This window comes from Cryptomeria japonica, chromosome 6 (genome assembly GCF_030272615.1).
Source record: "Cryptomeria japonica chromosome 6, Sugi_1.0, whole genome shotgun sequence".
NCBI lineage: Eukaryota > Viridiplantae > Streptophyta > Pinopsida > Cupressales > Cupressaceae > Cryptomeria > Cryptomeria japonica.
In genome coordinates, this window is record NC_081410.1 from 279,798,149 (window position 1) to 279,870,237 (window position 72,089).

Here is a 72,089-nt window from a genome sequence, read left to right on the forward strand (position 1 = left end):
AAAGATTCTTTGAATATCATTGTCAGGCACTGGAAAAGAAATTTGAGCATACAAATACTTATATATACCAATGAAATCAGTCACTTTTTCTTTAACACCTTGTTTACAATGCATTAAATCAATCAAAGTAACTTTAGGACTTATATTGTTTTGAAATTGTTGAATGAAAGCATTTGCAAGTTGTTCGAAAGAAGTAATAGAATAAGAAGGCAACGAGCAATACCATTGTAGGGCCTTGTCTCTTAATGTTCTAGTAAACAGTTTTGCAAGCAACCTTTGGTCATAAGCAAAATCAGTACAAATTGTTTGAAAAGTTTTAACATGTGTTAGAGGATCTCCTTTACCATTATAAAGTTCCAAATGCGGAATTTCAACATGTTTAGGAGGGATAGCTCGAACAATGTCAAGAGAAAGTGGGCTCGCAACGTCAAATGTGGGCACACTAAACTTAGATTGATTCATAGAGGCAATTTGTTGCTGTAAAGAAGAGACAGTTTGTGCTAGATTGTTAATGGTCGCTTCAGTCAAAGAATTCATATTGGATGTGTTAGATTGAGATGGAGGTGTTATGTTATTGAAAGAAGGTAAAGAGTAAGGTGGTGGGACCCTATGATAATTAGTCATATGAGATGATTGGACAGGAGGAACACTACAAGGAGGAATGGAATGATTAAATGAATTGCCCCCTTGCGTCATGTTCATTTGTGGAGATATAATAGGGACATTCATTGAAGGAATGAATGAAGAAGTCAGATTAAATGAAGGAAGAGGGTTAATTGAAGAAGAAGGGTTGCCCCCATGACTAGTAATCATGGGAGGAATGTCCTGTGTAGAAGTAGCCATTATGTTTGATGTAAAGGTAGGTATGCTAGCAATAGGAGTCATCAAAGGAATAGAATGATTGACTTGTGTAGGAGGTTGTATATAACCCAAATTTTCAGCACAACTCTTCATAGGCATCACATTCGAATCCACGATGTGTGCAATACCACACAAAATATCAATTCCATTCTTATCACTTTGAAGCATATGTTTTAGACCCTCAATTAAAGGAAGAGCTTGACTATCAGGGTATTCTTGAGATATCCATTATCGAAAATCATCAAATTGGTTATCCAATTTCGAAAGTTGTTCTTTAGAAACCTCAGGGAGAGCTTCTTCATCATTAGGAGGATTAGAGGAATTACCCATGTCCTCGTTAAAAAGGCTATTCAAATTAGGTTCCATCTCCTCAGTAGTTAAACCTCGGAAAGACTTAATTCTACGGCTTCGTCTAACGGGAATAGTGTAAGTAGGGCTTATTGTTGTAAAACTCATGCACTAGAAAGAGAGAGAAGATTTTGAATTTAGAGGTAGCAATTTTCAGTAAAATCAGCCAATCTTCTGGATTTAAGCTGTTAAATGCAATCACGACAGTCTCCCGAAATTTCGGAAAAAATGTCCGGGACCGTGGCGCTCAGAGTGCAACATGGTCCTTACAACTTTTTTTGAAATTTGCAGGGATGAAAGGTATGATGATTTTAGAGCTAATCTGAAAAAATTGAGTGATTTTACGATCTGTAGATAGGCCAAATTAAAGTTGCAATCTCGAAATTGAACCCTACCAAGATTGTCGAAAAATGCAAAATTTGAATTTTGAAAAAGAGAGGGAAACTGAAATTTTGAATTTTATGATTTTTAGAGGGAATGTCAAGAGCAATGCAAGTTTTGAAATTCAAAAGTTGACTCAATTTCACGCAAAATTCAATTTTGAAAGCGGAAATTAAAGTTGTTGTAATTAAGCACTTTATTTCAAACGTCACAAAATGCAAGAATTTGAATAAAGCACTGAAATTTTTAATGAATGATAACACACTTTTCAGATTTAGGACAGTAAGAACACAATTTTGACACAAAATTTCAATTTCAATGATTTTTAAATGTTTAGAAGCCTTAATCCAAGCAATCACAAGACCAACTTTGACTGTAATTTTGAAGGTGTTATAATTGATAAAATCAGCCAAAATTCTGGATTTTAGCAGGAAAATACAGTAAGATCTTGCTCCCAAAATTTCGGAAAAAATGTCGGGGACGATGGCGCTCGGCGCCACGGTCCTCGCAACTTTTTTCCAAATTTTCAGGGATGAAAGATGTTGTGATTTTATTGCGGAATCCAAAGTTACAGCTGATTTGGAGATGTTTTGATCAGTGAAATTGTCGGACAAAGGTTGAATCAAGAGGGTTTCAAAAATTAGGGTTTTGACACTTAACCACTTAATTTTCAAAATTAAAGCACAGATATGAATTGATAATTTGTAATAGAAAAGTAGATCTGAAGCAGGCATTAACAATTAAACATTTCGCAAGTTCAATGTTCAAAAAGAAAATTTAGGGTTTTTATGCAATCACCTCTAAAATTTTGCAAAAGATCAAACATGGAAATGTAATCAATTTTTTCAGATCTAAGCATGAAAAATCAGAAAGGATGTTCACGTCGGGTTCACCAAAATGTAAAGCGGAAAATCGCGATCGAACCCTAGTTGTTCTCCCCTCTTCCAACTCCGAGGAGAGAGAAGGGAGGTTCACTAGGATTCGATGGTTTTCACTTAGGGGAGAGACTTTACATTCAAAAGAGGGGTTGAAACTCATAAGATCCATTCCCACGCAATGCAAGATTGGATGCTAAATGAATTTCAAGGGTCAAGACAGCAAGGTTACCCTCTTTTGTAAAGAATATTGATAAAGGAATTGAGCTAGGAATGCATAGAAAGTGAAAAAGATTTGCTTATAAACTGAGTTCGGATTATAGGATGAAGTTGCGGACCTGGAATTAGCAGTAAAATGTCGATACAGTGCAGTCCTGCAAATTTGAGCAAAAGTTGTCGGGACAATGGCGCCCGGCGCCACGGTCCTCCGAAAAATCCGCGAAACGAAGGGGGATCTGTTTGTCTCTGCACAAGGATTCCAGATCTTCAATTTCAGCCACGTACCTGCAACCTACACACAAAAAAGCGAAGACGATTGGGGGGTTAGGGATTAGGGGTTTGCCTTTAGGTCAAACCCCAGTTTTGGAATTAACCAAGAAATGAGCAAGAGCTGTAAATGTAAATGTATGTAAAACAAGTACTAATACCTTGTTCTAAGGATGTTTGTATCCTTATGTGTGAAGGTTTAGATGTTGTATGTTGTATGTTGTATGTAATATGTAATATGTGATCTCCTCTTCAATGGTTGAATCCTTGTCTTGAATGCAACACTTAGCCTTGAATGGAGACTTAGAAGGAATGCTTGAATGCTTGAATGTTTGAATGATTGAATGTTTGAATCTTGCTTTCGCCTTTTTTTTTCATCTACTTTCCATCCATATGAGAGAGGAAAATGTAGTTTATATACTTGTCATTTAGGGCTGATAGACTGATTTTCCTGACCTTAGGCCGACCAGGAAAGTTAATTTCCAAATTGCAAACAAAAAGACCCGAGCCCCTTAGGAGACCGGGCCCAAAATAGGACCCAGGGACCAGGGCGCTGGGCACCCTGGTCCTGAGGGACCAGGGCGCTGGGCGCTCTGGTCCCACCTCCCAGGACAGCAGGGTGCAAGGAGGTTCAGGCCAGGGTGCTTGAAAAATGCAGTTTTTGGTGTCGTGAGCAAGTTTCAGGGTCTCCATTCAGGTTGCATGTTGCATCGCCATCATGAAGACCAAAATGCAGTCGAAATTGCAAGTGTCGCAATTTTAGGACGCTACAGTTATAAAGGTTGGGAAACCTTTTGAGGGAGTTTATCATTTTCTATGGAAAATGGTGCCCTTACTAGTTGCTCTTTTAGCTAGAAGCTACCTGGTTCACCTCCAAACACTTTTATTCACTCAGTGTAGGGAGGGGGAAGAATCTCTCCCAAAGACACTCACCATATGTCCCTCTTGAGATTTTGTATGAACTCCCCTTTTGAGTACTTATTGCAAGGCTCCTAATGAGATTCCACTAGCTCTTGCAAAAGAAAAAACACGAGCGCCCTTTAGGGGGTGACAAGGTTGTGTGAGCTAAAAGGGTACCAAGATGTGGGTTGAGAAATAATAGTGAATCCAAATTTCCTTAGGATAAAATTGCTTGGCATGTTTCTTTGTTACATACTTGTGAAAACTTGGGCTTTATTCAAAGCCTTGAACATACACTTGATGTTATATTTTGAGACAAAGACAATCTATTGATAATCTGGCTTCTGTATTTTTACATCAAATCAGAATATCATCCATTGAAACTTAGCAAAAACTTCAAACATAGAGTTCAAAATATCAGAACTACACATTTCACAATAGTTCAACGTTATTAGTCTCAACATCAGCATTCTAAGTCTAAACATCAACATTTTGAGTCTAAACATTAGCATTTTGAGTCTAAACATTAGCATTTTGAGTCTAAACATTATCTCTCCAAGTCTAAACATCAACATTATGAGGCTAGGAATCAACATTCCAGGTTTATAAGATAGCATTTTTCAGTCCAAAAAGTAGCGTTCTGGTCTTAAAAATTAGCATTTTTAGTCAAACCTCTAGCATTTTCAGAAGGTAGAATAGCGTTTTTAGTTGACACTTTAGCGTTCTACTTGAACATTCTAGCATTCTAGTGTTTTCTTTTAGCGTTATGAGAAAATTCAAAAAACAGAGAGAAAACACACCCCTTTTTAGAAAGTTAAACATAGTTTTGGTACCTCTTTTCCAAGCACTTCTCAGGTTATCTTTGTTAGGATAGATTCAAAAGTAGGCACAACAAGTTTCATGATTATACACCTGAAACAAGTCTAGGATCCAAATATCTCAAGTGCATAATAAAACATCTTTGATAACTGATCTCTCAGATATAGTTTCTCATCAGGATTTATCATCCTTCATCACAAAACTATAGTGCTAGATAGGATTAACCTGGTTCTCTAAATAGGATATATCTTTCCTATTAGACTTGGTCAAATCATAGAAAAATTTTGCACTCCAAACAAGGATGAAAAAAACTTCTAAAATCTCAAATACTTGTATATGTAGACACCTAAAATTAATTAAATTAATATTTAATTAATTTAAGTATTTCTACATAATTAATTTATTTAATTATGTTTATCCATATTCCTCTTAAAATTAATTAAATCAAATTTAATTAATTTTATCACTATAGTCCAATATTTAATTTATCAATAAATTAATTATTTCCCCATTCTCCTAAAGTCATCTCAATCATTATTTCTTTTAAATCCCCTCTTAGTTAATTAATGACAATAAATTAACCAAGTCATGTGATTCCTACAAATCACTTATTCTAATCCTCACTTATTCTAATTAATTCTTCTAGAAGCATGATTACCATTATTCCTCAATTTTAAATTCCTCCACTTGATCTCTCTCCTCGTGTCACATCCTCCTAACTTTCCCACTTGCACTCTAATCACACATTAAGCCACCTAATAAATCCCCTTAATCATTTGCACATCCCTAATCACTTTGATCCTTTCAAAGAAATTCAAATTCTTTGAATCTCCCCATGCATCCTCTTTCAAAGGAATTTTTAATTCTTTTATCCATTTAGTCTTCCCACACATCCTCTTATTTTGGAATTTTTAATTCCTCCTCCCTCTCCCCAAGGAAATTTATATTCCTTTTTCTCTTCTCAATGTACTTGGGAGCTCTTCCCCATGTACCTTGAGAGGTGTGGAGAGAAGAAATGCCTTTATGGCATATCTCTTGGTCTCCACATCTTGTCCTCTCTATCCATGTGCTCCCTCTCAAATTGATTTCAACCCTTCATCCCAAAGTAAATCTTGGCCCTTCATTTTGGCCTCCTCCAATCTATAAATTAGAATCTCATCTTGTCACAAATCATTCACTTTTCATCTAATCTTATGTTGTCCATCTAAGCTCCAAAAATGTCCATCATGCCTCCATAATGCCCAAATATTCCTTCATCTAAGCCAAATCCCTCTCATCCATCATCATTATTCAAGTCCAATCCAAATCCAATATTGTTGTGTAGTGGAGAGCAATCCACAATCCACCATCAAAGGAGAAAATCAAGTGGACATCAATGACACATAATTCCACTTCATCAAGTTCAATCTGAAGGAGAAGGTAGCTTGTAAGGTATAAAATGGTTTCCTTTGTCTTTTGAATGTTTGTTTGAATTTCTAACCATCTAATCCGACCTTGCATGTTTTTTCCCTCTTCATTATAGCATGCCCGGTGGGACCCACGTCCCTTTTTTCCAACATTTCTTGCAAGTTTCTTGTGTTTTAAGCACATAGGTTACACTTCAGTGCATCCAACTATATTTCGATGCGTCTGACCCTTTGCTTTAGCGCGTCCGCAGTGGATCAACATGTGTGATTTAAAATTTGAATACTTGACCACTTTTTTTACAGTTTTTCTATCAATCAACACGTTTGCCTGCAAATTAGTGCCTCCGCTTCACTGTTTTGATGCCTTTGTTTGAAAAAATTATGGCCTAACTTTCTTTTAAATTTTTCATTTAAAAATTGTAAATCAGTGCCTATACAGGCATCAAAATACATGTGCTTTAATGAAAAAATCACCACGCTTAGATTTTTCTTAAATTTTTCATTAAAAATTGTGAATCAGTGTTCGCGCATGCGAATCAACGCCTGTGCATGTGCATCAACTCATGCATTTTGACGCCTGAGCAATTTTTGTAAAATAGAACTTTTCACTCGGGTGTTGGATTTTCAAAATTCAAAATGGGTTGGAAAGAAGACTCAAAGACATAAAATCGGTTGTCAATAGATTTTGTATATCATTTTTCAAAAATTAGTTTAAAATGTTCAAAGTCTAGATTTATTTTTGAACTTTAAATGCACATAACTTTATTATATGAAATCATTTTTCATTAAACTTTTTGTTTTGAAATTATCTAGAAAATTATAAGGAATCTAATTTTGTGATTATAAAATCATAAGGAATCCTTTGTTAGAATTGAAGAACACTAAGAGGAGGGGGGGGGGTGAATCAGTGTTCTATCAGTAAATGAATTTCTAAACTTATTGTTGATCAATTGGTTAACATAATATAAAATTAAAATGCATAAAAAAATCAACACATAAATCAACAATATCATAACACCAATATTTATACGTGAAAAACCCTATGAAGGGAAAAGCCACCGTGGGGCTGATACCCACAATATATATATACTTGATAAAGGTATACAAATATTACATAAAAGGGATTGCACATGCAATCAGGCTCATCACTTAGAGCTTGCTACTCAAACAGAAGTCTCACTAACCTACACAACACTACACAATGATTTCATACAAAAATAAACTTATATAATGTATCTGACCATGCTAGATAAGTTCTAGTTTAAGCTCTATCAACCTCCTCTAAACCAGTTTTCTGATACTCTATTCTGCTTTGTTTTGCACTATCAGTTAGGATTGTGCACATGTAACTGCGCACAAAAACTAACACTCACACACCAATTCATATACCATCAATCACTGACTGATTCACATCACAAATTGCATAAACACTAATATGAAATCCATTGGTAAATGATCTCCCTTAAATACCCCTGTAACTTGTTCAACATGTCGACCTCAAGATGAAATAAAATAAACTTGTCGACTTCCGAATCACAAAGTATGATATGCATTATCTTGATAATCTTAATTGATGTCAGCCTACATAATGTTGCCATTATACACTCAGATGAGAATAGTTGATGTTGTCAATGATTGCAACCGACTGGTAACACGGTTCACAACTTACACTGGCAATAAACATCATCTACCAGTAGTGGCAGGCACTATAGATTATACTCAGCAACATCCAGTCTACACCGACATAAGATCTTATCAGCACCCCAACCGACATGGAAATTATATTGTTTTGTATTGTTATTATATTGTATAGCCAACTTGATGTATTGTAAATACTCATATATGTATGAGATCTTATAGGTCACTTTGTAGTGTGAAAAAGTGTGAAAGGTATGTGAAATATGTATGGTATGTAAGCGAAGGAAGGATATGTAATTAGGTAATGGATATGAAAGCGAATATCTGTATATGCATTTTGATGTAATAATTTTGATGAGCGAATAAGAGCAGATCAGAGCGAAGAAAGGTTTATGGCAGAGGTATTTGATAGAGCTTAAACTGGTACTGAATCCAGCATTGCAGATGCTATTTTGAGTAGTACATTGTCATTGGATTTAATTATCCAATTTTGTAGTTAGTGTGACTCCTTTTGTGATTGAGCAGTGAGCTCTAGGCTATTGGCCTTCTTGCATGTGCATTGTATTAGTAATATTTATTCATATTGGTCAGTGAGTAAATATTGTGGGTCACAAATCCCACCAAGTTTTTTCTCCTACTAGGTTTCCTCGCCAAAATATTGGTGTTATGGTGTGCATTGATGGTTATACTATTATTTCTCTTTATTGCTTTATTGCTTGTTTACTGGTACATTAATTTGGGTTGTAAAGTTACAAACAAGTTTAAATATTTCATTTACTAGTTAGACACTGATTCACCCCCCCTCTTAGTGTCTTTGGGACTGATCAAGTATCTAACAATTGGTATTAGACCCTAGTCCTCTATTTACAGAAACCTAATAGCTTGAGGAAGACTCTAAAACTGGTACCAATGGAAAGCTTGAGACAACAGTTGGAAGGAGCTCTTGAAGATTTTGATGCAAAAAAAATGAAGAATATCAAACTAGAAGATGAACTTAGAACTGCTTGGGAATTTATCAAAGCACTTCAAGACAACCTAGTTATAGCAAAGAATAAGAGAAAAGAATTACATGTGCAATTGCAAAAATCAAGATGATGAAGAAAAAGAAACTCTTAGAGATATTGCAGACAAATTAAGACAAGAGAACACTAACATGAAGAATGAGATGCAATATTTAACCATAAGACTATGCAAAGATATTGAAGATAGAAAGAGGAATGAGGAAGATTTGGCCAGAAGACTAAATGAAAGATCAAATGAATCTCAAAGGCTTAGCTATGAAAATGATATGCTTAAAATTGATTTGATTCACATGCAACATGACAAAGAGGAACTTTTGAGACAAGTTAGCACTTTGGAAAGTGAGTTGATCACTGCAAATAAATACAAAGACAAATTCAAGAAGAGTTTAGATAATCTTGATGATATGCTGAAAAGTCAGAAATCTGAAACAATTGGACTTGGATTTGAACATGGAGAAAGTTTCAGGATTGCAAACAATCATGATTATAGAAAACTAGTAAGGCAACCTAATGCTTATAAATTTAATGGAAAATGTTTTAATTGCAACAAATTTGGTCATAGAGCAAATCAGTGCAGATTTAGGAATAATCAGAATACAAACTTACCCACCGGTCAATGTTCCAAATGCAATAAAAATGGTCATAACTAAGACAATTGCAGAATGAATGTGAAATGCTATGTTTGTGGTAGATTTGGACATTTATCTAATCAATGCAAAAACTCAAACCAGTCAAGGTTATGGAAAGGCTATTCAGAGAAACAATGTAACTCGTTATGCATGTAACAAGATTGGGCATATTGCAAAATTTTGTAGAAGCAAGAATGTATAGGCAAACAATAAAGGATCTAATATTAAAGGCAAAGAGAAGGTGACTGAAATCAAGCAAGAATTTTCAAAACAATGGATTAGAAAGAGAGATCAGAGAAGTGATGAATCTGTCACTGCACCGATAGAACAGGGTAATCCTACACTGGTAGGAGATTCTTCATCCAACTAAGGAATAATCCTTAAGGGTAAGGCAACAAGTTGAAAATCATGCAATTACCCTCGGTTGATAGTAAGAAGTTATATTTGTTCTTTACCAATAGTTTTTCCTTGACTGGCGAAGCATTTATTGCACTTGTAAGTCAAAATTTTGGTTATAAAGGCATTGTAACCTCTCATTTCAATTCACCAAGCATCCAAGCATTTGAAGAGAGAGAAATTGAGCAAAGGCATTCTAAAGGTGAAGCAACAAAGGTCTTTTCTGAGCATTCAAGGATTTCACAGATAAAAGGTATTTATCTTTCACAATGGCATCTTCATCTTCTGTTCTCGAATTCATAGAAAACCCTACCATTATGGAAAACAATAAATGACCTAGACCCATTTTCAAGATCATTCCTAAGATAGAAAAATAGGATGATTCTATTGGTGCATTTTCTAAAATCCTGAAGGGAGTTTCTTTCACTGAAGACCCTAAGGCATACATACATTGGAACATAGAAAGTTTAGGATATGAAGATTTGATGAACATGTACATGAATGTAATTACTAACAAGGATGAGGTAGTGAAACCAAAACATAAGGTAGTTGAGGATTTGGGTTTCACAAACATCCTCCATATGCCAAAATTCTCAGATGAAGCCATCCACTATGTCCTTAGGGTTCACAGAGAATTTATGTGGTTGGACTCAGTATTCAAGATTACCATGGAAGCTATTAAAGCTTTTACTGGTTTACCCTCCACCAGTTCTAGAACTGACAAGAAGAAGAAAATCCCTAACATGGAAGCTATGAGCTTAATCGGAGCTACATATCACAACCGGTCACTTAGGGTCAATGACATAAAGGATAAAAATGTTAGCATGATAATTGGATATAAAGTTGGTCACACAAATAGGTTGAATTATGTGTCTATTTCATGCATTCATAGTGCACATGAGATGATTGTAAACAATGTAAAGATTCACATCTGTGAATGGTTGAAGGATGAATTGCTAGAAAATATAGATAAGATAAAAGGTGACAAGAAATGAACATTCAAATTTGGAAATCTGTTAGTATGTTTAATACTTTACTTTTCAAAGGAGATCCCTGGTGTAGGTCATAAGGATTTTGCCTATGATATTTCTATTGGAAAACAGATAAAGGAGGAAATCACCGATATGGGAGCTAACAGTGACAAGTTGGTTAAAGATTACTTTAAGAATTTTCAAACTAAAATGAAACAAAGAGAAATGATTTCCCAAAGCATCATAGACAAATATGATAAACAAATATGCTTTGTAGTAAAGAGAGATGAAATCTGGATGGAATCAGTTAGACCCAGAATAGTATGGATTACTGAAATAGGATATGAGGTGGACTCTCACATTTTGGAATCATATGCAAAAATACTCCTAGATGCTCCACTGGAACCATCAGAGAAAATATTTGGTAGTGCTGAAAGAATTGAAAGTGATGTAGCCATGATGAAGTAGAGAAAGAAAAGAGACAAATTCATGAAAGATGCTTCTAAAATGGTAAAAGAAGTTACAAAAGGTTTGATGAGTCTTGGTGGTATTGCTGCTAGTATGAAAGAAAGTAAATTAGAGTAGACACTAGTAGCTCATGTTTCTCCGGTTACTTCTTTTGAGACAGAAAGTGATAAAGCAGCTAAATTTAAAAAAGTTGAAAGAAAGAAAAGGAAACCTTCATCGACACCTGCTCCATCTCCCAAGAAGTCAAGGACACAAAGAAAGAAGCAATAGGTTGTAAGAGAGCCTATTGGTCCAAAGAAGAAGGTAACTCCAAAGAAGAAATCAAAACCTAAGGCATTGGATACTCTTACACTAGAAGAATTGATAAATGAAATCACACAAGAAGGTAACCTCAGCAATGTAAATAAACTTTATCATTCTTTCAAAGATTAAGATAAAAACACTATAGAGGAAAGAATTATTTTACATCTTGATATCTACAAGAGAGTTCTCATTGAGGTTGTAGATGATCTTCCTAATGATTTGTATTTGAGGTTAGAAGCTAAAAGAATGTTGGTAATGGAATTAGATAAGAAATTAAAAGTAGAGGCTCTACTTGTTGTACATCCTGTTAATTCCAAATAGGAAATTGATGACTTAATTTCAGAGTTAAACAAAATAGTTTTTGTGAGTGGTCACCAATAGGTTAGCCTTATGGTAGGTTGGGTAAAGGAAATTGCAAATAAAATGGTAGATAAATGGGATATATTCATTGTGGAAAGAGAGAAAAAAGAAGAAAATGATAGACAAGAAATGGATGTCTTTTGCAAAGGAATATCAGAAGGATAAAGGTGAAAGTAAAATTGGTAGTGTACCTGATATAATAGTCAACAATAACCTTCCTCCACTGACACAAGACAACCCACCAATAACTGCAGAGGCACTGGTACAAACTGACAGTCAACTGAAAGAGAAAGAAGAAGAGATGACACAAGATGACACTAATCTAGAGTCAAACATTATTTTTACCATGAATGTGGACACTTAGGACTTCAACGTTGTCATGGATAAGGAAACCATGAAGGTAAAGCAAAATGAAGCTACAAACATTGAAATCTTTGAGTCACCAGTCAACACTGTTGACTCTCAGAATATTGAGATACCAGTTGAAGCTAAGGAAACAGATACCATCCCAGATGCTACTCAGCTTAACATTAAGAAACTGGTAGAAGCAGAAATAGAAGCACAAACTGAAACCAAAAAAGGACAAGAACAGAGTATAGATAAACTGACAGTTAGCAAGACAGAGAGTAAGGATGGTAGTAAGGTTGAAAAAATAGTTGAAACAAAAAATGAGCAAAAGGAAGATACAATGAATAAAGAAGACGTAAATTATGGAAGTAAGTTAGCTGAAGTGGTTAATGTGTAGACATTCGGAGAGGAGAAGAAACCAACTATAGAACTTCACACACCACCTAGCACTTCCACCATGGATTACAAGCCTACAAATGTGACTGATGTACTTTTGGATTTAGTAAAGAGGATAACAGATTGCAATGCCTTAGCATTTAAGGCCATTGATGATACTCTACCTATTTTGAAAATGATTGTACCAGCATGTAAGATAGATCATATTGATGGATCTTTAGGTAAATTGGACACATTGTCCAAATTCATTGCTTCAAATATTATAACAGTAGATAAAATTAATGAAGAGACTATTAAGGAAAGGGTGAGCAAGGATAAAAGTGAATTCTTAGATAAAATTATGAAGGATTGTATTGAGCATATTGACTCTTTATTATCGGTACTTAATTCCACTATTCTGGAATATAAGGAATTGTATAAGGAAGCATGAAAGCCTCACAACTTGACAGAAGACATTGTGGAAGAGATAAACAAAACACAAAAAGAGATTGATGATACAACAGACAACATGATAGGCTCTTTGAAACTTACCTCGGTTTTTTTTATCAAGAAATGGCAGTTTTTGAGGAAAATATTGAAAAAATAGAAAAAGAAAAAGCAAGGATAAGAATGAAGGCACATGAGTTGAAAAATAAACTTGGCCCTAGATTCGACAACCTTATAACTCAACTGATTGAGCTTTCTAAGGCAACAATTCAAAGAGAAAGATCACCGGAGCAACAGATGCATTATATGACCAGTATGATCCAACAGACCAAAACCATTATCTCTGACAACACAAAATTCATGCAGAGTCTTAATCTGATTTTGGTGGATATCTTTCAAATTGTACATAACCGGATATAGGCTATGAGGTAGAATTTTAAATTATTTGATTCTTTTTGATATCCTTTGTTATTGATGTCAAAGGGGGAGTAGTAGTATGGAGAAAAATGTACAGAAGGGATCATTTGCTCAGGGGGAGCACTCCTATTTTTGGATCAATTTTGGACTTCATTTTTGGATATCAGTTTTTGGATTTTTCTCATGAGTGTTTTCATCAATGCCAAAGGGGGAGATTATTGGCATTATACACTCAAATGAGAATAGTTGATGTTGCAATTGATGGTAACCAACTGGTAACATGGTTCACAGCTTACACCGGCAATAGAAATCATCTACTAGCACCAATAGGCACTACAAATTATTCTCACCAACACCCAGTCTACACCAACATAAGATCTTACTAGCACCCCAACCGACATGGAAATTATATTGTTTTGTATTATAATTATATTTTATAGCCAACATGATATATTGTAAAGACTCATATATGTATGAGATCTTATAGGTCATTTTGTAGTGTCAAAAAGTGTGAAAGGTATGTGAAATATGTATGGTATGTAAGCAAAGGAAGGATATGTAATTAGGTAATGAATATGAGAGCGAATATCTATATATGCATTTTGATGTAATAATTTTGATGAACAAATAAGATCAGAGCAGAGTGAAGAAAGGTTTATGGTAGAGGTATTTGACAGAGCTTAAACCGGTACTGAATCTAGCATTGCAGATGCTATTTTGAGTAGTACATTGTCATTGGATTTAATTATCCAATTTTGTAGTCAGTGTGACTCCTTTTTGTGATTGACCAGTGAGCTCTAGATTGTTGGCCTTCCTGCATGTACAGGCCCCTATTGTATCAATAATATTTATTCATATTGGTCAGTGAGTAAATATTGTGGGTCACAAATCCCACCAAGGTTTTTCCCCTACTGGGTTTCCTCACCAAAAATATCTATGTTATGGTGTGCATTGATGGTTATACTATTATTTCTCTTTATTGCTTTATTTCTTATTTACTGGTACATTAATTTGGGTTATAAAGTTACAAACAAGTTTAAATATTTTATTTACCGGTTAGACATTGATTCACCCCCCCTCTCAGTGTCTTTGGGACTGATCAAGTATCTAACACACGCTACCTCCAATTCCACAAATGATCTTACTGAGGTCTAAAATACCTTAACCATGTCCCAAATATATGTTACCAGTACCAAGACTAACAATTTAACAAGTGTAAAGAAAAGTTTGTATACCGGTTGGCCCAACGAAGACAAAATGATAAGACAATGAATCTAGATGAGAAATACCAACACGTAAAGATGAGTTGCCATCAATGACAACTGAAAATGAAATTTACCTTAGAAGGCGACTAATGGATGAGTGTCAATTTCCAACATCCTCATATTTGTATCTTAGTACTAATCATCTTGTCTTTGTAGCCTTTTCGTTGGTCCATGACAAAAAACTCAAACTACTAATCAAAATGCCAGCATACAAAGTCTTCAAAAATGAAAAATATGTGTCCCAACCCTGCTTGAGAGAATCAAGAATGGAGTTGAATCCATTCAAGAGATTGACATAATACTCAATTGCCTAGGATTTAGTATCCTATTGTTGCATGTTAGATATACACTCTGTTTTGTGGCATAGTAGGTTATCAAGCCAGGAACCTATGAAGTTCCAAAGATCTATTTCTCACCTCATTGTGTTGTCCCTTTCCTTTTCTAACCTCAAATTCTGATCCATAACCACAAAAAATGGACCTTCTAAAGAACTTGTCAAATTTGCTGTTGAAATATAGAAGTTTGAAATCTGGAGCAAGTGATCTTTAAAATCCAAAATTTTCTTGTCTATAGAAGTTGTGAGCTTTGAAAAATCTAGACAACTCTCATATACCTTTCCTCCTTCTTCTAATGCTGCATCAATGGACTGTAAACATGTTTGAAGTTTATCTTTCTTAGATACAATCATCAACAAAAATGTATGTTTCCTTGCCTCGACAAATTTATCCTTTGCCTCAGTTACAAAAAGCTTAACCAAAGAATCATATTGCTTAGGGATATATTCAATTAACTCTTGTAATTTACCGAATGAGCTTGCACTCTCCTTTTCCTAGAATTCCAGTACAAGTCAGTTCAAAACTTTGGAAGTATTCTAAATTAAATCTCGATCCTTAGACTCTTCCTATGCCAATTCTTGAGTTGCTTGAGCCTGAAGTGTTGCAATGGCCAAAAACTTCTCTGTAAGAGACATTAAATGATAAGGCTTGTCAAAACTAATAAAAATTGCACCATTTCCCCTTTAGCTAAGGATGAAGTGTCAATTGCCAAACTGGAAGGGAAGATCGACTCTGTCTATTTGCCTATGTCTATCGGTATCCTATCCTCAGAAGTCTTCTCCTCATGTGGACCAGTAGCTTTGCCACTTGGTGTCTCACTTTGTTTTAGTGCTTCCTTTGAAACTTTATCCTCAGTATCTAATCCTTTACAACATCTGCCTTTACATCCTATACATTGGTTACCAGAGGCTTCTGTGTATCCTCAGCTTCAAAATTTGACTCATTAGCCAGTTGAGTAGTAACAAATGGAGTGCTAATCAGTGGATTGGTATCCACATTATTCTCATCAGAATTTTCTGATCCCTTGTCCCCTAGTAATTGAATGTTCTGTGACTGAACAAAAGTAGGATTTAACTTATATCCAAGACTTAAAAGAATTCTGACCCATATGTTAATTGTCTCCTTTTGGATCTCCTCATATTTTTCTAGCATCAAGTTATTAATATAGTGTTTGAGATTAAATTATATTGAACTTGTCTTATTAATCAAATCTATAATCTCAGGTTGAGTTATGGATTGACACAAATTAACCAATTCTATTTCTTTTATTTGCTAGTCCAAGTTCTGAGCATGTAATTTTTTGACCTGTAATTTATCATACAACTACTTGGGAAAAATCTTCTCTAACTCAATCAAAGTCCTACTAAAAGAATCAAGATATAAAACAATTACTTCCTCTAGTTGCTTCTTTTCCTTATCATCAAAATAATCATAGAATGTAGAAATTTTATCCAAATTCCCATCATTATTAATTTGATCAATAATATCCTGAGCATCTAATTTCTTCTGCTTACCGAGTCTCCTTTTTTCTTTCGATTTAGACTACTCATCTATCTTAGGCTTCCTCTTATGTACAATAGTGATTTTAGGAGTCTTTCGGGAAGGCTCCTTCTTAGGTTCCTTCTTTTGTTCATCCTTCTTCTCTCTCACAACCCTTGCAAAAACACAGTTCTTCTTTGGAGCTTGTCAGATTTCTTCTTTTGATTTCATCTCCTCTAAAGAAATAGTCATGTACTACCAAGTAGGTTTCTACTTCCCTTTCACTAATTCCTTAGGCTTAAAGCTGGTAGGCTAACTGGATCGAGCTTCTGGTTGTGTTGGTGGATCAGTGGCAACTGGTACAACATTGGTTGTAGCTTGTGTTGCCTTCTTCACATCTCTCTCCTCGTTTCTCTTCTTCTTCTACTCTTCCTTCCTCTGAGCTTCAAGGATTTTGACCTTTTTCTTAATTTCAGCCCTATCATGTGTTAAGATAACTGGTGAACAATTGAGAGGGGAGGGGTGAATCAGTTGTTGACATATTATAACAATTAATCCACTTAATAACCTTTAAATAGATCAAGTATTGGTAAAGCACATACAGATGCCGGTAGGAACATATACTGTTAAACAATACAACTTAACAATTAAATAGATAATTAATGCAAAGCAACCATACCACATAACACCATGATTTGTATGTGGAAAACCCAGAAAGGAAAAAACCATGGTGGGAAGCCTACCCACAGTCAGATGATACTTCTGCAAAAAGCATGTGTTATAATTGTAAGGAAAACACAGTGCAGAAATGTCTTCCTAACGTCAATTCAACAGGGGATTAAGCAAGTATGCCTTTTAAAATTATTTTCAACACATTAAGATGACACAGATAGATGATTCAAGTATCCAAACACACAGAGAACAGACACCCAGATTTACGTGGGAAAACCCTTATGGGTAAAAACCCACCACCCAACTGCAAGACTACTTTATTCACACTAAATGGATTACAATAAAGTTACAGTCTTAACAAAGAAGATATTCATTCTCAACATTCAAGTTCAGAACATTGCTTTAACATCATGTAGAACATACAAGACTACAGACATGCAAGACTTCAATAGCATAGCCTCTCTACATTCCTTCATAGTCACTCCGTTCTGCTCTGATCAATCACTATTTAGCCTCTCTTCAGCTTAGGCTCTGCAACTTCCTCTCTTGCTACACACCCATCACACATCGAGCAAGGAAAAACATCTCAAAGTTCCTATCATACTTTAATGACACTCCATGCCTTCTTCTCTATGTGACTCTGAGCTTCTCACTCACTCAGCCTCACTATTGGTTACATTTCTGGCAACATATATTAGCCATCGAGCATAACCATTCTAGAGTCCAACGGCCTAACCAACCATCCAACTACATTTTGGTTTCCACTAGCCACTTTGATTACATCTGTTGGATGCGGTTCAGACAACCATCAATCACTCCAACTGCCACAAAGTCTAACCATCTACATCAGTCTACATTCACAACTTGTCCATTATCCCACATGCACCAAGAAGTGAAGTTGGTTTGTATTCATATACACCGACAGTCTCATCATTAGTGTCCAAGTGTTCACCTTTTTGGATCTCGATTTGATCTCACATCCGCAGTTGGCCATCGGTATAGCTTTCAACTAGTAGAGTTGATCACCTGATGATACCCGATCGCCAAAGGTGACTCCATCGAGTCATCGACACAACCTTCCTGCTGTCTCCCCTATCCCTAATCACTCTGAGGATGTCAACACCAAACCATTGGGTCTTCGGCCAAACAATGAACAAGTAATCCCAATCATAGAAAGCGACTCCATCAGGTCATTGGGATAACCTCTAACAGATAGATCCGATCTTCCAATAACTAGAGCAGACCTCATCATTTCATCGAAACCAACATTGCAATGTTACCCCGAAGACCTAAGATAGCTTCATCAGGTCATTGACACACGCCCAAAACTATTACCCTGATGAATGATGCACTCTAAGACAAGAGAGAACAAGCTCATCAAACTTTAGCATAGCTTCCATCTAGACATTCCGATCTCCAATGACTCTATCAGGCCATCAGTGAGATTGCTTCCAATTTATCCCGATATCTTACATCAAACTAAACACCGAAGGTGACCTCATCGGCCCATCAAACCATCACTCAGCAGTTACTCTGATCCCTGATTAGTAGTAGACAACTTCATCAGACTTTGGCATAGTTCCGAACAAGTAATCCTGATAGCTGATGCTACCCGATCACTGAAGGCGACTTCATCAGGTATCAGGACAACTTCAAACTGGAACCTCTGATAGCCAATGACAAGCCTGTCCACCTAAGGTGACTCCATTGGGTCTCAACATAACATCCAAAAGGCTCTTCTGATAACTGATAGCACTCTGATGACCCAAGGTGAATCCATTGGGACTTCGGTGTAGCCTTTAGCTCATCAACTCGATAGCCAATATCAAAATTGAGAAGTCAAGTTTATCGGCAAGAGTTGTCCCAATCGGCTTAAGTCACACCGATCAGAAAGTGTTCAACAACCAAGAAAGTAACACTCTATTGCTCCATCGGTGTAGGGTACTCTGATCAACCCGAACATGGTCAGGAGAATTCAAGGCACATTCCCAACAATCTCCCACTTGCCGAGGAATCCACTGGACCTGTCTATCATGCCAAACACTTACAGATTTCACTGAGAACCATGGACTCAAAAGCCCATCAATGTTGATATACCATTTGATCACACACCATGAGGAAATATAGTTTACTTTGTGTACCACTGAGACACATGCAGAGAAGTATCATCTCATCCATAGATACTCCCACCTTCTATCATGCCACTGCCACCAGACACAAATAGAAGCTATCGACTGAGAAAAACATAACTCTAACTTCTAGAACACAAAAAAACTCACATTCCAAGGCTACTCAAATGTGCCAACATTAGTCACAATCATAGCTATAATAGCACCCACAACAAGTGCTAATACATCCAACTATACATACCTCCAAGATATAACAAGATGAATTTCAAATCCTCAACATATACAACCTGTTACTTACAGTCTCAAAACTTCAAGTGCAATGATAGTCACATACACACCAAGAAGCTCCCACTGCATAGGTAATGTCAAACAGAAAAAGATTTCTTTTCAACATTACATAGAAGTAAATAAAACCTTTGTACCAAGAGCATTCACACTACTAACTATTTACAAAGAACCTACAAGCAAGTCTTCACAGTACCCTGTATCATACCCTTTCTTCACTTCTAAATGCTAACTATGTTATCACAGATGAATGCCTCTTAGTTGGACCTCTTAAAACATTCCAACACATACATCTCTAGTCATAAGAGAAAGACAACACCATTTATTATTTCCATTTATCCATGAGTACCTATTACTGATCAACACATGCCAAACTCCAAATGCATAACCACATTATTAGGCAGTACCAAACAAATGATCAGTGTACTCAAAACACAAAAATAGAGCCAAGATCATTGTCAAAATTCCAACTGCAGAATTAGGAATTTAAACATGACAACCATGATCTAAAGCATCTCATCCAAAGAGATCACATGCTCCATATGAACATACACACATAATGTCACAACTCTAAATGCATCTCAAGAGTATATCCTGACATAAAAACATCCTAACTAAGGATAACAACATATCTACCAAAGACCCCTTATGAATCTTCAAGATGTTAACATCTTCAGTCACATGAAGAACATTCATCAATCCATGATGAATCTACATCATTGCTAAAGACCCATGGTACCCAGTCTTTATAGCATTGTGATTAAACTAGACATCGACAGATGTCTGACTTGCCAAAGTAGCTCAGAAGGCATCTCCATCCTCATTCTGAGAGGACCCAGAATTAGAAGAACCCTTACTTTTCTTCTTCTCTCTACAATCCTTCTGGATGTGACCAGTCTACCCACAATTCCAGCACTTCACTTTGGACTTCTTTCTAGGAGTCTTGGAGCTTTCCTCCAACTTGGATTCTAGCTTCTTGTTCTCTTTCTTGCCTCTAATAGTGAGAGCATCCTTGAACATCTTAGAAGATTTCCTTCGAGTTTCTTCTGACAACAACGAAGCAACCACACCTTCCATTGTGAACGTGGTTGTTGTACTCCCAATGGCCATTACCAGATGATCCCATGTGTCAGGTAGAGAACATAGCAGAAGCATGCACCGATCCTCATCATCAATCTTGACTCCTACAGAGGTTAGTTGAGCAATGATCATTTTGAAAATATTCAAATGATCTACAATAGATGTACCCTTGTCCATCTTCAAGGAATATAACTTCTTCCTCAGGAACAACTTGTTTACTAGAGACTTTCCCTGATAAATGTCTCCAAGCTTTTTCCACAGAAGGTTAACAGTCTTCTCCTCATGGACATTCAACAGAACAGAGTCTTCCAAATAGAGCCTGATTAACCCTTTAGCTTTTCTATCTGCAAGATCCTAGTCTTCTTGCCTCATGCCTGAAGGCTTAGCAGTTATAGTCACAGCACCCCAGAGATCTCTATCAACTAGCAAGTCTTCCACTGAGTTTCCACAACTCAAAACTCACACCATTGAATTTCTCAATCTCCACTCACCCAGAAGCATTCACCATCTTAAACTGCAAACAAGACAAATAAACGCTCTGCCAGACTCCCACTAAAAATAGAATTGACACCAAACAACCCTACCCAACAAGGATAACACAACTAAATGGCCCTAATACCACTTGTAAGGAAAACACAGTGCAGAAACATCTTCCTAACATCAATTCAATAGGGGATTAAGCAAGTATGCCTTTTAAAATTATTTGCAACACATTAAGATGACATAGATAGACAATTGAAGTATCCAAACACAAAGAGAATAGACACCTAGATTTACGTGGGAAAACCCTTATAGGTAAAAAACCCACCACCCAACTGCAAGGCTACTTTATTCACATTAAATGGATTATAATAAAGTTACAGTCTTAAAAGAGAAGATATTCATTATCAACATACAAGTTCAAAACACTGCTTTAACATCATGCAGAACATACAAGACTATAGACATGCAAGACTTCAATAGCATAGCCTCTCTACATTCCTTCGTAGTCACTCCATTCTGCTCTGATCAATCAACATTCAGCCTCTCTTTGGCTTAGGCTCTGCAACTTCCTCTTTGGCTACACACCCATCACACATCAAGCAAGGCAAAACATCTCAGAGTTCCTATCATACTTTAATGACACTCCATGCCTTCTGCTCTGTGCAACTCTGAGCTTCTCACTCGCTCAGCCTCACTATCGGTTACATTTTTGGCAACATATATTAGCCATCAAGCATAACCATTCTAGAGTCCAACGGCCTAACCAACCATCCACCTACATTTCAGTTTCCACTAGCCAATCTGATTACATCTGTTGGATGTGGTTCAGATGTCTGTCAATCACTCCAACTGCCATGAAGTCTAACTATCTACGTTGGTCTGCATTCACAAATTGTCCATTATCCCACATGCACCAAGAAGTCAGGTCGGTTCGTATTCATATACATTGACAGTCTCATCCTTAGTGTTAGAGTGTTAACCTTTTTGGATCTCGGTTTGATCTCACATCCGCAGTCGGCCATCAGTATAGCTTTCAACTGGTAGAGTCAATTGCCTGATGATACCTGATCGCCAAAGGCAACTCCATCGGGTCATTGACACAACCTTCCTACTGTCTCCTTGATCCCCGATCAGTCTAAGGATGTCAACACAAAACCATCGGGTCCTCGGCCAAACAATGAACAAGTAATCCCAATCATTGAAAGTGACTCCATCAGGTCATTGGGATAACCTCCAACAGATAGACCCGATCTCCCGATAACCATAGCAGACCTCGTCGGTTCATCGGAACCAACACTGCAATGTTACCCCAAAGACCTAAGATAGCTTCATTGGGTCATCGACACATGCCCAAAACTATTACCCTAATGAATGATGAACTCCAAGACAAGAGAGAACGAGCTCATCGAACTTCAGCATAGCTTCCATCTAGACATTCTGATCTCCGATGACTCTATCAGGCCATCAGTGAGACTGCTTCCAATTTATCCCAGTATCTTACATCAAACTGAACACCGAAGGTGACCTCATTGGCCCATTGGAACCATCACTTAGTAGTTACTCCGATCCCTGATTAGTAGTAGATGACTTCATCGGACTTCGGCATAGCACCAAACAAGTAATCCCGATAGCTGATGCTACTCGATAACCGAAGGCGACTTCATCGGGTATCAGGACAGCTTCAAATTGGAACCTCCGATAGCTGATGACAAGCCCGTCCACCTAAGGTGACTCCATCAGGTCTTGGCATAACATCCAAAAGGCTCTTCTAATAACTGATAGTACTCTAATGACCCAAGGTGAATCCATTGGGACTTCGGCATAGCCTTTAGCTCGTCAACCCGATAGCCAATATCAAAACTGAGAAGTCAAGTTCATCGGCCAGAGTTGTCCTAATCGGCCTAAGTCACACCAATCAGAAAGTGTTCAACAACCAAGAAAGTAACACTCTGCTGGTTCATCAGTGTAGGCTACTTTGATCAACCCGAACATGGTCAGGAGAATTCGAGGCACATTCCCAACAATAATGAGGGGCCTGCACATGCAGGAAGGCACACTGCCTAGAGCGTACTACTCATTACAAAAGAGTCTCACTGACTATAGAGAGGCAAAAACCATATCAAGGTAAATGGACAATAATCCAAAATAAAGAAATGCCAGAAATAACATCTACCATGCCTGATTACAGTCCCGGTTAAGCTCAATACCAGAGGCCTTTGACCTCTTCCTTAATCCCAATTCGATCACCTACGATGGACCAAGTCTCCTTCACATATGATATTGCATTTGAAGACCACAAACACTTATTCCATTCCCATACCATGATCTACAATGAGATCTTACATCATTTTATACAAACCCTATGGCCTAAACCAATAAGGTCAGCCACCTAAAAGATATTATAATAAGATCATTACATAAATCCATATTACAATGATATGCCATGTCAGCTTAAGATGAAAACAACAATAATAAATCCATAGATCATCCTGAAACATCTTGGTAACATGTAGAGTACACGTTATCATGATACCAGTCCATAACCTAGATAGGTACCAGACCTATTCTGGGTCCACCACACCAAAGCAATGTCGTCAAGAAGTTGAAGCATGATCAAACCACATCTTCAACATCCTAAAATCCATCTAGAAGCTACACCAACACCAATTATGCATCTTGTCAAGATTCCTTAGTGAAAGCTCTGTCGGTAAAGCCTTAAACTAGTGCCGATAAGGGTTTACCAGAGTGTATGATAGCATTCAATTACCAAGTCAATACCATCTAACCAAAACATGCTCTAGGATCACGTACCACATGTAACCAAACATATTCCATAGATCCAAACATGCTGAAAGTTTCCAACAGATAGTCTCTTCTGTCGGTAACACTTGATCTTCTACCGGTAACCAAAACCTATCTACCAGTAACACTTGATCTTCTAGTGGTAACAAAAACTTGTCTACCGGTAACCAACCATAATAGCTAGTGTTGATATCAATGACAAAACATCAATGCAACACATAATCATTTCATCCATAATGCCAACAATCTCCCCCTTTGGCATTGATGGAAACACTAGATGTGAAAAATATCTAAGTACCAAAAAATGCCAAACAAGTCTCCCCTTGTGGAAGACAACCAATAATCTCCTGAATAACTCTCCCCTTATGAATTATATCTCTCTAAAGTTCTGCATTTATTTTTTCACATCACTATCCCCCTTTGACATCAATGTCGGGAATTTGACAAAAATATCAAAGCAAGAAAACCTCTATATCTCAAAGCTAACTACTCCTCCTGAGTAGTAGTACCACTCATGAGTGCCAGAATGAATAATATCTCTAATAATGCATGCCAAAATGATGGCAAATTGCATTAATCAAGTCTCTGCTAGAGGGGCAGAAACCCCTAACATGTCTCTCAAATACTCAAATGATTCCTTAGACAATGGTTTAGTGAATATGTCTGCAATATGTTCTTTAGTGTTCACATAAACCATTTTGACTTCCTTTTCTTCTACCTTGTCCTTTAGAAAGTTATACTTTATTGATATATGCTTAGTCTTAGAGTGAAATATCAGATTTTTAGACATGTCAATGCCTGCAGAGTTATCACAGTAGATAACTACCGGTTCACTACATTTTACCTTGATATCCTTTAACATTTGCTTCATCCACAAGACTTGAGTGCAATTAGTTGTTGTTGCAACATACTCAGCTTATGCAGTAGATAAATAAATGCATGACTATTTTTTGCTGATCCATGAAACTAGTTTCTTTCTAAGAATGAAATCTCCACCAGAAGTGCTCTTCCTATCATCAGTATCTCCTGCTCAGTCTGAGTTAGTATATGCACATAAAGTGAAATCATCATTTTTAGAATACCATAAACCATATTATGTTGCTCCTTGCAAATACCAAAATATCCTCTTTACTGCACATTCATGATTTTCTTTAGGATTACTTTGATATCTTGAAACAATACTTATTGCATTCATAATATCTAGTCTAGTCTGAGTTAGATATAACAAACCACCAATCATAAACTTATACCTTGTCGGATTTACCAGTGTAGAAGTATCCTTGATGAATAATTTCTCACTTGTCACCATAGGAGTACTTACCAGTTTGGAATTATCCATACCAAACTTCTTCAACAATTCCCTTAGATACTTAGTTTGATAGATAAAAATGCCTTTGTTAGTTTGAGTAATCTACAAACCTAAGAAAAATATCATCTCACCAATCATGAACATTTCAAATTCAATTCTTCATATTGTTAGCAAGTTCCATGCACAATTTATCTTCTCCTCCAAAAATGATATCATCAACAAATACTTCAATAATCAAAATATCATTATGAATGATCATATAATATAAATTACTATCAACACTACCTCTAGTAAAACCAAGCTTCAAAAGATATTTATCCAACTTTGCATACCAAGCTCTAGGAGCCTATTTCAATCCATATAAAGCTTTCTTCAAACTGCAAACCATATCTTTATCATCTGTTAGTGAAAATCCATCAGGTTGCTCAATGTATAATACTTCTTCAAGTTCACCATTCAAAACTACACATTTAACACCCATTCGATAAACCTTATAGTTCTTATAAGCTGCATAGGCAAGAAATAGTCTAACAGCTTCAATTCTCACTACAAGTGCCAATGTCTCACCATAATCAATTCCTTCCATTTGAGAATATCCTTTAGAAATCAATCTAGCCTTGTTTCTTACAACTTGACCATCCTTATTTAGTTTATTCCTAAAAACCCATTTAGTTCCAATAACATTCTTGTTTTAAGGCCGAGGAACTAAAGATCAAGTCTCATTATTTTCTATCTGATCTAATTCATCTTCCATAGTCTTTAACCAATGTTCATCCTTACAAGCTTCAATAACAGATGCTGGTTCAACTTGAGAAATAAGAAATACCTCTTCATTTTCTAGTCTTCTTCTTGTCATAACTCCCTTGTTCCTATCTCCAATAATTTAATCTTCAGAATGATTTAATCTTATATACCTTGGTGTCTTCTGAACTTTAGGTTCACTGCTCTGATCATCAGCCAGAGTTGAATTTTCTGATTGTTCTGGCGTAACTGTCTCAGTTTCTTATGCTAGTTGAGGCATTGGCAGTTTAGTTACAATCATTTCCACTTCCGGTTCCCTATCATATGTTGATATAGAATGAGTCTCTTTATCACATCTAGGATCAAAATTTCCAATTGAATCATCTCTTTTGAAATAGCATTTACTTCCAAGTTTTTCTAAATACTTAATAGTAGGTGTATGTCCAAACCATAATTCATAAGGGGTCTTACCGATTTCACCTTTGATGTGAACTCTATTGAATGTGTAGACTGCTGTACTCACCTCTTCTCTCCAGTAGATATGAGGCAATTTGGATTCCATCATCATAGATCTTTCTGTATCCAAAATGGTTTTGTTCTTTATTTCCACTACTCGATTCTATCGAGGAGTCTGAGGTGCAGATAACTATCTCTTGATTCGATTTGTCTCACAATAACTGTTAAATTCATGAGAAGTGAACTCACCGCCATGATCTGATCTTAGACATTTGATTTTCAATCCAGTTTCTGTTTCAACCTTTTCTCTAAAGATCTTGAATTTCTCAAAATCTTTAGACCTATCCTTAAGAAAAGTCACCCACATCATCCTAGAATAGTCATCAGTAATCAACATGAAATTCCTATCACCTTGAAAGCTTCTAGTCATTGTTGGAACACATAAGTTAGTGTGAATAAAATCAAGTACATTATTATATTTATCATGTATTCTCTTAAAAGAACTTCTAACTTGCTTTCCCAATTGACATTTCTTACATACTAGATTATGAGGCTTCATAATCTTAGGTATATCTATAACTGCCTTAGTTGAGTTGATCTTAACAATACAATCAAAATTAACATGACACAATCTCTTATGCCATAACCAACTCTCATCAATATGAGCAATAAAACATGTCTTATTACTAGTGTTCAAGTGAAAGATATTACCTCCAGTCTGAATATCGGTTGCAATCTCCAAACCAGTCTTGTTAATGATTTTGCATTTTCTATCTTTAAACTGAAGTTGGAAACCCTTATCCACTAGTTGACAAACACTCAAAAGATTATGCTTTAAACCTTCTACATAATAGACATTATCAATGTTATGCTTACCATCTAAAGAAATAATACCTCTACCCCTAATCATACATGCTTTATCATCTCCAAATCTGACTTGACTACCATTGTATTCTTGTAGGGATAGAAATTTCCCTTTATCTCCAATCATATGATGTGAGCATCTGCTATCAATTACCCATTCATCCTTATCTTCAACTTTTGCTGTCAGGGCCTTTTCTTCATTTTTGATAGCTAGTTCCAGTTCAACTTCCTTTAAAGCATAGAACACCCATTCCTTTCTATTGTTGGATCCACTAGTAGAGTCTTCTGCCAGTTCATCTCCAAAGTCATCAATTACTCCTTCCTCATCCGCTATGTAGCATTGCTTACTTTTCTTGAATCTATATCTGTTCTACTTAGGCTTAAATGATTTCTTAACTCTTTCCTCAAACCTTGCATTCCTTTTAGGATATCTAGATGCAAAATGACCAATCTTATTACATGAAATTTTTTTAAAAGGTTCTTTTCCTTCATACTTACTTCCTATTAGACCTTTAGGTACTCTTCTAGAAAATAAGGCTTCAAGTTGCTCAAATTATTCATCTTATTTCCTCATGTCTTCCAATTATTTTATATATAAGACTTTCCAATCAATTTTGCTGGTAGATGATGATGATGATGATGCATGAAAAGTAGGTTTAGACTTTACAACTCCAAAAGATCCAAATTCTTCAAGCTCAAAAGCAGATAATTTCCCAATCAGAATGTCACTGTTAACTGAAGAGTTAGCCATTGTTATCAACTCATTAATTATAGTTGCCTTCATCTCGTAAGCCAGTGGAAGGGCTTTCAAGACTTTGGAAACTATTTCATCTTCACTCAGAAATCCTCCACAACATTGAATTCCCATAACAATCTCATTTACTCTTTCCATAAACACAACAATTCTTTCATTATCTTCCATCTTCAAGTTTAGCAATTTTGACAGTAGGATCACCTTCATTCAGAGTTTTTAATTTATCCCACATAACCTTTACTGATGATTTATCAATCAATCCCATGATCTGCTGATCAATAAGTGTACACAAGAGGGCTTCTCTAGCTTTGCAATCATTTTCAATATTCTTGTCCAAGTCTGCAGGAGTAGAATTGCCAGATGCCAGATCATAAGGTGTGTATCCTTTAATAGTGATCTCCCAAATATCCTTTCCAAGACATCTAAGATGAGTCTCCATTCAAATTTTCCATATCTCATACTTTGTTCCATCAAGCTTAGGGTTTTCTCTTTTGAAAATAGTTGTCAGTGGATTAGAAGTGTTAGCTGCCATAGGATCTACCTCAAGCGGTTAAGCTTCTATAAAAGAGGACCAAAGCTTTGATACCAATTATTAGGATAACCGGTGAACAAATGAGAAGGCGGGGGGGTGAATCAGTTGTTGACAGATTATAACATTTAATCTACTTAATAACCTTTAAACAGATCAAGTACTGGTAAAGCACATAGAGATACCGATAAAAAATACAAATTAATAATTAAACAAATAATCAATGCAAAGCAGCCATACCACATAACACCATCATTTTTACATGGAAAATCTGGAAAGGGAAAAACCATGGTGGGAAGCCTACCCACAGTCAGATGACACTTCTGCAGAAAGTATGTGATACAATGAGGGGCCTGAACATGCAAGAAGGCACACTGCCTTGAGCATATTTCTCATTACAAAAGAGTCTCATTGACTAGAGAGAGGCAACAACCATCTCAAGATAAATGGACAATAATCCAGAATAAAGAACTGCTAGAAATGGCATCTACCATTCTTGATTACAGTCCTGGTTAAGCTCAATACTAGAGGCCTTTGACCTCTTTCTTAATACCAATTGGATCACCTATGATCAACCAAGTCTCCGTCGCATATGATATTGCATTTCAAGACCATGAATACTTATTCCATTCCCATGCTATGATCTACAAGTAGCTCTTACATCATTTTATACAAATCCTAAGGCTTGAACCAATTAGGTCGGCCACCTAAAAGATATTACAATAAGATCAATTACATAAAACCATATTACAATGATATTTCATGTTAGCTTAAGACCAAAACAACAATAATAAATCCATAGATCATCCTAAAACATCCCGGTAACATGTAGAGTACATGTTATCATGAAACCGGTCTGTAACCTAGATAGGTACCAGAACTATTCTAGGTCCACCATGCCAAAGCAATGTCTTCAAGTAGTTGAAGCACAATCAAAGAACATCTTCAACATCCTGAAATCCATCTAGAAGCTGTACCAACACCAATTATGCATCCTATCAAGATTCCTTAGTGAAATCTCTACTGATAAAGCCTTAAACTAGTGCTGGTAAGGGTTTACTAGAGTGTATGGTAGCATCTAATTACCAAGTCAATATCATTTGACCAAAAAATTCTCTAGGAGAATGTACCACATGTAACCAAACATATTCCATAGATAGAAACATGCCAAAAGTGTCCAACAGACAGTCTCTTCTGTCGATAACACTTGATCTTCTACCGGAAACCAAAACCTATTTGTCGGTTAAGAACTAGTGTTGACATCAATGACAAAAAATCAATGCAACACATAATCAATTCATCCATAATGCCAACATCATGACCTTCACTAATTAGTGTCTCAACTGTGACCCTTGTAATTTTTTCCCTTATGGCGGGTGCAACTTGTTCCTAATGAACTTTAAGACCCTTCTCTTGAGTTGTGCCAAATTTTTCTTCTTTCTCATCAAGTGGAGCTTTTAGTAAATGTTGTGCATAAGCATCTAGTATAGCCTCATCCACTTCATAACCCATTGGTATAATCTAGACTATTATAGGCTAGACTGCTTGCATCATATATTCATCTTTATTAACTATAAAACAAATAGTATCCTTATATTTTTCCACAATTTCATTTGGAATTCTAACTCTATTTTTCATTTCCTCTTGGAAAGTTTTGAAAAAGGCACATAGGTTAGCCTTTTGCTTCTTATCACCTTTCCTATCTAATATTTGTGCAATTTGGGATGCAACGAGTCTATCAAAAGCCCCATTGAATTTTCTCATAACCAAGAACCATGTTTAGAAAGTAAAATACCAAACATATGGTAGAAGAACTATATGAGAATGTATTCTTCTTATCTTTCTTTATCTTTTGGAGATTGGTTATCAATTCCTTTAGAATTACACTGCACAAGTCATAATATGCATCTTCATTCACCATCTAATGTGCAATGAGAATGCTGGTTCCAGAGATAGAGTTAGACTGATAAAATTTGTCACCAATCACCATCACTACAAATTATACATCATTATCCCTTATATCATCAACTCTCACTGATCTGCCATCAAAGGTGGCAACGGTGAGTTTGTAGAGTTTTGTGTTAGAAATTTTTGACCTAGGCCCTGGCAAACCTCTGACCTTATGAAGGCATGTGATATTCATAATGACTTCCTCAGCGATTTTATATGACTGGTCCAACCATAGGAATTCACCATGAATGCGATTGAGAATATATCTGACCCATTCATCTTTGTTGAAAGTTGGAAAATCTATGAACTAGGTAAAACCCTTCCTCTGCAAATGTGTATATTCTGGTTTCAATTGATTGTCGGTGATCAGATGCTTAGTGAATACACGAGACATTTCATAACTTTTGATCTCCTCAATATCACAATGAATATATGCTCTAATATCTTTAGTGTGAAGAACACCATGGAAAACACTCGAAAATGCTCCCAATGGTTCATCCAAATGATATTTAAAAGGATGCTAATTAAATTCTAGATGAGGGTGGTCCTTAATTTCTAGTACCAAAGGAGTATCAACATTTGATGATGATGCCATTATAAATATCTAGGGTTTCTACAAATGGTAAATACCTTAAGATCTTTCCAGATGATGAAATGCTTCCCAAATGTAGATACTCACACAAATATCCTTTGGACTCTTGAGTGACTTTGAAATTGCTCTTCAGAATGCTTGATCCTTGTGTGAAAAAATGATTTAACTTTTTCCCTTTTATCACCATTAACCCTAATTTTCCATTGTCATAAATACTACTAGAGAATCTGACCGGATCACATAATTTGCATATTGGTTCTGGTAAATGCTTGAATTTTCTTGAGTAACCATCTACAATCAAGAATTTCCTAACTACAAACCTAATTTGGGGTGTTTGCATGTTTTTCAATGATTCGCCTACCTGTAAGGAAGAGTGCCTTAGTTACCAGTTGAAATTATTGCTTTCGATGCAGGACTTGATGGCTCTACCAATTGATCTTCCAATGGAGTATTTGATTTCCTAACCCATCTTCTCTCATTCTTCTTTTTGATATCTTTAACCTGTTCCTTTCCTTTCTCATTTGTATTTCCATCAGTTATCGGTGGATTCTTACTCCTACAATACTTAGCAATATGTACAATCTTGTTGCATGCATAACAAACGATATTGTTCTTCAAAATTGCTTTGTTGTACCTTTGATTTCCTTGATTTCCTTTTGATCTGCATTGGTTAGCCATATGTCCAAATCTACTACATGCATGACATAAGACATTTCCAAGATTGGTGGATGATGCATTGTTCTGATTATTCCTATTTTTGCACTGACTTTTAATATGACCATATTTATTGCAAACAAAGCATGTACCATCAAATTTGTGAGTATTAGGCTATCTTATTAGTGATTTCTGGTCCCAGTTGCTGGCATGATTTTGCTTTTGACCAGATGATTGTTCTTGCTGTGTAATCCTAGAGCTTTCTCCTACTTCATCTTTAAGACCTCTCTTGTCATTAGCATCTCTCTGGCTCTTTAGTACTTCATCAAGTCTTCTAGAGTTTGATTTGAACTTGTCTTTGTACTCATTTATAATGGCTAATTCATCTTTCATGATTATGATTTGTCTCTCAAGTTCCTGTTCATTATTCCAAGACTGAATCAACCTAAGTTTCAACATGTCATTCTCATGTATCAATCTGTTGCATTATCTGATCTTTCCTTCAAAGCTTGAGCTAGGTTTTCTTCATTCTTCTTCTCATCTTCAATGTCCTTGCATATTCTCATAGTTAGGGCTTGCATTTCATTCTTCAAGGTAGTATTCACCTGAGTGAGTTTCTGACATTGATCTTTTAAGGCATCTTCCTCATCACTACTCTGATTTTGTAGTTGATCACATAGTTCCTTCCTCTTAGCTTGAACAACTGCTAGATTTCCTTGTAATGAAATGATGTGTTCTTTGGCTTGCCTTAGTTCATTCTTTAATTTATTGTTTTCCACCTACTCATTATCAAGATCCTCAAGAGCAAGTTGAAGTTGTTGCTGCAAACCAGTTTCCATTGATTCCAAGTTCTAGATATTCCTCATGTTGTTGAAATTCTTTCGAGGAACTAGGCTCTGATATCAATTGTTGGAATCTAATAAAATTGAGAGGGGGGTGGGGGTGAATCAGTATTCTACTAGTAATTGAATTTTTAAACTTATTGCTGATCAGTCAGTTAACAAAATATAAAATTAAAGTACATAAATAAATCAACACATAAATCAACAATACCATCACACCAATATTTATATGTGGAAAACCCTGTAAAGGGAAAAAACCATGGTGGGGCTGATACCCATAATATCTATATACTTGATCAAGGTATATAAATATTACATAAAGGGGATTGCACATGCAATCAGGCTCACCGCCTAGAGCTTTCTACTCAAATAAAAGTCTCACTGACTTACACAACATTACACAATGATTTCATACAGAAATGAACTTATATGATGCATATGACCATGCTAGATAATTTCATATAAATAAGCTTTGTCAAACTCCTTTGAACTAGTTTTCTGACTCTGTTTTGCACTACTGGTTAGGATTGCACACGTGTAACTGCACACAAAAGCTAATAGTAGCACACCAATTCGTATACCATCAATCACTAACTGATTCACATCACAAATCACATAAGCACTAATATGAAATCCATCACTAAATGATCTCCCTTAAATACCCTTGTAACTTGGTCAACATGTTGGCCTCAAGATGAAATAAAAATAAACTTGTCAGCTTCCGGATCACAATGTATGATATGCATTATCCTAATGATCTTAATTGATGTTGGCGTACACGCTACCTCCAATTCCACAAAAGATCTTACCGAGAACCAAAATACCTTAACCAGGTCCCAAATATACGTTACCGGTACCAAGAATAACTAGTTAACAAGTGTAAATCAAAGTGTGTGTACCGGTTGGCCCAATGAAGAGAAAATGATAAGACAATAAATCCAGATGAGAAATACAAACACATGAAGATGAGTTGAAATCAATAACAACCCAAAATGCAATTTACCTCAGAAGGTGACTACCGAATGAGTGTCAATTGCCAGCATCCTCATATTTGTATCTTAGTACTAACCATCTTGTCTTTGTAGCCTTTTTGTTGGTCCAAGACAAAAAAATTCAAACTACTAATCATCTTTTGAAGAAAGTTTTTTTAAGGCTTTTGGTTTTCCACTAAAGTAGATTTATTTCATTCATTATATTAAAAAACACATATTTTGGGGTTAAAAAGAACTTGTTTTCCATGTCTTGTGCACTTTCATGTGTGTAGGGTGGACAAACCATTACACTTAGTATCCTCTCCCCTAGCCTTCATGGATCTTGGGTGTAAGAGAAAAGTGATAAACAATGCTCATCTTTTTATTTTTGTAGTGAGGGGTATTCTTGATGAGGATTTGATCACCTCACAAGGGTATCTTGAATTGGGACATGTCATGGATATCAACTCTCCCATTGCGATGTCGATCAGGTTTTCTAAGCCACTATATAAATATGTTAGTTAGGCGGCTGAAGTACTGAGTGAATTTGACATATATGGAGGCTCCCTCTATACTGATAAGCTTAGTTAGAGTTGTTGGTGCCCCAGAATAGGGTTTACACTACAAGAGGTAGAAACCAAGTTGATTCTTTAGATTATCTATGGAGAAGCCAACTCCAACTATCGATATCTTGAAGAACTTGGACCAACATATGACAAGGATTTTGCTAATCCTTCTATACTTTGGGCTCTGCAGAACCTTGGAGGGTGAGCCCTTGGTGAACTCATAGTCTCTACATCATACTTACAATTTTCACTAAAATTAAGTAGAATATCACATATAGAGGCTCAATAAAGAGCGAGAATGCTCAAGACTGGTGAATTCTTCAGTGATCCTCAACCTATTGGAGCATGAGATTGATAAAACATGAAACAACATACATAAACTAAAATATATTTTGATAGTCAATAATTATGTAACAAATACAGATGAACGAAGCATAAAATTGACTGTAAAGACTTAAAACAAATTGCAACTAGTACCTCATTCCATTGGGTGCTTGAATTCAGAAGACAAATGAATTATAACATAATTTATCTAATAGCATTCAGATCTTAAAAAAATATTGCTTACAATATTTCTTATTTGCAATCCCAACCTAAAATACTTATCAAATCCCTGAACAAGCCCTATCATTCTGCAATTTTGTTTTAGCATTTAATTGACCCCTTAGATCAAAGCATAAACAAAAACTACATACACCACAATAATGCACTGTATGAAAGAAATTCTTGATTAAATTTTATTCAAAAGATGATAGAATTGCACAATGGAGAGAAATAGATCATAATTGTATTTCCATTTGAATAAATTTGCTACTTCTATCATAAAGCAATTTACATATAACTCCTTCAAGAACCTACAAGAAACTAGACACAGGACCTTTTATCTATTGCTCTACAAAATTTTTACAATTGCTCATTTCCACCTAAAACTTTCTACAGGAACCTATGACTCTAAATTTTAGATAACACTAAAAATAGAGACCAAATTCGGAACCCTGTCTCTTGGCCTTGAATTCCCTTTTATAGAAATAAGGGATCAAACAAGCTACGTGCTAGAGGAGACACTTGTCATTCAAAAGTGACTAGTTGCCCATAATTCAGTTACAAAATAATCCATTTAGGGAATGTCACAACCAAGACCAAATATCTCCAATTAATTCATCATAGCATTTTATGCACATTTTCTCCTTTTGTTGTTGTCGATGAAGATCTGTGATGGTCCCACCCTGTTGTTGCTCATGTCCAAAAGATAACTGTTGCAAAGAAACAAGACCACCTATCAGAGTGTCACATCAAACAACTAACTATTTTTAATCATTACTCTTCTTTTAAGTAAGTATTACTCCATTCGCCATATTCTTCATCTGATAGCCAAATTAAATTCATAATTTCATCAACTTTTGCTCTGTATGGTATACTTAACTGCAACTTGATTTTCTTCTCTCTCAAAAGATTCAAAGAATATTCTCATGCATATTATTTTATCCATGTTGTCCTCCAGCATGCTAGGATTTAAATCCTCACAAATAAAGTCCACTTGAGCGTTGATGACTCTTTTTGCCTCTTCTTTCCAAAATTATAAAGGCTTGTCAATTAAGTCTTGGGCCAAAGAGCACCCTTCCTTTTTCTACCTCTTAGGTTTGTCTTCCATGGGATGGGTCTCTTTAACCTTCCTAGCCCTATTCTTTTTAAAATAAGACCCCTCCATTATCACTATAGAAATGTGAGAGTGAAATACTTACTTGAATTCAGGGTAAACCACTCGTGAAATTGATCTCAAATCATTTTGGCTCTCTGGAACTCGCTGCAAATTCTTCAAGTGTTTCTCAGAAGTGTTTCCTCTTTTGCCAATTTATCGAGCATTCATGGTGATTTTATCGATTACCATTACCAGTTGCACAATAGTCACAGAGGCATTTATTTGAATTCATGATGAAGTGACTTTATTAAGACTTGTATTAATGCTCACAACATAAAGTAATCATTCATCTAGCAACACTTCATATTGGAGATCGATGCTCATTAGTTTTATGGCCGTACCCTTTTTCGATGGAAATATGTACTTCGATAGCTTAACTTTATCTTCCCTTGAAATGTCATGTTTCGTCGATGTCTCCTTAGTTTCGATAAAACTACCATCATCCTCAAGGAGATTTGTGACTTCATCGACCTTTTTACTTCCATTGAAAGGCTTTATTTCATGTGTTATATTTGCACTAGCGTTGATGAAATCTCCCCTTTCAGTAAAATAAAAATACTCTCCTTCAACTCTTTATGTTTGGTCGATAACAAGTCTTCGATGGTAATCTTTTGTGTTTCATCGATGTCTTTATTCTTCGGTGAGAAAGCCATCTTCGATCAACATCTTCTGTGATTCTTCGATACGCTCCTTTCCTCAAAAAGTCTTATTGATGAGATAATCCCATGGTTTCCTCAACATACCATCTGTCGATGAAAATAATATTCTTAATGAGCCACTTTTGAAAGTCATCGAGGCTCAATTCTATTCGATAAGTCACTTGTCGATGAAACACTAATGGGTTTCTTCGATACAATAGATGCACCATTTCAGTCAAACTAGATATTTTGGTAAAGGATTAGTATATATACCTGATGGCTTCGGTTTAAGTGATAATTTTTGAATTCTGATGTCAATGAAAATGCCAAGGCTTCTATCGAAATTCTTAAGGGCATGGTTGATTTCATATTTTTTTAAGAAAACTTTTGTAGCTTCAATTGAAACCATAAAATTTTATTGATTTAAAATCAATGCTCAACAAGACTGATTCAAAAACACTCATAACTTTTAAACGGTATAACATTTTTTGAATATGAAATATGCATCACATCCTATGCTTCATCTACTATAGGGAAAAATTTTAAAAAATTAAATTTCATAAGGTTTTGACCAAGTTAAGGTGGTCAGACGTAGGAGTTTCTGAATTATGAAAAGATGTAGTAAAAAATTCATAAATAATTATTTACTTTATAAATAATTATAAAAAAATATGAGTCACATCTGGACATGAGTCTAATACTTATATGATAAATATTATAAAAAAATATTATGATTTTATTGTGATTAGGGTGGTCATACATACGTCTACTTCTTATCTTTTTCCTGAAATTTAAGTACCACTGCATTGAAATTTGAAATTTTCATCAAATAGGATTTTTTTTTTTACTAGCTTAGAAACTACAATCAATTTTCTATAAATTCTCTTCTTACATATTTTAAAAATAACGTTCACAACTTATTCAAATTTTCATGTCAAGTTGCCTGACTTTGATTTTCTGAAACTTCATTGCCACTTAAGGGCTTGTTTTGGCACACCATGATCCTGCACATACTCCTTTATAGGTTCTAAATATTCATCTTAAAATCTTCCAAAATGTGCCTCATCCAAATACCATGTGCGCAATTCATATAAGGTGCAACATACTCTGCTACAGCAGTAGATTGTGAAGTACAACTCTGCTTTTTACTACTCCATGAAACAAGCCTTCCTCCAAGAAAAAATCTACTGGTTGTGCTTTTCTGGTCATCAACATTTCCTGCCCAATCAACATCTATGTATTCCTTTAAATCAAAGTTTCCTCCATATGGATACCATAATCCATAGTCAACCGTACCTTTTAGGTATCTAAAGATTCTCTTGGTTGCTATCAGGTGTGTCTCCTTAGGATTCTTCTGGAATCTAGCAACTATGCCAATTGCATGGGCTATGTCCAGTCTATTATGAATAGCATAGTGCAATTTGCCAATCATTGACCTATATTCCTTCTCATCAACAGACTTAGATTCATCTTCCTTTGACAACTTACAACCTGTAACCATTGGTGTCCCAACTGGTTTACAGTCACTCATGCCAAATGTCTCCAAAACCTCTTTCACATACTTAGACTATGTAATGAAAATACCATTCTTCATTTGTTGTACTTGTAAGTCTATGAAAACTTTTATTTCCCCTACTAAAGACATTTCAAACTCATTTTTCATTTCATTTGCAAAACTATTTCTCATGACATCATTACCTCCAAATATAATATAATCAACAAATACTTCACCGACCAATATTTCATCTCCTTCAGACTTCAGATATATGTTACTATTATCACTGGTTCTTAGAAATTCTATCTTCATTAGATGTGTATGAAGCCTTTCATACCATGCTCTGGGTACCTTCTTTAATTCATGTAAAGCCTTATGCAATCTGCATACCATGTCTTTCTCATTAGTCAAAGCATAGCCATCTGGTTGCTTGATGTATACCTCTTCTTCAAATATCCCATTCAAAAATGCAGACTTAACATCCATTTGATATACCCTAAACTTTTTACGAGCTGCAAAAGCAAGTAAAGTCCTAACACCTTCTAGTCTTTCTACTAGTGCAAACATTTCTCCATAATCTTCTCCTTCTTCTTGTGCATAACCCTTGCAGACTAATCTTGCCTTGTTGAGAACTACAACACCATATTCATTCAACTTGTTCATATACACCCATTTAGTGCCTATAACATTATTATTTACCGGTTGGGGTACTAGGGTCCAAGTGTTGTTTTTCTCAATTTGATCTAATTCCTCCTCCATAGCTTTAACCCAATGATCATCACCAAATGCCTCCTTAGTAGTTCTTGGTTCAATAGTGGAGATAATGCAAGAATTCTCTCTAATTCTTCTTTTGGTTAGTACTCCAGCATCCTTATCTCCAATAATCTACTCAGGATTGTGATTCAATCTCACATATCTAGGAATAACGTGATCATTATCTTTAGGTTCAACTTCTTCCTTGTCATCATCTTCTTCTGAATTTATCTGTTCCAGTTGAACTGGTGTATCAAAATTTGTGTTGTCGGTTTTTGATTTCACATTTTCAGGTTCCAAAAATAAAATGCAAGGATCTTCATCATTTTTCTCTAAATTGGTTCCTTCTGAGACTTTGGGAAATTCATCCACTCGAACATTAGCACTCTCAACAATTCTCTGTGTCAAGTTTTTAAAACATTTGTAGGCCTTACTCTTGGTGGAATAGCCAAGAAATATGCCTTCATCACTCTTAGCCTCAAATTTGCTAATGTAATCACCTCTCTTAATATAACATTTTCTTCCAAATATCTTAAAATAACTAACATCAGGTGATCTTCCATACCAATATTTATAAGGAGTCTTTTTCTTACCTCTCTTTAATAGAACCTGGTTCATTATGTAGACAACTGTGCTGATAGCTTCTCTCCAAAAGGTTTTTGCTACACCTCCTTGTATCAACATTGCCCTAGCAGCTTCAACAACTGACAGGTTGTTCCTTTCTATGATACCATTCTATTATGGTGTCCTTGGTGCAGAAAGTTGTCATTTGATACCATTCTCTTCACACTATCTCGTGAATTCCTCAAAGGTAAATTCACCACCCTGATCTATCCTCGGACATTTTATCTTTTTACTACTCTTTTTCTCTGCTAAGGCCCTAAATAACTTGAACTTACCAAAAGCTTCAGTCTTATCTTTCAAGAATGTGACCCACATCATCCTTGAGCAATCATCAGTGAGAATCATAAAATATCTATCACCTTGAATGCTTTTTGTTCTTATTGGTCCACAAAGATCTGTATGAACCAAATCTAACAAGTGCTCCACTGAGAAGGATCTGCTTTTGAAAGTTGAAGAAGTCATCTTTCCTAACTAACATTATTTGTAAAGAACATTAACCGGTTTGTCTAACTAAGGCAAACCTCTCACTGTCTTGGACTTACTCACTTTAATAATGTTATCAAAGTTTATATGACAAAATATCCTATGCCAAAGCCAGCTATCATCTATTTTAGCAATAAAATAGTTGCTAACTTTACAATTAAGCTGAAACAGGTTACCTATAGTTTGTTTCCCAGTTGCAATCAATTCACCTTTGTTGTCAAAGATTTTACACGTAATATTTTTAAACTTGAATGGGTAACCTTTGTCATTAAGTTGTGCCATGCTCAAAAGATTGTGTTTTAGTCCTTCAATCCAATAGACATCATCTGCACTACTCTTCCCATTAAGAGAAATAACTCCTTTACCTTTAACCATGCAGGGTGAGTCATTTCCAAATCTAACAAACCGCCATCAACTTCTTTCAAGGAAATAAATTTTCTCAGATCATCGGTCATATGATGTGAGCAACCACTATCAATGATCCAATCATTAGAGTTATCCATCCTAAATACTAATGCCTTCTGGTCTGATATCTCTTCTTTAATAGCTACAAACACAATATCTTCACTAGCATCATCATCAGATTCTTCATTAGTGATACCACTATCAATAGCAATAAGACAATCTCTTTTGCCTTTACCCTTATACTTCTTGTTTATCTCTCTTGTGTTCATTTTCACCATTAGGACAATTAGACACTATTTGACCAATCTTGTTGCATGCAAAACATTTTAAAGGTAATTTTCCTTTGTATTTACTAGTGCCTCTAGGCCACTATTTTGCTAATAATGCTTCAAGCTCCACTAAACTATTTTCATTATCAACATCTTTGTTGGATCTAGATTCATAACCATGACTAGTATCTCTACTTTTTCTCATAGATGGGTTAGAAATAGAAGCTCTAAATGCAGATTCAGATTTTTATACACTACCATCATAACCATTTAATTCAAAAGCAATAAGTTTTCCAATGATCAAGTCAAGAGTTACCTTAGTTTTGCCAATAGACTTTAGCTCCTGAATAGCTACAACTTGAATAGCATAGACCGGTAGCAGGGTTCTCAGTACCTTATTGATTACTGTGGCATCTTCTACTTTCCCTTTTGCACTCTTAATTTTACTTGCTATCTCTTTTATCCTTTGACCATACTATTGGATAATCTCACCTTCAGACATCCTCATGTCATCAAATTTTCCTCTTAGACTCTCTTCTTTAGCAATCTTAACATGTTCATCACAATAATAAATCTCTTCAAGTTTTTTCTATACTTCATATGTAGTTTCAAGACCATGAACATCGACATATTCAGCATCAGACAGGGAACTGATAATAGCATCCAATGCTTGATGATTTTCTTGTTGTTCTTTCTTCTGATCATCAGTCAGAATTCTAGTAGGTGCAATATACTTAGTAGCTATATGATGCCAATACTGACTTCCCAGACTCTTGATGTAAATTTTCATTCTATTGCTCCATATCCTATAGTTTTCTCTGTTGAACTTCATACCTTCCCTCTTCATCATGATCTAGCAGATCTTTTCCTCAAACTGTTAGACTTCGACCTTAGAGGACCTAAATCACTCTAATACCAATTGATGGTATGATGAAAGAATAGGTATTCAGTAGATTCCTGAGAAGGGGGTGAATCAATAACTAGAAAAACTGATACAAACTTCCCAAACTCAAACATGAAAAGTAATCTTATCAATGAAATACCACTATCAAGATCAATACTCATAAGAATATCGGTTGACTGTTACAACAACTTAACAATAAACATCATTTAACTTGTAAATATCCAAATGCTTTATCATATGTCAACACTTTACTTCTCAATGCATTTGGTTATCACGCCTTATATAAAATAGTTAATCAAATCATTCATAAGATCATAACCACAAAAGCATTCATCAAATGACTCAAGTATTTATACGTGGAAAACCCAAATAGGTAAAAACCAGAGTGAGATGAGACTCACAAGATAATATCTAAACTCTTTAGAAGTTCATCCTATTAGGAGCCAAGCCTATTAAAACTTTTACAAAAAGTCCTCTTAAGAATTGATCCTGTTAGGAATCACCCAGTTAAGGGATTAACTACAAATGCCTTGTTAGAAGCAAATACCCTATAAGGAGTAACCTTAGTAGAGGATTTGAAAATCCAATCTAATGGACCACCTTGTTAGATGATTTAATAAGTAACCAAGCTTGTTAGAGCTTACTCAGTTAGGGAATTTAAATTCTTCTATAATTGTTAGAAAACAACAGGAGTTTCTTGATCTGTCTGAATAGCACTATATTTTCTTGATTAGATCCATTTAAGCTTATATCTGCCTTTACTCAAACTGCAGACTCATTCTCCGGTTTGGCAATCACACACTCATCTGATTTTTGCCAACTCTTGCCAACTCTTAAACAAAACAACTTCATCAACCTTAAATACAATTCAATTAGGTCGATAACACAACAAAAATATAATCCTCTCATCAAGATTACAAACAGGTTGATACAAGCATGATCATTGGTTTTTATAGCAATCTCTACACATCAATCAAGAAAACCTTAATCGCTCCTTGATTACTGCTTCATTGATATCAGTAACTCATCACGCATTTTTCATTAGATGCAATACATTTTGTTCATTCCCTAGACAAAAAAATGCGCCAAAACATTTTGAACTTGTCTTCATACAATGACCTTATGTGTCACCATCATTACCACTCAACCAACATAACCAATTCAAAAACCTTAATCATTTAGGGTTCAACAAAAACAATCGGTAGGGTTTACTATTTACATAACATAGAAAGGGTTTAACCTTTTACTCTGATTACCAGTTCAACTCACAAACTTACATACCAGTTTACAATAACCTTCACAAAGCTCTTCCTACCAGTTATAAGAAAATATCAATAATAACAATAATATCAGCAATATTATTAATATCATTACCAGTTAAATTGACATCAATGACAACATAACATATCATTAATGCAATCATAATGCAAATGCCAATAATGTTTCCATCAATGCCATAGGGGGGTATTTTTGGCCATTTGGTGGAATTGATTATCTGTTGCATTGATGTTTTATCATTGATGTCAACACTAGCTATTTGGATTCTTTACCAGCACCCTTCTGGTCCCGGTAGGTTGAGTGGTTTCTAGTTAACTTGGAAACGACATGATCCAGTAGACTCCAGTATAATCTGGTGATGGAATTGATTTTCTCATAATGCTTATACTTATACTTGAATAGTTGGTTTTAGTTTGGTGATTGGATGCTATCTTGCCTGCTTAGAAGATTGTTTTCTGATTCCGGCGAGGGTTTCACCAGAAGAGTTTTGGGTGAAGATCTTTGATGATTTGCATAAGTGGTGTTGGTGTAGCTTCTGATGGAGTTTTAGGATGTTGTTGGTAATCATGTTCGATACTTGCCATTTGGAGATCATTGCTGAAGCATGTGGACGTATACTTGATCTCGGTTGATCTAGATTATGGACCGATATTAATATAACATATGGATATGACCTATTGTTGTATTTATGGGATGTCTTATGTGTTGTTATTACTTGTTTGGTCTAAGGTTGACATGGTTTGTAATTATGTAATCAGTTTATTATCTGGTGGCTGACCTAATTATTTATGGTCAAGGGTTTGTATAAATAGATGTAAGATCTCATTGTAGATCATCATGGTTAATGTAAGAGGTCATGGTAAAGGAATGTAATGTGCAAATAATGTAATATCATTCAAGAAGAGGAGTTGGTCGATCATTGGAGATTGAATGGGTTTGTGTAAGAGGATTTAGTCCTCTGGTATTGAGCTTAACCAAAACTGTACTTAAGCATAGGAGATGCTATCTTTTGCAGTTCAATACTTCTCCAGATTGTAGTTTGGATTTATATGTAGTTAGTGAGGCTCCTTTTGTGATGAGTAGTGTGGTCTAGGTTGTTGGCCTTCCTACAAGTGTAGGCCCCTTCATTGTAATTCACATACTTACTACATTAGTATTATCTGACTATGGGCAGGCTTCCCACCATGGTTTTTCCCATTACCAGGTTCTCCACATACAAATATTGGTGTTGTATGGATTGCTTTTATTCTATGATTATTGTTTATACTTAATTGGATTAACTTCTATTCTAGTATTAAAGTTTAAATTGCTAATGCTTTTGGTAATCTGTGACAACTGATTCACCTATTCCCTCTCAGTTGTCTTTTGATTATCTGAACTGTCTAACAATTGGTATTAGATCTTTGGTCCTCTCTACAAAAAGTTTAACCGCTTGAGGAAGATCCTATGGCAACTAACAGTTCAAGTTCTTCCAGTTCTTTTGGAGCTATCTTTTGAAGGGATATACCAAATCTTGAAGGAACAAACTATACAATATGGAAGATTTGGATAGATACTCATCTGAGATGTCTTGGCAAGGAGATTTGGGAGATCACATAGAATGGTGTCACACCCTTTAATCTAGGATCTAGAAATCCTCCTCCACCTAACCTAGACAAGGATCTTGAGAATGATTGTAGAGAAAGAGAAGCCCTCCTGTGTGCACTTTTTGATGAGCAAATAATGGGATTTACCAACAAATTATCTGGAAAGGCTATATAGAATAAGTTGTAGACTCTTAATGAAGGTGACCCTATAGTGAAAATTGCTAAACTTTATGGTTACCAAGTGAGATATGAAAACTTGAAGATGGAAAAAGATGAAAGGATTACTGCCTTCATGGAAATGGTAAATGAGATTGTTATGGGAATTCAATGTTGTGGTGGAACTCTAAGTAAAGATGAAATTATTTCTAAAGTCCTGAGAGCCCTACAACCGGCATACAAAATGAAGACTACTGCTATTAATGAATTGAGAACAATGGTTAATACATCTATCAACAAAGATACTTTGATTGGGAAACTATTTTCTTTTGAGCTTGAGGAATTTGGACCATTTGGAGCTGTGAAGAATGAACCTACTTTTCATGCATCTACATCTACAACTGGTAAGAAAGATTGGAAAGCTTTATATGCAAAGAAATTAGAAGATATGAAAAGAGAAGATGATGAGTTTGCGAAACTTGAATCACTATTTGCTACAAGAGTACCAAAAGGACCTGTAGGAAGTAAGTATGAAGGAAAAGCACCTTTTAAATGTTTTGCATGTAATAAGATTGGTCATTTTGCATCTAGATGTCCTAAAAGAAATTCAAGATCTGAAGAAAAGAATTAAAAGATCATTTAAGCCTAACCTTGGATATCAGAACAAGTATAGATTCAAGAAAAATAGAGATAAATCATGCTACATAGCGGATGGAGAAGGCACTACTGATTCAGACAATGAACCGACATAAGACTCTGCTAGTGGATCTGGCAATGGGAAGGAATGGTGTTGGTATTTTGGTATGGTTTTGTCATTGATGTCAACACCTACTATCACTTATCAACTTTGGCACTTTGAAGAATTGGAAATGTTCATCGGCAAGCAAGTGACTTATGCACAGTCACTGGTATCTAGTACACCGACAGGATATAATGTTCACTGGAACTTGGAATGATATGGAAAACACCTGGTTATCTCGAAGACATCGTTTGGACATTTTGTCTTGGAGATTTGTTCATTGGAATATTCATATTTGCATATTTGTTGTTACTCGCAAATAGGTCCAGGTCATACACCGATAGGCTTATCTATTCCAAATCAGCATGACACGCTATGGAAATGTTTTATTATTGTTGTAAATGCATCAAGCCAACATGTTGAATCAGTTATTGCATTGGATATTGTTTTATTTGTAAATTGATCTTATTGTAATATCCTTTAGAGCTGACCTACTAAAATTGGTCTTAGGTTATGATATAAATGTAAGATCTTATTTGTAAGATCAAGTGTGGAATGTGAAGGAAGATATAATTTGGTATATGCGAGAATAAGTAGAGCTTTATACGTAGACATCATTTGAAGGTGAAGCAAGGTTTTTGTGAAGACAATTAGAACTACACCGGTATTGAATCCAGCATATTAAAATGCTATTTTGAGTAGTACATTCTTATTGGATTTAACCATCCAATTGTAGTAAGTGTGACTCCTATTTGTGTTTGAGTAGTGAGCTCTAGGCACTTGGCCTTTCTACATGTGCAAACCCCATTTGTATCCACATACTATTTGCAGTAGTATCATCTAATTGTGAGTAAGGTTTCCCAATGTGGTTTTTCCCCTTACATGGTTTCCACATACAAATATCGGTGTTATGTGTTGTGGATGTTATTTTCTTTTTATTTCATGCATTAATATTTATCGGTACTCTAATTAACTGATAAAACTATTTACCAGCATATAAGTTTGGTTTACCGGTATTAAGCATTAAAGTTGGTTAAGTTGTTTTAGTTTTAATTTATTTAACAACTGATTCACCCCCCCCACCCCCTCTCAGTTGTCCTCGGGACCTAACAATTGGTCTCAGAGCCTAGTCCTCTTTTTGCAAAAGTTTAAAAGCTTGAGGAGATCCAATGTCTACTAACTATTTTAGGAAGGACACTCCTAAACTTGATGGAACCAACTATGGCATATGGAAGATCAGGACGGAGACACATTTGAATTGCATTGGAAAGGATATTTGGGAAGTTACAAAGAATGGCTATACTGCTCCTACTCCCGGTCAGCCTAATCCACCTAGCTTAGGAAATGATGAGGAAAATGATTGCAAAGCTAGAGAAGCACTTTTGAGCACATTATCAGATCAAAAAATCATGAGATTATCATATAGATCAACTACTAAATCTATTTGGGATCACTTGGAAACATTGAATGAAGGAGATTCCACAGTCAAAATTGCAAAACTTGAAAGCTTCTGGGTTAGGTATGAAAATCTGAAAATGGAAGAAGATGAAAGGATTTCTGCTTTTATGGAAAGAGTAAATGAAATTGTTTTGGGTATTAAATGTTATGGAGGAACCTTAAGTGAAGATGAAATTGTTTCAAAAGTTTTAAGAGGATTGCCACCGACATATAAAATGAAGGTTACTGCTATAAATGAGTTAAGAACAATGCCTAATACATCAGTAACTAGAGATACATTGATTGGAAAACTTTCAACTTTTCAAATTGAGGAATTTGGTCTTGTTGCTACTATAAAGATAGATTTAGCTTTTAAGGCATCAACATCATCTGTACAATCATTTGACAAATTTGATTGGAAAGCCTTTTATGAAAGAGAACTTGAAGAAAGTAGGAGAGAAAATGAAGAACTTGAAGCACTATTTGCAAGAAAAATGCCTAAAGATCCAGTTGGAAATAAGTATAAAGGTAAAGCACCCTTTAAATTCTTTAACTATAATAAGATTGGTCATATGGCTTCTAGATTCCCTGATAGACATGCTAGACTAAAAGAAGAAGCTAGGAGAACATACAAGCCTAACCCTGAATATCAGAGATACAGATTTAAGAAGAATAAAGATAAATCTTGTTATCTTGCTGATGAAGGAGTCACTGATGACTCTGATGAAGATCCAATAGACACTGGATGGATTTTTGTTGCTATAACAGAAGGTCAATTGACACCTACTATTCCACTGGTAGAGAAGGCCTTGGAAGCTAAAGTTGAAGTTAAGGATGAATGGATCATTGATTTAGGATGCTCACATCATATTACTGGTGATAAAAGCAAATTCTTGACTTTTCAAGAATATAATGGAGGTCTAGTAAGATTTGGAGATGACAAAGCTTGTTTAATAAAAGGTAAAGGTACAATATCTCTTCATGGTAAGCATAATACTGACAATGTTTACTATGTGGAAGGTTTGAAGAATAATCTTTTGAGTGTTGTTCAATTAGTTGAGAAAGGATTTTAATTACAATTCAAGAATGAAAAATGCAAAATTATGAACAAAACTATTTTGGAAATTGCAACCGGTAATCAAACTAGAGGTAACATCTTTCATTTGAATAACAGTGAAAAGATATGCTTGATTGCACATATTGATGAAAGTTGGATATGGCATAAGAGACTTTGTCATGTAAATTTTGATTGCATGGTAAAAATCAGTACTACTAAGGCAGTTAGAGATTTACCTACGATTGTCAAACCTCACAATCTAGTATGTAAGGAATGTCAATTTGGAAAACAAGTTAGAGCATCTTTTAAAAGTATTCCGAAAAAATTGAATAATGCTCTTAATTTAATTCACACTGATTTATGTGGTCCAACTAGAACTAAAAGTTTACAAGGTGATAGATATTTCATGCTAATAATTGATGACTACTCTAGAATGTGTTGGGTCACTTTTCTCAGAGAAAAATCAGAAGCACTTGGGAAGTTCAAACTATTCAAAGCAATGGTAGAGAATGAAACCGGTAAGAAAATCAAATGTCTGAGATCAGATCAAGGAAGAGAATTTACATCTAAGGAATTTAATGCATTCTATGAAGTGAATGGAATCAAAAGACAGTTATCAGCACCCCAGACACCACAACAAAATGGAGTTGTTGAAAGGAAAAATAGAACTATCTTGGATGCAGCTAGAAGTATGTTATCTGAAGCAAATCTACCACATGTATATTGGAGACAGGCAGCCAGCATAACATTCTATACATTCAACAAAGTTCACATCAAAGGAGAAACCAATAAGACCCCTCATGAACTATGGTTTGGTATTACTCCTACTCTTAAATATTTCAAAATATTTGGAAGTAAATGCTATATTAGAAGAGATGAGTATATTGGCAAATTTGATCCTAGAAGTGATGAAGGACTATTTCTTGGTTATTCATCTAAGAGCAAGGCATAGATATGTTTTAACAAAAGTTTGCAGAAAATTGTTGAGAGTACAAATGTGAAGATTGATGAACAATTCAGAGGAACTTCAAGATATATAGGCTCTAAACTAGCAACAGAGATTCTGACAAATGAATCTACATTGAACCCACTGGTATAGAATGAAGATCTAGTTACACCGGTATCATCTAAAAATTCCACTATAACTAAGGAACATCAACAAACAAAGACACCTCGATATGTAAGACTGAATCACTCTGAAGATTAGATAATTGGAAACAAGTATAAATGAGTTATGACAAGAGGAATACTGGAAAATGAAGAGGTATGTCTTATTTCTCAAATTGAACCATCGTCAATTAATGAGGCATGTGAAGATAAACACTAGATTAAAGCTATGGAAGAGGAACTAGAACAAATTGAGAAAAATAACACATGGACATTAGTTCCCCGGCCTAAAGACAAAAATGTGATTGGAACAAAATGGGTATTCAGAAACAAACTTAATGAAGATGGTAAGGTAATCAAAAATAAAGCAAGACTAGTGTGTAAGGGATATTCTCAAAAAGAAGGAATTTATTATAATGAAACCTTTGCACCGGTAGCTAGAATTAAGGTAGTCAGATTATTCTTGGCTTTTTGCAGCACACAAGAACTACAAAGTATATCAAATGGATATTAAATGTGCATTTCTGAATGGAGATCTTGAAGAAGAAGTTTACATTGAACAACCTGGTGGATTTTCTCTAACAGATAACAAAGATATGGTTTGTAGGTTAAGGAAAGCTTTGTATGGGTTGAAGCAAGCTCCAAGAGCTTGGTATGTAAGATTGGATAAGTATCTTTTGAAGATTGGTTTTTCTAAAGGTAATGCTAACATCAACTTATACTATAAAGTGACTAATGATGACATCTTGGTTATAGAAATATTTGTTGATGATATAATTTTTGGAGGAGAAGATGGATTGTGTAAAGACTTTTTTATTGAAATGCGGCAATAATTTGAAATGTCTATGATTGGAGAAATAAAATTCTTTTTAGGATTACAGATTTCACAGACTGATAAAGGTATATTCTTGAGTCAATCCAAGTTCTTGAAGGAGTTACTAAAGAAATTTGGGATGGAAAACTCTAAACCGGTAAGCACACCTATGACTACAAATGACAAATTATCATTAAGGGATGAATCTACACCTGTTAATCCGACTAGGTACAAATCTATGATAGGAGGCCTACTGTATTTACCACAAATAAGACCTGATATTATGAATGCAGTATGTATTGTTTCAAGATTTCAGAGTAATCCTAGAGAAAATCATGAATCAGCAGTAAAAAGGATTTTCTGGTACTTACAAGGCACTACAAATCTTGGCTTATAGTATCCCAGAGATGAAGACTTTGAATTATGTGCATACATAGATGCAAATTGGGTAGGAGATGTGGATGATATAAAAAGCACCACCAGCAGAGTATTTTTTCTTAGCAGCAAATTAATCTCTTGGTTGAGTAAGAAACAAAGTTGTACATCCTTATCAATAGTTGAATCAGAATATGTTACAACAACAACTAATTGTACATAGGTATTATGGCTTAAGCAAATGTTGAAGGACAAAAAGGTAAAATGAAAGGAACCCATAACTATATATTGTAACAACACTACAACAATTGATATATCTAAGAATCTGGTATTCATTCTAAAACTAAACATGTTTCTATCAAACTGAAATTTCTGAAAGAGAATGTTGAAGCAAAAGAAGTAAAACTGGTTTATGTGAATACTAAAGAGTAGATTGTAGATATTTTCACTAAACCTCTTCCTAAGGAGGCCTTTGAATATCTTAGAGACCAGCTTGGGGTCATACCCCCTCTGGTAGAGACTTAGACAGTTGATGTTTGTCATCAACTGAGAGAATCAATAGAGAAATCTTTTACTCCGGCTTTGATGATGAAGCCACTTCTCAGGGGGAGTAGTTGGTATACTGAATTGGTTGGTATTTTGTATTTGAATATGGTTTTGTATTGGCTTTGGCATTTGATGTGAAAGGGGGAGAGATATCTATGGAAAAACACTTTATCTTTTGGGGAGAGATTATTCATTTGGGGAGAGATTGTTATTTTGAGAGAAACTGATTACTCTCTGCATCTGTATTTTGATCTCTGGTTATGATCTCTTTTTGGGAGATTGTTAGTTTTTGGTATGTGGAATTTCTATTTTGGCACTTTGATGGTTTTTCCATCTTGTGTTTCCATCAATGTCAAAGGGGGAGATTGTTGGTATTTTGGTATGGTTTTGTCATTGATGTCAACACCTACTATCACTTATCAACTCTGGCACTTTGAAGAATTGGAAATGTTCACCGGCAATTAAGTGACTTATGTACAGTCACTAATATCTGGTACACCGATAGGATATAATGTTCACCAGAACTTGGAATGATATGGAAAACACCTGGTTATGTCAAAGACATCATTTGGACACTTTGTCTTGGAGATTTGTTCATTAACATATTTGTATTTGCATATTTGTTGTTACCGGCAAATAGGTCCAGGTCATATAGCAATAGGCTTATCTATTCTAGATCAGCACATCACGCTATGGAGATGTTTTATTGTTGTTGTAAATGCATCAAGTTGACATGTTGAATTGGTTATTGCATCAGATATTGTTTTATTTGTAAATTGATCTTATTGTAATATCCTTTAGAGCCGACCTACTAAAATTTGTCTTAGGTTATGATATAAATGTAAGATCTTATTTGTAAGATCAAGTGTGGAATGCGAAGGAAGATATAATTCGGTATATGCGAGAATAAGAAGAGCTTTATACATAGACATAATTTGAAGGTGAAGCAAGGTTTTTGTGAAGACAATCAGAACTACACCAGTACTGATCCAGTATAGTAAAATGTTATTTTGAGTAGTACATTCTTATTGGATTTAACCATCCAATTGTAGATAGTGTGACTCCTATTTGTGTTTGAGTAGTGAGCTCTAGGTGCATGGCTTTTCTGCATGTGTAGACCCCATTTGTATACACATACTATCTACAGTAGTATAATCTGATTGTGGGTAAGGTTTCCCATCGTGGTTTTTCCCCTTACAGGGTTTCCATGTACAAATATTGGTGTTATGTGTTGTGGATGTTATTGTCTTTCTATTTCATGCATGAATCTTTACTAGTACTGTAATTAATTGATAAAACTGTCTACCGGCATAAAAGTTTGGTTTACCGGTATTAAGCATGAAAGTTGGTTAAGTTGTTTTGGTTTGAATTTATTTGATAACTGATTCACCCCCCCCTCTCAGTTGTCCCCGAGACCTAACAAACGGGTGTTCTTGGCTATCAAGGAAGGTGATTCGGCACTAGAAGAGAATGTACCTAAGGAGAAGGCACTTGCTGCTAAAATTGAGGACAAGGATGAATGGGTAATTGACAGTGGTTGTTCACATCATATGACTGGAGATAAAGGGAAGTTTCTATCTTTGCAAGAATTTGATGGTGGACTAGTTATATTTGGAGATGACAAGGCATGTATGATCAAGGGAAAAGGAACTATATCATTGGATGGTAAGAACAATACTGACAATGTTTATTATGTTGAAGGTTTGAAGCATAATCTTTTGAGTGTAGGATAATTGGTAGACAAGGGATTTCAATTATAGTTCAAGGATAGAAAATGCAAAATCATTAAAAGATCTGGCTTGGAGATTACAACCAATACACAGAGAAAAGGTAATATATTTCATTTTAACTCTGGTGAGAAGACATATTTGATTACATAGATTGATGAGAGTTGGCCATGGCATAAAATGTTGTGTCATGTAAATTTTGATTGCATTGTGAAATCAGTTCAACTAGGGTTGTTAGAGATATACCTAAGATTATGAAGCCCTATAATCTGGTATGTAAGGAATGTCAAATGGGTAAATAGGTCACAACCTCTTTTAGTAGTATACAAGATAAATCAAATGATTTTCTTGATCTTATTCATACTGGTTTGTGTGGTCCTGCTAGAATTAAAAATTTTCATGGTGATAGATATTTCATGCTAAGCATTGATGATTATTCTAGAGTGATGTGGGTTACTTTTTTGAGAGAAAAATCTAAAGCATTTGAAAAGTTTAAAATATTTAAGGCTAAAGTGGAAACTGAGACAGTATTGAAGATCAAATGTTTGAGATCAGATTATGGTGGAGAATTCACATCCGGACAGTTTAATAACTTTTGTGACAAGCATGACATAAGAAGATAATTTTTTGCTCCCCAGACACCTCAGCAAAATGAAGTTGTGGAAAGGAAAAACAAAACTATCTTGGATTTTGTTAGAAAAATGATGATGGAAGCTTATCTACCTTATATCTACTGGAGAGAAGTAGTGAGTACAATGGTTTATACATTCAACAGAGTACATATCAAAGGAGAAACCGGTAAGACACCTTATGAATTATGATTTGGTAATACACCTATAGTTAAGTATTTTTAGAATTTTTGGTAGTAAATGTTATATCATGAGAGATGATGCTATTGGGAAATTTGATCTTAGATGTGATGAAGGCATATTTCTTGGTTATTCTAATGAAAGCAAAACATATAGATATTATAACAAGAGATTGTAGAGAATTATGGATAGTGCTAATGTCAAAGTATATGAGCTAAACATAAGTCAAATCAAAGTTTATGATAAGGAATCAACAGTAGAAATGATTATATCTGAACTGATAGGACCTTTACCAAAATAGAGAGTTGAACCAGTTACTCCAGAAACATCAAATAATTTTACAGTAAATGAAGAACAGGGAAGAGGAATAGAGAATCATAAGACTCCTAGGTATGTGAGATTGAATTATTCTGAAGATTAAATCATTGGGGATAAGAGCATTGGAGTGATGACAAGAAGAAGACTGGAAACTAATGAGGTATGTTTAATTTCACAAGTTGAACTGGTACCAGTAATTAAGGCATGTAAAGATGAGTTTTGGTTAAAAGCTATGGAAGAAGAATTAGATCTGATTGAGGAAAATAACACATGGACTTTGGTTTCCTCGGCCTAAAAAATAAAAAATTTATTGGAACTAAATGGGTTTTTAGGAATAAATTGAATGGGGACGGTCAAGTTATAAGAAATAAGATTTGATTGGTTTGTAAATGATATTTTGAGAAGGAAGGAATTGATTATGGAGAGACTTTTGCATCAGTAGCTAGGATTGAAGATGTAAGATTATTTCTTGCCCATGCTACCTACAAAAACTACAAAGTTTATCAGATGGATGTTAAATGTGCATTCTTGAATGGGGATCTTAATGAGGAATTTTATATTGAGCAACCTGATGGTTTTTCACTATTAGATGATACTAATATGGTTGCAGGTTAAGGAAAGCTTTATATTGATTGAAACAAGCACCTAGAGCTTGGTATGCAAGGTTGGATAAATATCTTTTGAAGCTTTGCTTTACTAAGGGTAGTGCTGATAGCAATTTATATTATAAAATCACTGATGATGATATACTAATAATTGAAGTATTTGTTGATGACATTATTTTTAGAGGTGAAGATAAATTATGCATAGAATTTTTTAACAATATGGAGAAAGAATTTGAGATGTCTATGATTGGTGAGATGAAATTTTTCTTAGGTTTGTAGATTACTCAGACTGACAAAGGTATTTTTATCTGTCAAACTAAATATGCTAAGGAATTTTTGAATAAATTCAGTATGGGAGATTCTAAACCAGTAAGTACACCTATGGTTACAAGTGAGAAATTGACAAGAAAATATGTTTTTGCATCGGTAAATCCTAAAAGATACAAATCTATGATTGGAGGTCTACTTTATTTGGTTCAGACTAAGCCTGACATTGTGAATGTTGTTTGTACTGTTTCAAGATTTTAGAGTGATCTGAGAGAAAATCATGAGATGGCGGTGAAAAGGATTTTTAGATACTTGCAAGGTACATTAGAATATGGCTTATGGTACTCTAAGAATGATAACTTTACTTTATGTGTATATATAATTGTTGACTAGGCTGGAGATGTTGATGACTGGAAAAGTACTTCTGGTGGAGCTTTCTTTCTTGGAAAGAAGTTGGTTTCATGGATCAGCAAGAAACCATCATGTACTTCTTTATCTACTATTGAAGCTAAGTATGTTGTTGCTGCTACTAACTATACACAAGTTTTATGGATGAAGAAAATGTTGAAGGATATAAAGGTGGATTGTGATGCATCGGTAGTTATTCACTATGATAACTCTACTGCTATTGATATATCATAGAACCTGGTATTTCATTCTAAGACAAAGCACATATCGATCAAGTATAAATTTTTGAAGGAGAAGGTGGAAGCAAATGAAGTTAGATTGGTTTATGTGAACACTAAAGAAAAATTGCATATATTTTTACTAACCTTTATCCACTGAATCATTTGAGTACCTAAGAGATAGATTGGGGGTTTATGCCCCTTCAATAGAGACTTGATTGATGCGTTTTGGCATTAGTTCATCATGCATTATCATAGATACTATTCATTCTAGCACTGATGTGGGATGCTATCGCTTAGGGGGAGTAGTCATCTTTGAGATTCAGAGGCTTATGTTTCTGCTTTGATATTTCTATAAATTTTCTAGCATTGATGTCAAAGGGGGAAATATAGTGATGTGAAAAGGTAAAAAGGTCAAAGAGGGAGAGATATTTACATTCAAAGCTATATACAAGAGATTGTTGGTTGTCTTCCACAAAAGGAGACTTGTTTGGTATTTCTTGGTACTTAGATGTTTGTCACATCTAGTGTTGCCATCAATGCCAAAGGGGGATATTTTTGGCCATTTGGTGGAATTGATTATGTGTAGCATTGATGTTTTGTCATTGATGTCAATACTAGTTGTTTGGATGCTTTACCGACACCCTTCTGGTCCCAGTAGGTTGAGTGGTTTCTAGTTAACTTGGATCTGGCATGATCCGATAGACTCTGGTATAATTTGGTGATGGAATTGGCTTTTTTCATAATGCTTAGACTCATACTTGATTAGTTAGCTTTGGTTTGGTGATTGGATGATATCTTGCCTACTTAGAAGATTGGTTTCTAGTTCTAGTGAGGGTTTCACTGGAAGAGTTTTTGGTGGAGATCTTTGATGAATTGCATAAGTGGTGATGGTGTAGCTTCTGATGGAGTTTCAGAATGTTGTTGGTGATCATGTTTGAGACTTGGCATTTGGAGATCATTGCTGAAGTGTGTGGACCTATACTTGGCCCCGGTTGATCTAGGTTATGGACTGACATTAATGTAACATGTGGATAGGACCTATTGTTGTATTTTTGGGATGTCTTATGTGTTGTTATTTCTTTTTTGGTATAAGGTCAGCATGGTTTGTCATTATGTAATTGGTTTATTATCTGGTGGCTGACCTGATTGTTTATGGTCGAGGGTTTTTATAAATAGATGTAAGATCTCATTGTAGATCATCATGGTCAATGTAAGAGGTCATGGTCAAGGAATGTAATGTGCAAATAATGTAATATCATTTAGGAAGAGGAGTTGGTCGATCATTAGAGATCAAATGGGTTTGTGTAAGAGGATTTAGTCCTCCAGTATTGAGCTTAATCAGAACTGTACTCAGGCAAAGGAGATGCTATCTTTTGCAGTTGAACACTTCTCTGAATTGTAGTATGGATTTATATGTATTTAGTGAGGCTCCTTTTGTGATGAGCAGTGTGCTCTAGGCTGTTGACCTTCCTACAAGTGCAATTGCAAGTGTAGTCCCCTTCATTGTAATTCATATACTTACTACAGAAGTATTATCTGACGGTGGGTAGGCTTCCTACCATGGTTTTTCCCTTTACCGGGTTTTCCACATATAAATCTTGGTGTTGTGTTGATGACTTTTATTCTGTGGTTATTGTTTATGCTTAATTAGATTAACTTCTATTCCGGTATTGATTTTTTGGGTTTTGGTATTAAAGTTTAAATTGCTAATACTTCTGGTAATCTGTGACAACTGATTCACCCCCCCTCTCAATTGTCTTCCGGTTATCTGAACTATCTAACAAGATCTGGCTGACTTCATTAGTAGGAATGGGCTATTAGCTATGGATTTAGTTGGACAAAGATTCACTTGGTCCAATCACAAGATGGGAGAACATCCCATACAACTTAGGCTGGAAATATTCCTTATCTCGGCTAATTGGAGTCTTGGTTTCAATGCCTCCTTCTATATCTTATCCTAAACAGTCTCTGACCACAACCCCATTCTCTTGATGTGTCCTACTCATCATGTTAAGGGGGTTTATCTATTCTAATATGAAATAATATGGACTTCTCATCCTAAGTTTAAAGACTGCATTATTAGATGGTAGATTACCCTTGTCACTGGAATACTAATATTCAAGGTGTGTAAAAAACTTGACCTGATTCGTAGGAATGTGAGTGGATGAAACAAAAAAACCTTTGGTAATATTTTTTCTCAAAAGAAAGAACTTAATACCAAATTGATAGCTATCCAGGAGTGCATTGACCAAGGAGACCTCCTTGATTCCACACACAAAGAAGAGAAAACTCTAAGTAGAAAATGGAGGGAAAACTTAAGGCAGGAGGAAATCTTATAGAATTATAAATCTAGAGTTCAAAGGTTGAATGAAGGGGATAGAAAATTTTATTTCTTCCACAAATTGAAAAATATACATAGGAAAAGAAACCACATTACTTATTTTAACAATGATCATAACTAGGAAATTAAAGATGATGATGGTTTAGGAACTATGGCCTTGGACTTCTTCTATAAATTGTTTGAAGAAGACAACAGATCCAGGGATCCCCTTTTGGATGAGACTCTTCTCCAATGCCTCCCAACCCTTCTCATGGAGGAATACAATGCTAGCATAATTGCCCTAGTTACTGATGAAGAGGTGAGGATGACTATTTTCTCTATGGGTACCTATAAGGCCCTAGGTTTGAATGGTTTCCCTCCAGCATTTTTCCAAGACTTCTAGGACATAGTTGGTGTTGATGTTGTTTTGGCCACCAAGGACTTCTTTAGATTAGGTAAGTTCAAGGGGGATTCACTAGCTAGGCAATATTATATCATGTACATTCATATTAGAGGGTTTAATATCCCAAAAATCTTTAACAATATATTTCCTATCTGGTGAAAATAGGGGATTTTTTTATTTGGGCTATGAAAAAACACAATATTTGGTGAAAACAAGGGGTGTTAATTCTGGTTGTGTAATAGGAGGGGGTGACACAAAAGGAGTTTAGGTGAATATTTTTTGAAAATAGGGGAATTATTTAGTATTCCATGAATGTACATGCTATAACCTAGGTTCTCAAAGTGAATCCCTATGGGGAAGTTACTAAAAACGTTGAACACTTTTATTGCCTTGATTCCAAAAAATCAAGAACCAACCCTCCTCAAAGACTTTAGGTCCACCAACCTTTGTAATATTGTTTACAAAATCTTTCCCAAAGTCCTTGTCAACAAGATCAAGGTTTTTTTTGATAAGCTTATAAGTCCAAGCTAGTAAGGTTTTTTCCCAGGAAGACAAATCCTAGATGTTGCTATCTCCACTCATGAAGTTATTCATTCAATGAACAAAGGTTTTTGGCCTAATATGTTGCTGAAACTTGATAGCTCAAAGGCCTATGGTTGATTAAATTGGAACTTCTTATACAAGGTTCTTAAAAACTTGGTGCTAGTGAAAGACTGCTCAACCTAATTAGGAAATGCATCACTACTAGTAAGATATTCTGTTTTGGTTAATGGTGTCCCTCGTGAACTCTTTGGGGCTTTCAAGGGGATTTTTTAGGGTGATCCTCTATCCCTTTACCTTTTTATTATTTTGGCTGCAGTCTTGGGCAAGAATTTTAATTCTCTTATCAACAATGGAACCTTATTGGGGATCAAACTTGCTTCCTAGACCCCTGTACTATTTTGTAGTAGTTGTTGATGACACCATCCTTTTTGGGGTGGCCTCTATGGTTGAAGCTAGGGGGTGTAAAAATTTCCTCAATCTTTATGCGGAGGCGTTGGGCCAACATATCAACTATGATATTTAAAGAAACATCTATTTCTTCCACACTGTTGAAAGACTCCAAGCCAAAATTGTGGGTATTTTTGGATGTAAGATTGCTTCCCTTCTAGGTACTTAACTCAAGTTGCCACTTATTTTCAAGGAAGTCTCTAAGTCCTTCTAGGTTTCCATCCTTGAGAGAATGCAGAAGAATTTGATAGGGTGAAAGGGAAGGTTTCTCAGTTGTGCCAGGAAACTTTAGCTCTTAGCATCCTCTCTTTAGGTGATCCCTATGTACTTCCTCTCCCTCTTTAAAATATTGGCCTCAATGGCTGAGAAATTGAAAAGAATTCAAATAAATTTTCTTTGGACTAGCATGGAAGAGAAGAAGAAGTTAGCCTTGGTCAGCTGGGACAAATTTTTCAACCCTAAAATCAGCATAGGTTTGGGGATTAGGAAAATTACCCATTTTAACAAGGACCTCATGGATAGATCTACTTGGAAGCTAACATGCCAAAATAATGATTAGGAAGGTGAGACCTCTGGTACAAATGCTGGAACATCAAAGAATCAATCGACATCAAAGGATAAGGGTAAGCAAAAGTTTAAACCTGATTGCTTTAACTGTCTTAAAGAACGACATACTACTAATGTGTGTAGGAGTAAGGCTTACAATAATTTTCCTTATTTTCTAAATGATAAGCCTAGATCCTATAAATTCAATGGTAACTATTATGCATGCAACAAGTTTGTGCAAAGAGCATTTGAATGCAGGTCTATTATGAATAACACTGGAAGATATCCTTAGAGGACCCAAGGAATTAGTCCTAAACCTTTTGTGAACTGGAATCACAATCGGTTTAATGCTTTCAATCATCAGTCAAGAAGCAATGGCTATCAAGCGGAAAAAAAATGGAGAGAAAACTATTTGATCTGTCATGGTCATGGTCACACTGCTACAACATGCAAGAGGAAGAACGACAACATGAATAATGGACCTTGGAGAGCACCTGGATTGGTCTGCTATCACTGCAACAAACCAAGTCACATTGCTAGATTCTGTAGATCAAGAAAGGACATATCAGATGATATACCAATCACTCTAGAAGGAAAGATTGATGTTGACACTGTTCAAGTGGATATGAACAAAACTTGGAAGAAGAAACCAGCAGTGTTACAAGAAGAACTGGTTTCTGCACCTAGTGTGGAAATTTTAGAACCGACAAACTAAGCATCAGAAAAGCTTAGGGGGAGCAAATAGCAAAATGTTTCAAACACCCGGTTTACACTGATAAAAGACCTTAACCAATATGCAATACCTATCATTTGGTGAAAGATCAGAAATGATAAAAGGCAAATTAGGGTTTATGCCCTAATGGTGGAGCATTAATTGCAGTAGGTGAGGAATTATTTAAAAAGAATTTTCAAATCATTTCTCACTATCATTTTTTGAAGCGTAGAAGGTTTTCAAGTGTAGAGCAACAAAAAAGTGATTTGTGCTACAATTCAGAGAAATTTTAGAAACCTTGAAGGAGATTCAAAAGCGAATTGCAAACAGTCAAGAGAAGAACTCAACCAGTGATTCAGCAACCGACGAAGTGGAAGGTGAAGTGGAAGCTGCAAAGCCCTAAATCCTCATTTTTTGAAAGGTATTTCTCAAGCTTTCTATTTTTTCATGGCTTCCGCATCACATGATAGTTCTAGTGCAACTGTCGATTCGATTAATTTCATTCAAAGAAAATTGAATTATAATGCTTTGTCACAAGTACCAGTTGGGGTTATAGTAGAAGAAGGGATTTTAGATTATATAGACTGCAAAATCAAAGACCTAGGGTCTCTTGTAATCCATTTGCAGCTAGGTCTATTCTGTGGGAAGGATAAGAAGGTCAAACCAGATTATAGCATTTTGGAGAAGAAAAAACTTCACAATGCGGTTTACTTCCTTGAGGATTTCATAGATGATCATATTAGAATCATTCTGAGTAGAGTTCATGGTGACAAGATGTACCTGGAGAGAACGCATGATATCACTCCACAAGCTATTCATGCTGTCACCAATTTCTGCAATATAGGGGAAGTGCCATCCCTAAGAAAGGTCAGCAAGATAGAAATGTCTAAGCTCACCGGTTCAGTGAGCGACTCATGAGGAAAGACTATTAATTCCATCAAGGATGACCTCATGAAATATGCATGTATGGTGATTAGATACTGGACATTCTCAGCCAGTAGAATTAACTCTGTATCTGCTAAAGTGGTAAATGTCGCTTACTAGATGATCAAGGAAGGTGCATCATTTGACCTCTACACCAGTATGCAAAGGCAACTCCTGTTGAATCTGAAATCAATCAAATAGGATAATGCATTGAAGTTAAAGTTTGGTCAGCTACTAGTTGGATTATTCTTTTATTTCCAAGGATACTTCCTAGGAGTGGGAGACATTCAGTGGTCTACGGACCAACCAGTTACCAAGAAGATCAAATAAAGTCTGCAAGGAGTCAGAACCAGCTACCCTGATGTTCTGAACAAGTACTTTGATGATTTCAGAAGCAAGATGAGCCTGAGGATGAGGATATCCGGTGACATAGTCAAGAGGTATGAAGATGATATCTGCTTTATCATCAAAGTTGATCATTGCATGATGGAGGTTGTTGAGCCTAGATAGGAAGAGGTGGAGCCTATGAGCTATTAGGTGATGTATAATATGCTGGATAGGTATGCCTCTACCCTAATTGCCTCACCCCTAGATCCTAAGGAAAAAAGAACCGGCACCTATCTAGAAAGGGTTGCACCGATTGAAGAACCTCCTCAGAAGAAAGGAAAGGTAGTGCCTTCGGCATTGGCACTAGTTACTGTAGCAAGTCCCAAAGTGACCAAGTGGTCACCTGCAAAGAAGAAACTAGTAGAAGCACCTGCCAAAGTCTTCGAGAGAAAGAGGAAAACAAGGAATGCCTCACCAGACTTAGAAGAAACTGTGTCTGAGGAAAAACCTAAGAAGATAAGACAAGCAAAGAAAATGACAAAGAATGAACCGACATCATCGACGGCGGTAAATATTGACATCTCCTCCTACAAACCTTTGACACATTGTCAAAGAACTATTAGAAACATTAAGAGAAAAGTGTTGAATGATTTGATTGATTGTTTTGATGATTTCAATGATGATGAGAAAGAAGCAGTTGAAAAAGAAATCATTAAGTATTTATGTGTTAATGATCGATCACCCTTAGAAATTAGATCTGAGACACTAGATTCTTTGTATAAGTCCCTAGATAATAAATGGTGCATTGCCATAGAGAAAGAATAGGAAATCAAGGAGAAAGTTTTTGCTCAATACTTTCCTAACCTGTCAAATTCATAGTTATTTGATGTCATCAACCAAAATAAAGGACTCTTCTTCACCAAAAGAAGAAGACTCTGGTTGTTGGAAGGAAGAATTGATGATGTTGAAAAAGACACTCATCTGCATATGACAACAGCAGTTCATATGCATAAAGTGCTTCAAGCTAACAAGAAGGCCGAACAAGATCTGGCAGTGACAAAACTGGATGAAGTGTTTGATGATGAAGGAAATTCGATTGTTGAACCTATCGACACTATTGATGTCAATGCTTTGGAAGGAGAGGATGTTGCTCAGGGTACACCATCAGAAGCAATAGGATAGGAGAAGCAAGCAGAATAGGAAGTTAAGCAAAAGGAAATTGAGGACAAAAAGGAGGAAGCAAAGAAGCAAGTGGAGAAGAAGAAAGTAGAAGAAGAGAAAAAGAAGAAGGATGAAGAAGAGAAGAAGAAAAAATAAGAGGAGAAGAAGAAGAAGGATGAAGAGGACAAGAAGAAAAAGGAAGAGGACAAGAAGAAGAAGGAAGAAGATGAGGAGAAACAGAAACAAGAAGAAAAGAGAAAAGAAGAAGAGAAGAAAAGAAAAGAAGAGGAAGAAGAGCAAAAGAAACAAGAAGAAAGAGGAAGAAGAAAGAGGAAGAGGATGAGAAGAAGACAAAGGAAGTAGAAAAGAAGAAGGAAGAATAAGGAAGATGAAGGAAGTAGAGAAGAAGAAGGCAGAGGAGGATAAGGAAGAGGAAAAGAGAAAAGAAGCAGAGAAGAAAAAGGTAGAGGAGGACAAGGAAGAAGCAGCGGCAAAGAGCACACAGATGGAGACTCCTAAGGCAATCGGTAGTCAAGCCAAACTGGCTGACCTCACCAGTCCTATTGACCTCTAGTCGGCAAGTGAAATGGAGCTACTGCAGAGCATCAAGGTTGCTCAAGAATGCCTTGAAGTGATATGGAGGAAAAAGGAGCAAGATGTGATCCAAGCGGCAGTGGACACTCTTACCGGTTTGTTACTTGGCACAAATCTCCCTAGCACTGACTCATCATTGGCCCAATTAAAGCTAATATGTATAGTAGTGGATGATCAAGTGCAGAGCTTAGAGGAGGTAGCAGAGGCAAATGCCAAGAAAGAGCATCAAAAGGCTCTCAACATTGCCCTGGTGAAGAAGCTTAATGAGCTCTAGTCTAAACTGCAAAAAGTACAGAAGGATATAAGGAATGCTCTAGATGAGGGGAATCTTCTACTTAACAAGATTTGTGAACCCCATCTATTTTGTGATGATGTGCTTGCATAGAAGCAAAAGCTTCAATCTAACTTGCAGTTGTATATGAGTACCTTCAAGCTACCGTATGACTCTTATACAACTTATGGGCAAACCGTTCACTGGTTTCATATCCAGTCTACTAAAATAGAGCATGAGATCAGCACCCGATCATGAGATTTGTAGGAGCTACAAATGGTTCTACTCCCACATCTACAAATACTTCAGAAGTGTTATCTTAATTTGGATGCCTTAACGACAACACATGAGATGAGCACACTAGATGCCATGGAAGAATAGGTCTCCCAGATGCAGACAGAGAAAGAAGTGGCAACCTCCCTCCTTGAGTCCTAGTCTTTATCTATGAAACAATTCTTGTAGGACTTTAAATCTATTTTTAACAAGTTTTATTCTTTACTATCATAAACACTTATTATTTTAAAGAAACATTGGTTAGTCTATAATATTATTTTTGTCATTGTTGGCAAAGGGGGAGAAGTATAAATTTTGAATATTTTGATGTATAATTTCATGTTATTTCTATTAAGAAGTAGTATACATTGTATTTTCTACAAAAGGGATAGTGTATATGCCTAGGGGGAGTAATTTTGATTTTGGCATATTTTTATTGTAAAACACTTAGATGTAAAAAATTTCTAAGTGTTGCCATCAATGCCAAAGGGGGAGATTGTTGGAATTTTTGATAATTATGTTGTGATTGTCATTGATGGAAACACACTTACATTCAAATCATTTTTGTATGTAGAAGTTAAAACTCAACCGCTACATGTTCCAATCGTTATGATGCATTATAGTCCTTAGACTATTTGTGTTTTGCAGAAAGTGATTACCAATCTGAAGTGGTATGTTGACCCCAAGTGGTTCAAGGATCTCAAGTGGTACAAAGGATCAAAGTGGTAGAACACATATTTCCCAGTCTTCATTTTGTCAAACCAACAACCGGTATTTTGCTTAAACCAGTATTTTGTATGAACTAGTAATACTCTGTGATGAGTTACCTATTAGGTCCTGGAGACAACTAAGAGGGGGGGGGGGGGGTGAATTAGTTGTCTAATAAATTCAAACCAAAAACTAATTAACCAACTTAATGCTTAATACTGGAAAACCAATTAAGTATGCCAGTAGATAGTGATAACAGTAAATTGCTATACCGGTAAGGATTAATGCATGAAATATAAACATAAAGTCATCCACAACACATAACACCAATATTTATATGTGGAAACACTGTAAGGGAAAAAACCATGGTGGGAAACCTTACCCACAATCAGATGATACTACTGCAGATAGTAAGTGTACATAAATGGGGTCTGCACATGCAGAAGGGCCAACAGCCTAGAGCTCACTGCTCAATCACAAAATGGGAGTCACACTGACTATAGTTGGATGGTTAAATCCAATAAGAATGTACTGCGCAAAATAGCATCTTCATATGCTGGATTCAGTACTGATGTAATGCTGATATGCTTTTACAAAAACCTAACTTCACCTTCAAATGATGTCTTCATGTATATCCCTGCTTGATCTCGCATATACCTTCACTTAATTCTTTTTTGCATTCCACACTTGATCTTACAAATAAGATCTTACATTTATACCATACCCTAAGACCAATTTTAGTAGGTCAGCTCTACAAGATATTACAATAAAAACATTTTTAAAAAAATATAATATCCGATGCAATAACTGATTGAACATGTTGGCTTAATGCATTTACAACAATAATAAATCATCTCCATAGCGTGCCATGCTGATCTGGAAAAGATAAACCTGTCAGTGTAACCCTAGATAACCTGGACCTATTTGCCAATAAAAGAAAATATGAAAATATGAATATACCAATGATTAATTCTTCAAAACAAAGTGTCCACACGACATCTTCAACATTACCAAGTGTCTTCCATATCATTCCATGTACGGGTGAACAATATATCCCACTGGTGAACCATATACCAGTAACCGTTGCACAGTTTACTTGCTTGCCGGTGAATGTTGCTGGATCTCCAAAGTAGGTGTTGACATCAATGACAAAACCATACCAAAATACCAACAATCTCCCCCTTTGGCATTGATGGCAACACAAGATGGAAAAACCATCAAAGTGCCAAAATAGAAATGCCAAATACAAAAACCAAAAATCTCCATTTCTCCCCCTAGGAGTAACATGTGTTTATCCAAAGATTTATTTTCAATACCAATCTCTGATACCAATTTCTTATACCAATATCTCCTTAAATGTGTTTTTCAAAATCTCTGTCCAAAAAGATAATGTGTTTTTCCATAGATATCTCTCCTCGTTTGACATCAAATGCCAAAGTCACAAAAAGGTCAAGTTCATACAAAATACCAACCAATTCAGTATACCAACTACTCCCCTTGAGAAGTAGCTTCCTCATCAAATACCAGAGTAAAAGATTTGTCTTTTTAATTCTGTCGGTTGATGACAATCATCAACTGTCTAAGTCTCTACCGGTGGTGGTATGACTCCAAGCTGATCTCTGAGATATTCAAAAGTCTCCTTAGGCAAAGGTTTTGTGAAAATATCTACAAGTTGTTCTTTAGTATTCACATAAACCAGTTTTATCTCCTTTTCTTCAACTTTTTCCCTTAGAAAATTTAGTTTGATAGAAACATGTTTTGTTTTAGAATGCAATACCGGATTCTTAGATATATCAATTGCTGCAATGTTATCATAGTATAAAGTAATGGGTTCCTTGCATTTTACCTTTATGTCTTTCAACATTTGCCTAATCCATAATACATGTGTATAGTTAGTTTCTGCTGCAACATATTCTGATTCTGCTATTGATAAATATGTACAACTCTATTTCTTACTTAACCAAGAAACTAATCTCTTTCCAAGAAAGAATGCTCCTCCAGTGGTGCTCTTTCTATCATCTACATCTCTTGCCCAATTTGCATATGTGTATGCACATAGGTCAAAGTTTTTATCTTTAGGATACCATAATCCAAGATTTGTTGTGCCTTGAAGGTACCGAAAAATTCTTTTTACTACTAATTCATGATTTTCCCTAGGATTACTCTAAAATCTAGAAACAATACATACTGTATTCATAATATCAGGCTTGGTTTGTGTTAAATACAGTAAACCTCCTATCATATATTTGTATCTAGTTGGATTAACAGGTGTAGATTCATCCCTTTGAGATAATTTGTCATTTGTAGTCATAGGTGTGCTTATTGGTTTAGAGTTCTCCATCCCAAATTTCTTTAGTAATTCTTTCAAGTACTTGGATTGACTAAAAAATATACCTTTATCAGTTTGAGAAATCTACAGACCTAAAAAAAAATTTATTTCTCCAATCATAGACATTTCAAATTCTTACTGCATTTCAAGAGAAAATTTATTACATAATCCATCTTCCCCTCCAAAGATTATATCATCAACAAATACTTCAATAATCAAGATGTCTTCATTAGTTATTTTGTAGTATAAATTGCTATCTACATTTCCTTTAGTAAAACCAATCTTCAAAAGATACTCATCCAACCTTGCATACCAAGCTCTTGGGGCTTGTTTCAATCCATACAGAGCTTTTCTTAACCTGCAAACCATATCATTGTCATCTGTCAAAGAAAATCCATCAGGTTGTTCAATATATACTTCTTCTTCAAGATCTCCATTCAAAAATGCACATTTAAAATCCATTTGATAAACTTTGTAATCCTTGTGAGCTACAAAAGCCAAGAATAATTTAACTGCCTCAATTCTGGCTACCAGTGCAAAGGTTTCATTATAATCAACTCCTTCTTTTTGAGAATATCCCTTACACACTAGTCTTGCTTTATTTCTGACAACCTTACCATCTTCATTAAGTTTGTTTCTAAATGCCCATTTATTTCCAATTACATTTTTATCTTTAGGCCGGGGAACTAATGTCCAAGTATTATTTTTCTCAATTTGTCCTAATTCTTCTTCCATATCTTTAATCCAAAATTTATCTTCACATGCCTCATTGATAGATGATGGTTCAATTTGAGAAATAAGACATACCTCTTCATTTGCCAATCTTCCTCTTGTCATAACTCCTTTAAATTTGTTTCCAATTATCTGATCTTCAGAATGATTCAATCTTACATACCGAGGTGTCTTAGTTTGCTATTGTTCTTCAATTATTGTGGGATCTTCTGATGATACCGGGGTAACTGGATCTTCATTCTGTACTCATGGATTTAGTATAGGTTCATTTGTCACAATTTATGTTGCCGGTTCAGAGTCTAAATATCTTGAAGTTCCTCTGAATTGTTCATGAATCTTTACATTTGTACTCTCAACAATTTTCTTCAAGGGGAGGGGTGAATCAGTACTTCAAAACTTTTCTTCAACAATAACTTTACTGTTATGCATAAACTGAACAGTGAAGTAACATAATATAAAGCTAAAACAAATAGATAACTATCATACATGATTCACTCCATAACACATATATTTTGGTTACACAAAAACTCTTGGTTAGAGAGAAAAACTACAGTGGGGATGGCACCCACAACTTCACTACTACAATAATAAAGGTTTCTCAGTTAGAGCTACATGTTTAGCTATTTCTGATAGCTTACCCTATAAGGAGTATCAAGATCTGTTAGATCTACCTTGCTAAAGGATTTTACAACACTTAATCTAAATGTTGCACCTGGTTAGAGGCTTTACAATTTATAGACTTGATTAGAGTCTTTTACCCTGTTAAAGGTTTCTCTTACAACTTCAAAATATTACATTAAAATCTTTACAAATATCTGCAACTTTACATCTGGAATGTTATAGCAGATTCTATGTGCTCAGAATAAGATTACCTTGCTTATAGCATACCTCGGTAACCCATATAGTAACTCGGTAAACCCTTTTTTTTACTATGTTCTTTGACTATTCTTTGAAATCCTTCTCAGTGACCTCTGTGTCTCTGTAACAGTCATAACACTTAGTGTTTTCACATGTCTTGCTTCATATATTTCTATATCTTCCTTTCTATCATGCTACATGTATATTCCTATTCTTAATCCATGTTGTATAAATAGATATCTTATGTTGGTGATCCATTCATTGCTTCGATCTTACAAACATGTTTTATCAAATGAATAACCATGCAAAACTTTTCATTGGTTAGATGACCTCAAAATCATACACAATCTTTAAGTGCAATTTACAATGTGATAACGGTTCTATATTCCTTGATCTTGTAACATGTTTCCATATGTATGTCCAAGTTCAATGAATTTGGTAACACATTTCACTCGGTGTATGTCAACTCAATGTGTCATCTTTGCTACTCGGTAGACATGGAATGATACTCGATAGACAGCTCGGTGCATACTGCGCTTTGAGACTACTTTCTTCTATAACCGACTGAATATTTCGGTAGAGATAACCGACTTAGAGTATATAGAATAACTTTGACCATAAAACTAATGGAAACTTGATAAGTATTAACAATCTCCCCTTTTGACATTAGTTGAGATGTTTGACAAAAACTTCTTTCAAAGTTATAACTTAATAATCTATATACTTGCAAAATTTGACTATACTGACAATATATACAATAGTCAATGAAATAATATGTCCAAATATACTCCCCTTATCAATATACTATACAAAACTCTGATTTTGCATGCTCGGTGATCTCCTCTTGTTCTTTGCAACTGTTCTATTTATTGCTCGGTTCACTGCTCTTGGGTACTCTGCTTACTCTGCTCGGTATACTCCCCCTATATACTACACTCCTTTTGTTTGATACTATGCTTTGGTGCTTTGAATACTATATCACTCCCCCTTTTTGACAAATATCAAAATTTAGTTACCATTCGATGGTGGCAACTGGTCAGAAATGGTTTTGTACTTTATCTGTGCTTTGGTGAGAGCAACAAAGAGGGCATCCTTTACACTATCCATTAAAGAATTCTGCACTTGAATATCAACCAATAATGATATTAAGCCATCTAAAGTGCTTTCCTCTTGTGTAGTAGATAAGTATGTGGCTCGGTTGATCTGTTCTTGGATGGATGAAAGATGAGGAAGGAATAATGTCTGAAGTGTCATTATGTCCATCCTGATATTATGTTCTTCATTTCTTAGGTCCAATTGTTGAGCCATGAGCTGTTGTAACTTTGTATAGAAATTCTGAACTGAATTGGGCTCTATGGTCAACTTATTTGAGAGATCAGTGATCTCTTTCTCAATTTCTTCTGTTTTATTTTTGATTTCTTTAATGAATAAAGAAAATGTATAGAGTTTCTGAAATAAATAAAGAATGTGCTTGAGTTGAGGGACCAACCAACAATAAATTTGACAAGTTTGACTTTGCCAATAGCTATAGCTTTCTATACCTCTTCTATCATTTTTGCAGTGAGCTCTTTGTCTTTTAGCTTGCTCAAATATTCAGATGCATCTACTCCAAATGTCTCTATCTTGGTTAGGAGTTCATCTAGTTGAATGTGGATGGCTACATCTTTCGTTATTGTAGCTTCAGGTAGCATATCTATTAGGAGTGCTTTCACCTTCTGAAGTACTTTATTTTTCTTTTGAATAGCCATTTATTTCTCTTATTCGGCCTTTGCTTTGCATAGTTCACCAAAATCAATGAGTGCTTGCCCCTTTAATTTGGAGATATCAACATTGAGAAACACTATTGGTTTTGAAAAATCAACTTTGAAACTATGCTTTTTCACCTTCTTTTCTTTTCATTTCACTGATTGAACTAAGACAATGGCTTGTGAGACTTGATGACCCTTGGTAGGTTGCTCGATAGAGGCAACGCTTTGGTTGGTTTCTTTAGCCTCTGTAGTGTCCTTTGGTGTCTCGATGCTCGATGTCTTAGTTGTAACATTTTCAGTGCTAGAAGGATCCTGAGATGTCTATTCTTGAGTAGTACCTTCTCCTGCTGTAGACTTTTGACCTTCGGTGCCTTTATCCATATCCTGAGGGGCTTCGGTTGGGACAGGTTGATTGACCAGTGGATAAGGCTGAACTTGTTCCAAGACTGATTCACTAGATACAAGTTTTGCATATGCATTGCCTTCTATCATTTCCTATTCCGGTGCCTTTGTATCCATGATATATTCATCTATTTGAATGGTATCAGCAGAGTCTTTCTTGGTAACATCAGGATCTTTCTCGGTGACATCAACTATTTCAACTTCAACTTGCTCACCAGTATCCTTGTTTCTAAAGATTTCCTACCACTTTTCTTTTGTCTCATTTTCCACTTCAATATATAGTCCATTCATCAGTTTCAAGGCTTTTTGTTTGATGAGGAACTTTGTGTGGTAGGTTGTCAGATGTTCTTTTATTTTAGCTATCGACATGTCAGGAAAGAGATGTACCAGACTTCTTTCCCTGATCTATTTCTCTGAGTCTAGGGCATATTGCCACTTGTTATCAATATGTGCATACAATTCTTTTGGGAGAGAATTAGAGACTTCTAATGGGACCAATCGGAATTTCAAAAGTGTGCAGATGACTACTTCTTCTATTTGTCTCTTTTCATCATTATTTCTGGATTCATACTTAACATATCTGAATCCTCCAAATCCACCATATTCCTTCAGATTAGTACAAAAAATTTCAACACTATGTACATTTACCTTCTTGCTCTTGACAATCTAAAATTTGCTTGCATCCTTGGATTCGGTGTCACTAGACTCTTTTGCCAAAATGAGTCTTCGAGTATATTTCTTGTAAGTTTTTGTTACCTTGGGAATAGTAACACTCTTTTTTTTCTTACTCGGTGAAGTTGCAGATGCTCTAGTGTTACGTTGCTTTGCTGGAGGAGTCGATGAGGCCTTTGATGTATCCTGTTTCTTTCTTTTCAACACTTTTCCCTTAGGCAATTCGGTGCTCAGTGTTATAGCTGCCTCTTGGGCTTCAGATTCCTCTTTGGTAATGGCTATAGTTCCTTTGATAGGTGTGGAGGAAGAATCTTCTCCGAATTTCTCCAATAATGCCTTTATCATCTTTGTTGCCTTTCTTGTAGCTTTGGGTACTACAATGCTCATTTTTACTTTTTCCTTCACTTCTTCATAGGTTCCATACCTCAGCTCGGTAGCATGTCTTGGCAATGTAAGAAATGCATCAATTTGTTGTTGTGTGATGTCAAAATTAATCTCGTAACCCATAGGTGACAAAGATTGAGTTCTTGGTTCCACAACATTCACATAACAGTAATTAGTGTCTACTTCAAAACATATGTCATCTTTGTATTTCTCCACTAGCTTGGGTGGAATCCGGTACTTGTTATGCATTTTCTCTTGAAATTTACTAAAGTAATCATCCATAATATCATTAAAATTATCACCTAGCTTCTTAATGAAGTCATTGATCTGATGGGTGATTGGTCGGTGTAGCTCCCAAACAACTTTACTGACTGATGGAAAAAAAAATTCAAAATAGAAAAACATGCATACAAGTAGTGATCCAAACTTTAGTGTATTAGTCGAGTTGTTCTTCTTCGGCTTCCTAATGGTGTTCAGATTCTCAAACAGGTTTTTCAGCAACACCTCACATAGATCAATTTTCATGCTTTTCTTCACAATTTTGTATTCTAAGTCTACTACTGCACAGGGTACACTATTTTCCCTTGCCGATTGAAAGAAACAGTAACCTATTACTCTAATGGAAAATTTTAGTTCTGCATCAGTGACATTATTCAATTTTAGTCATCTGCAATCTGATTCCCCTCCAATTAAACTGATCAATTCCTTCTGTGATATCATCTTTTGAGCTTGGGCATGATCATAAATAGGGTAACCGGTAATCAGATGAATGATTTCATTGGTAATCTTAAACAGTTGCTCTCCTAG